This window comes from Manis pentadactyla, chromosome 11 (assembly GCF_030020395.1).
Source record: "Manis pentadactyla isolate mManPen7 chromosome 11, mManPen7.hap1, whole genome shotgun sequence".
In the NCBI taxonomy this organism is placed as follows: domain Eukaryota; kingdom Metazoa; phylum Chordata; class Mammalia; order Pholidota; family Manidae; genus Manis; species Manis pentadactyla.
In genome coordinates, this window is record NC_080029.1 from 8,915,088 (window position 1) to 8,987,176 (window position 72,089).

At 47.9% G+C, this 72,089-nt stretch overlaps 1 protein-coding gene across 1 annotated transcript; it reads right to left on the minus strand.

Moving 5' to 3' along the window:
• Positions 1-4,521: 4,521 nt before the first annotated feature.
• TUNAR (TCL1 upstream neural differentiation-associated RNA) lies at positions 4,522-51,927 on the minus strand. The gene is made up of 3 exons (XM_057488164.1): positions 51,624-51,927; positions 51,056-51,363; positions 4,522-4,902 (listed from the first exon to the last, which is right to left on the minus strand). Exons 2-3 carry the CDS (start codon positions 51,065-51,067, stop codon positions 4,717-4,719), a joined length of 198 nt encoding a protein of 65 aa, XP_057344147.1. The 5' UTR covers positions 51,068-51,363; positions 51,624-51,927; the 3' UTR covers positions 4,522-4,716.
• Positions 51,928-72,089: the final 20,162 nt, after the last annotated feature.

The following is a 72,089-nucleotide window of genomic DNA, read 5'->3' on the forward strand; positions in this document are numbered from 1 at the left end:
CAATCATGACTCTTATCTCACTCTACAAAAGTTTCCCCATTATTGCCTAACAAGCATGCCTCTTGACAAAAAGTCTTTAGGGTAAAATTAAAAATATTATGTGACATTATTTCACACAGTATGTGTACATGTGGCAATATGTAGCCCTTCTGCAAAATGTATAGTTTTGTGTAGCTTGTTCACAAACAATGGAAAATATTAATAGTCAGTTCATTCCATCTGCTTCCCTTGAGAGGGAAGGATCATTACTTGGTGATAGAAGATGGTCTCCCATCTCACAAAGGGATCTTTCTGGGGGCGGCCTGTAATAGAAGCCCTGCATTGGGGAAGAGGAGGCCACAGGTCTGTCTAGGAGAGCTCTCTCAGGAGAGGAATCAGGAATTTGGCTTCTGGAACTCTCTTCCCAATGTGTGGCGTTGTCATAGCCAGTCTGGGTTTCCGAAGCAGCTATTAGGAAAACAGAAAATGCCCCATTGGAAAAGTGCAGAAGTGCTTACATGGCCAATGGGATTGTTTCTGTGGAGACAGCTGGTGGGAACAGAGAGCACGGGTGATTCAGTGTTCAAGGAAAGTCTCAAGCAAAATGGTCTCACCGAGAGGATACCTGGGCCACCTGGTCTGTAACTTATACACTAAACATTAACAGTGGTGAATTCGGGGTACTGATACTCAGAGGTTATTTTAAGAAAAATGTATAGAACTTTTTAGAAATTGTAATTCTTTTCAACTGTGGCTATACATGTGTGGTTAAGAGAAACACAAATAAGAGTTGAACTGAGTTGCTGTGTTCACAGCTGGCAAAAAAGGCCCCCGCCTGTTCTGCCCTGTGTGTGGGGGCACCCCAAAGCTGTGCTCTTTGAGGTTAGGGTGCCACATTCCTGACGTTAAGGCAGGGACAGAGTTCAGGACCCTTTGAAAAGCCATTTACTTTGCACAGGAAGCCCAGAACCTTGCACTGGGAAAAGGCGTGCTGTCCAGCCCCCAGTAACCAGAGCCCTTAAACAAAAATCTCTATAAACTTTCTTCTCCGGGGCCTCCCTTGAGATCTTGGGATTGCTGAGCTGTGACTGTGGGACCTGGTCCTGCCTAGATCTCAGCTGGCATATTGGTTTAAAAAAAAAGGAAAAAAATCTTACGGAAAGGTTCCCTCAGTCATGCCCCTCCCCAATCCTTAGAATCAGTGGGACCCCAAACCCCTCCTCTGCCTTCACAGGGTCTGGATCCCTCACATTGAACTTGAAAGGCATCCTGCCCCCTCCCCTGAACCTCAGCCTCCCTGAGCTCTTTATCTTGGGGGTTTAAATGTCGTGCTTTGGCTGCAAAGGAGGGCAGCAGAGCCCCGAACTCAGCCCGGCTCTGCCAAGTCCACACACCAGCACTTTCTGCATCAGTTAAACAGGGTAAAAATACCTACATGATGGGATCTGGGGGCTATTATTTCCCCTTATGTACTGGTGAGGAAAACTTGAGGCACACTGAGTTGGTGTGAACTGCCCACTGTCACCCAGATCATAACACAGAAATGGAATTCAGGCCACAGGCAAGCAAGCAGCTTGCAGCCCCCGAGCACCAGCCCACACTGCCATGGCGTGCAGGGGGGCCTCCACTGCCAGATGGGCTTCCCGAGTATTCCTAGGGTGGAGGTGAAAGGCATCAACTCAGCCACACTCCCCCAGCCAGCTCTAAGATCAAGGAGCAGGGCTGGTGGGAAGCCGCGTGCCCTGGGGCTGAACACGTCAGATGGTCCAGATCGACAGCCTGGGCCATGCGGGGTGCCGATGGCACGTGGACACAGAGCCCCAAGGGCTGAGTCAGCTGTGCAACCTTGGGAAAGGCATAGTCTTTTCTAGAGCCTTTTCCTTCATCTTGTAAGATGGAGATAAGCACACACCTCACATGCAGTTGAGGGTCCCTGAGGATGGGTGGGAAGTGCTGGGTATACAGCCCTGGCGGTGTCATGATTATTGCTATTAAGGCTGGGCTCAGCGCACTGAGACCGCAGATCCAGGGCAGTGGGCAGCCTCTCCCTTGCACACCCACTCAAGATGCCTTCGCATCCCGGGGAGGCTGTGAGTTTGCCCTGTGTGTGTCCTTGGGCTCTGCTAGACCAGGACAGAGCTATGCCCAGGCATGCCAGGGCTGTAGGAGAGAGTGCCACGCTCAGGCTGGCAGGCAGTCACCGAATGGGCAGCGTTATTTCCAGCCTGTGGATCAGGAAAATCCAGAGGAACCGTTGGGGAGCTGTTCAGAGCACTGGAAAAGCAGTTGTTCCCCTCAGTAAATTTCAAATCACTGGGGCTTCAATGGTCCGAACACCACTGTTTCCATTTAACAGAGCTGCCTTCAATTTTTTTTTTTAATGAAACAAAAATATGTACAGGCAAAGGAATGACACTGAAGTTTTAATATACCACAATGTTGAGAAAAGACATCAAAGTTGTTTTTCCATTGCACCTTTATTGTTTACTCTGTTCACTGTTCAGAATTTTCATACAGTCTTTCTAGAATCACACAGAACCTGTTAGACAGCTCCCTCCCCAGGACATTCCATTTTATTTCTAACCAGCCTTCTGTCCCTCGTCCCGATGTGTATGATATTCTGCCAGTGTTCAAGGAGTTCCCAGGGATTGTTTATTTTTATGGGGGAAGGAGAGGGAGGTGTGCAGAGCCGTCCCTCAGCAAGGTCACTGGACTTGTGTCCTGATCCTGGAGGGCCTTTTGCTGTGACGTCCCCACCTCTCCATTCCCTCCCTCCAGCAGCCTACTGGCCCTCACTGGGCTAAGGAATCAGGCAGACCAGGGCTGGAGACCTGACTCACCACTAGCAGCCACATGATCTCAGGGAAGTTTCCTCATCTCTTTCTTCTTCTACAATGTGGGGAAAAGACTCCCTCTCTCACTTGGTTACAGTGAGCATTCAGCGAAGTCAGCAATACAAAGTGTCTGGCATAGTGCCATGCACACAGTAGGCCCTAAATGCACATCGGCTTCTTTCCTTCTGGTGGGGAAAAGAAGACACCTGACGAATTGATGTCAGAGCCAGGTGCTCAAGGGCATTGGCTTTATAAATGAGCCTGGTCCCTTAAAGAAGCCTAAGAAATGACTCTCTAATGGTGACATTTCAGATATGACAACACGAGGTGGGAGAGATCTGGCAGTAGAGACCTCCTGGGCATCATCTGAATCCTATCAGGCAGGCTGTTTCTTCTCTTGCCCATGGGCAAGGCTGGCACTGGCAGAAGGAATTCTGATCCTCTTTTTAAGGCCATGCCACTATAGCCAGGCAAAGGCCTCTCTCAGGGAGCTGGGAGAACAGGGCAAATTCGTATTTGTTCCACTATCCCTGCCCAGGATGAAGCAGCTTCATGTGGGTGTAAACCAGGAGCTTTAAGAGGCACAGCAATCCTTAGGGCGACTGTTCCATCCCCTTCTAGTGTTCTTGAAAAGTCACCCATCACAGGGATGTCCTTACAGCCTGCAACACCCAGGTGAGCTCTCACAGAGGGGAAGGCCAGGTGTCACTTACACCCCATCTACTTTGAAAAGGATCCCACGTGGTTCTCTGAGGAAGGAATTATGCACCTAATGCTAAGCTTTTCTCCTTGTTCTTGCCCTCTACCACGGTATGTGCCCATTAAACTAAAAATCTGATCTACGAATGGTCACAAGAATAAAATAATAATGCTGCCACTACGAAGCTGAATATTCTGTCCCGCAGTTGTTCTGCAAACACAGCCGCGCTCTCCTTCAGTGGTAGTCCTTTCGACATTGTTTTAAAGCTGATCTGTCGCTCAGCCTTTGTTCATGCAAAATTCTCAGTAATGATACAGTGCTTCTAAGTCCACATGCCCACGATCGTTTTATATCTCTGATATAACAACAAAAAGCCGCTCAATGGACAATCTTAAAGCATGCACCAAGACCATGGCTGGCATTATGGAAAAATGTCCTTCAGACCAAAAAAGAGAGAAAAAGAGAGAGCGAGAGAAAAGGTAAAATAAGCAAGATGAGAGAAGCAGGACTAGAATAACAATACAACAGAACATCGGTGGTCCACGGGGTGAAGCAGTTAGAACCAAGGAAAGCTCTATGTATCCAGGAGCGTCTCTCCAAATATTTGGTTCATGCTAAAAAATAGAGCACATTTATTAAAAAATATATATTTATAAACCTTGATATGAACAGATACACATGTCAAGCCAATGAAAAAGAAAAATAAGTTATCTCCCTGGTATCAAATAGTTGGACACTTTTGATGAATGGGATGTCTGTCAGAGACTGCCCTTGTGGTTTTTCGTACTAAACAGCTCATCGAGTTAAGATGAAATGCGTGTCGCCTGAGACACGCTGCTGAGAGCTGCATCCGCCCTGTTCCTCCTTTCGAATGCGTGATATCCGTCAGCGATCTGGGATAGCGAATTTTCGCACCCATCTGCTCCCCGATGGCGCCGGAGGCTGGTCTTCCGAGTGTTCTTTTGGGCCCCTTGCCAAAGACGCTGAGTTCCTTGTTGTGTGAATGAGTTTTGTTGGATTCATTGTGCTTTAGGGTCTGCTCCTTGCAGCAGGATTGGTTTATTTGTGTGACCTTTTATGAAGTTCGAAGGTGCATTTGAAGTTCAAGCCTGCTTGTTTGCAGAGTGTCAAATCACTGATCTGCCGACACACAGGGCTCCCGTCTTTGGACCATCCCGAGGCCTCTAAGGACCCTCCGGGCATTCACAGAGTGGTGTATATGTATACAAATATGATCACGATTAGGTTCAGAATGGTCCCAATAATCCCCAGCACGGCCAAGATACTTTCCTCTTTACTCTCTTTTTCTTGGCCTCCTCTGTCTTCATCATTTCCACTCGTGATTACCATCTTGGTTGCAAATGGCTTTATCTTCCTCCCCAGGCTAACCTGTAAGTGGAGAGAGGCAGCACAAAGGATTATCATTGATACGCATCCTCTCTGTAGCCTGGCAGATCTGGTCGGGGAGGGGATTTTATGCCTGGGCACCAGATCACAGGTGGGAGTGAGAAAATACCCAGGGGTCCAACTCGGGGACATGCTGCCCTTGCCGTGTAGAAACGGCAGAGCATGGCTTATCAATTTCAAGGATGAATGTGCCGACATCGGAATAAAGAGACTAGCTCAGGAATCCAGCCCGGGCCATCCACTCTACTGAGCTTGTTTTTCCTATTTCCGTGAAGCAAAGAGAAACAGAGGCCACTGAATAGTGGTCAAACTAAAACGTGCACTGTCCCACACCATCATGAATTTTACACATACTCATATGCTGGATCACACCCAAGAAGCGTGCTGTCCTGTCTTACATGTGCACAAAGCGTATAAATTAACCATCACAACCCTGGAGCATAAAGAGCAGAAGGAGCCAGGGAGCCCTGGCCTGGTCCTTGTCACATCCCACCGAGCAGACCGGCTGCCACCACACACATGGTGATCACCTGGCACACTGCACACTACACCCCACGCTGGCTGCAGTGTGGGCAGGGGTGGGTGGAACTTGGGGAAGGTGATGCACTGAGATGGAGAGGATGGCGAGGCGCTGAGAAGAGCACCATGAGAAACTTGCATAGCCTCTAGCAGAGGTGTAAACTGGTACAATCATTCTGAAAGTTCCTCGGCATGACCTGAGAAAGCAAAGAGACGCACATTCTACAACTGGGTTGGGCATGTACCCTGGAGAAATCTCTGGAGATGCAGGATTTGCATCATTTGTGACAGCAAAGGACTGGAAGCTGCCCAAATGTGCACCAAGAGTAAAACAGATGGACATGTGATCTGAGCAAAGGACACACCCCTTTGATGGAATATTATACTGTAGCAAAGTGAATGAACTGAGGGTACATGTGACGTGAATGAAGCCCCAACATGCAACACAAAGTGAAAAAGCAGGATGCAGAATATGTATAGTGAGTCGATTCATCAGGGCTCAAAATATAGGCAAAACCAAAAAATGCATTATTTAGAGACATATACTTTGACTTTTATAAACAGCATAGGATTGCTTCAACAAAACTCAGAAGAGCAAGGGGCCTCTTCTAGGCAAGGACAGAGCGGGAAGCCACTTGGGAGGAGCCCAGGGGCCTCTGATACACTTGCCACTTTCCATTGTTAAGCTCGTAGGCAGTTCCTGGGTGTTTGTTTGTATCTTTTAAACTGTAGCTGCATGTTCCAGAGATTCTTTTGTGTGTATGATGCATTTTGCAATAACTAAAATAACTTCTTTTTATTCTTTAAAATAATAAACATGGCCATCCAGAGGCTTGGTGGGCAACTGAAGCCTTCTTTTTCATTGATTACTAATCCAAACCACATGTAAAAATGATCAAGTTGTGGCGGCGGCAGCCTGTCTTCTTGGTGGGATGTGACGAGGACCGGCCAGGGCCTCCTCGTTCCTTCCATCAGAGAGCTGAGCCTTTAGAGCTCAGGGGACGTGATGGTTAATTTTAATTGTCAACTTGACTGGGTCATGGAGTGCCCAGACATTTGTAAAACATCACCCTGGGTGTGTCTGTGAGGATGTTTCTAGATGAGATTGCCATTTAAATTGGAAGACTCAGTAGAGCAAATGATCCTTCCTAATGTGGGTGGGTCTCATCTGATAGGCTTTAGGAAGCCTAAATGCATCAAAAAGGCAGAGTAAAAGGGAACTCCTGCCTGGCTGCCTTTGAGCTGGGACATCAGCTTTTTCCTGCCTTCTACTTCAAACTGAAACATCAGCTCTTCCTGGGTCTTGGGCCTGCTGGTCTTCCTACTGAAACTAAACCATCGGCTCTCCTGGGTCTCTTGGTTGCTGACTCACTCGGGAGATCTTCAGACCTCCTATCTATCATCTATTATCTTATTGGTTCTGTTTCTCGGAGAACCCTGACTATACAGGGGTCAGAGGTTATCTCAGGGTAATTGCCTGGGAAAGATCACAAGTATGCAGGAAGGTGGGGAATGTGGCTGCAAAATGAAATGTCTGCGTGCCTCATCCTCAGGGCACATGAACCCTGAAAGGGCTGGGTCATGCCCAAGAGAGTCAGGTCCGGATTCAGAACACAGTATATGTAAATAGATGTCTTTAGGAAGGAGAAACGAGCCGTCACAGAAAACAGGAAATTAATGAAGCACGCATGTACATACAAGTGAATGAATGGCTTGGTTTACTAGATAGGCCCACCATGGGTGTCTATCCTCATTTCTCAGGTAGGCAAAGCTTCTAGTGGGATCTGTTTCATTTTCTTTTTTTCCTAGTACAGATTTTAATAAGATATAATACACATACAGAAAAGTACACAAACTTTAAGTTTGATAAAGTGTCCCATCTATTTAGCTAGCTCCAAGATCAAGAAACAGAACCTTCCAGTACCCCAGGAGGCTCATGGCACCCCACTCAATATCCTTCTCTCCCTTCTCCCCAAAATCCATTATCTTGATTTCCAACACCCTAGGTTAGCTTTGCCTGTGAATTTTATACAAATAGAATAGTATGCTGTGTCCTCTTTTGAGTGTTGTTTCCCCCAGCATTCTGCTGGTGAGATTCACACGTGTTGCTGTGCATAGCTGTGACTCTCATTGTGAACAGTATCCCATTATAAAACAGACCCACAATGCATGAATCTATTTTACTGCTGATGGGCATTTTGGCTGCTTTCAGTATGAGGTCATTATGCTGCTAGGAACATTCTTGTACATGGTTGGTGGCAAACATATATATGCATTTTCCCCAACATTTTGTATGAACTTTTGCAACATATACCAAACCTGAAAATAATTTTACAGTGTTCATATACTCACTAGTTATATTCCATCACTGTTACTGTACTTGCTTTATCAGATATCCTGTTATGAGTCTATCCATCCGACTTCTTTTTGGGAGCATTTTAAAGTAGACTGCAAATATTGTTATACTTCCCCTTATATGCTACAGCATGCACAAACTGATTAGAGTTCAATATTTTTTTTGCAAATTTTCTTTGGATGTAAAGATTATATGTGTGCAAACTTCCTATTAGCTACATACACCCAGGAGAGGGATTGCTGGGGTGTAGGGTATGCATGTGTTCAGCTTTACTAGATACCGCTAAACAGTTTTTCAAAGTGGTTATATCTGCTTGCTTGTTTGTGAGTGCTAGATTGATCCTCTCTTTTATTTGAGTGACTCCTAGCCTTTGCAGTTATAAGAAGGTATCAGTAATTTAGAAATCGACTCCCTTCTCCACTCTGGACAGACATCTAGAACACCACGTACCAGTTATGTCTTTAATGGGTCTCTGGTTTCTTATAGTCTCCTTAGCTAGACTTCCAGCCCTGAGAGAACAAGCATTTCCACCTATAAACATGGTGCCTGGCATGGGCCAGGTACTTAGGAAAGAGATACTGAATGAATGAATGGGTCCTGAGGAGGCATCAGCATCTCCTGGTCTCTGGAGGGCAGGGAATAGATCACTGAGTTTGGTTGGTCTAAAGAGATACAATTAGTGCTGCCCTTGAAACCAAAGCCCCATGATTGCAGTCACTCAAGCTAAGCAAAGTGCCTGTCATGGAGGCTGCCTGCTTTCAAGGCTTAATTTAGCCTCTTCCCTGAGTTAACCCAAGATAACTCTGACTCAGGAGGAAGTGGAGGAGAATAATCAGGTCCACTTTCTGAGGACTGCAGCAAATCAAGGGCCAGAAGAGTCCTTTGAGTCACAATAGAGTTGCATCCCAAACTGTTGTTTCTAAGGCACCTGAGTCATCAACTTGAATTTCCTTGTAGAAGCACAGCTGGGTTCCCAAGGGAGCTACCAAGGGCTTCGTAGGAGAGAAGTGTTTAGAACACTGTATTCCTTGGGAAAAGTTATCTGGCCAGGGTGTGGAGGATTAAGAGTGGTGGAGGAGAATGGAAGAATTGGGAGATTAGCATGGAGACCAGGTCAGTAACAGATGGGAGGAAAAACCAAACAAAATAAAAGGCAAAGGCTGTGGCTGGACAATGTCTAACATACAGCTTGCTGCACAGGCATAAATCCATTAACTCACTCACTCATTCATTCAATCCACCCTGCCAGGGGCTGGGTGGAGGGGAATGGGGAGAGATTGCTAATGGGAAAAGCACTTCTTCTAGGTGATGCAAATACTCTAATCTCAGATTTGGTATTATTTGCACAATTCCGGTAATATACTAAAAGCACTGAACTGTGAATTTTAAATCAGTGAATTTTGTGGTTTGTAGATATCTCAATAAAGATGTTCGTTTTAAAAAGACAGCATCTGCAGTTGTATCTGAAATACAAAAGTATCTAGAAATAAATCTAACAAAAATGTATAAAATCTTTATAAAGAATATTAGAAAATCTTACTAACAGACATAGAACTAGACCTACATAAAAAGGAAGGGAGATATACCATCTTCATGGAATGTAAGATTTAATATATTAAAAACATCAGCTTTTCCTAAAGCCATTCTATAGATTCACTGCAGTTCCAGTCCAAGTTTCTACAGAGTTTTTGGAGCTACTTGACAGGGTGATTCTAAAATTTATATCAAGGTGCAGAGCAATAATAACAGCCAAGATATTCATTAAAGGAGAATCAGGTAGGAGACCTGCCTTGTAAGACATCAAGAATTATTATACTTCTTTAAGTAATTAAAACTTAGACAAATAGGCCAAAAGAATGGAAACAGAAACAGAGCTACACATGCACAGACCCTGTTGACAAATGGGGGAAATGAGCCCTTGGCTAAACAGCGCTGGGATAAATAAGTATCCGTATGAAGAAAAAAAAGAATTCAAACCAATATTTTACCAATTACAAATAGATTATAGACAACTGTGTAAACTTAAGAACTTTTAGAAGACACTGTTGAGTGTATTTACCTTGGGGTAGAGAATATCTTAAGACATAAAAGCTCAAACTATAAAGGAGAATGTTAATAAATTTAGTAACAATTTGATGTTTATAAAAAAATCATAGAAAAGTGAGGAGTTAAGCCATAAACTGAGAAATATATATATCATATATATATACTACATATACCATATGTATTATGTTAGTGTCAAGTCAGTAAGAAAATGATAAACTTCCAGTAGAAAACTGGGCAAAACCCATGTTCAGACACTTCAAAGAGGGCAAATAACCATAAAGAAGCTAAACCTCAACGACCAGAGGAATGCAAATTAAAACACAACGAGTGACCACCCAACAGCCATCAGATCGCTGAGAGCTAGAAAATCCAATGGAATTACCAGTGTTGACAAAGTCTGTAAACAACAGGGACTCTTAGACACCAGGTGCAGGGGTACAACTTGGCTACTGTCACTTAGGAACACAGGATGACATCGCCTTGCAAAGCTGACCATACTCACTCCCTGGTGGCCTACCATGCTACCATTTCACCTCGGAGCACACCCCCAAATACACCTGCATCTATGCACCAGGATTCACAGCCGAGAATGCCCACAACAGCAATGTCAGGGGTTAGTAGCATGCTGGTAACAACACAAATGTCCATCCACGGTGGCCTGGATCTGCCGGCATGTATTCCTACAGAGATGGAAAGGAATGAAATGCTGCAACACAGCATGAATAGTAGCATGAATAGATCGCTAATATGATATTGTGTGAAAAAGCATGCTTCAAACCACTGCATGAAGGATGTTTTCCTGTATATGAAGTTCAGAAGCATGGAGACCCTAACAATATACTATTTAAGATATGAACGTGAGGCTGCCTGCGCTGGGCCCGTCGCTGAGCAGTGGTGACGAACTGGCTCCTCTGTTGCGGTGGCTGCGATGGCGAAGTGAGGGGGCCCGAGGCTGGACGGTGCTGCCCTGGGTAGGGCCATCTTCTTCCAGCAGGACTACACGCTCCTCCGTCCGACCAGAGAGAGGGCTGAAGATCAACTGGATTTTGTGTTTTATTGTAGAATCTTGAAGCAGTCCACAAACAATAAATTCTTCCTCACCTCGTCAGGGGGGACAATATATTTTTAAGAAGAATCACTAGCTGGAAGTACAAGATTGGTTATTTAATGATGTTAAGATGAAGTTTTCATCAGCAGAGGTGCTGTTATCACATTTGTCTTCTGGTTATAAAACAAATATGACTGAAGTTCAAGCAATGGTAGAATTCTCAGTGGAGCTAAACAAGTTCTACAATGTGGATTTATTTCAGAGGTTTTTACCAGATTCGTGCATCTATGAAAATTCCACCAAGAGTTCCCCACAGAAGAGAAGCTACTTTGTTACACGCAGCAGGTATGACTTTAGCTTTTCCAGCTTCAGTTCATGATTCCCGGATTTGCAGTAAAACATTTCAAATTCTATATAAAAATGAGGAGGTTGTTATAATGATGTCAAGATCTTCAAAGTTAAAATGTTGGATGAAAAAAAAGATTGAAGAAGCCTTTGAGGAAATGAATTTTCTGTTATCCTTGGATCTACACTTCATAGATTGAGATTATTCAGCAGATGATCTGAACGCTTTGCAACTATTAAGTAGCCGAACATGGAAGCTGCACTTTAGCCTCCACAGGGACCTTCGTCGTCATGTTAATGTTATGTTTGATTATATCCACCTTCCTGTTGTGTCTGTCACAGCCCACACATCGTTGGTGGCACCACACCAGCCACTAATAAACTTTCCTCGCCCTGTGAAGACTACTTGGTTAAATAGAAATGTACCAGCACAAAACAAAGATTCTTTGGTTCCTTCTCTTGAAAGTGTGGTCTTTGGTATTAACTACACGGAACAGTCAGTGCCTGGCGGTTGCAGCTTCGTCATTGCAGACGCCTTCCTACATCATGCCTATCATTTTCAATACACACTTTGTGCCACTTTGCTGCTGGCCTTCAAGGCATTGCACAGGAATTGGAGGAAATGGAGTAGAAGCTCGACTTGCTGAGCGGTGTGAAGAAGTTAAGGAACTAGAACATCCTGATGTACTGGCTGAACTTATAAATATGAATCTTGCACAACTTTGTTCACTTCTAATGGCTTTACAGGGACAGTTTCTGGAGGTCATAACACTACACAAAGAACTAAGACTGTTATTAGCACAAGAGCACCATGCTTTGAGGGTAAGTTAAAGAAAAGTGATGGTAGACCATTTAAATGAGTATTATTATCTTTTACAGTATCTTCAGAATTTCTTATGAATAAAAAGCCTGATTTTTACCTAATATGTTAATAATCAGGAAAGGAACACATAATAATCCTTGTGTTTTTGTTTGACTTTTAAAATTAATAGGTCAAGTGTTTACCTGTATTTCTCTATTTCAGTTATAATTCCTGCTAGTAAGAAAAACCACCTAAACGTAAATATAAATAAAACAGAAAAATATATGATACAGGATATCCCCTGGAACTCAAGAACAAGAATTACAGCCAGGCCTCATGAGGGACAGAAATCAGAAACTAGAGAGTCGTCTCAGACCAATACAAAGTCTCTCTCTGCAACTTTTCCTCCCCTTCTCTCTCCTTCCTTCGCCTCACTTAGGGATGTTTCTTATGAACTTGGAAGGTTGGGGGAATAGTCTAGACATACATGTTTGCTGTAGGCTTAGTATGGACATTATTTAGAAATTTTTGCACACTCTTATTGTGTAGCACTTCAAAAGGCTTTGAGATACTAAACATCTGACTACCTGCCCAGTCTTAGCTCTATTGTACTCTAAACACTAATTTTCCTGACCTACTAGTACTTCCTCAAAAACATCATGTTTATTTTTTCACCTTTTCTTGTTTTTTTAATTATAAAATATGACATAGATTCAAAATCAGAAAAATCACATAAAAGATGCACACTTAAATAAATCATTAAAAACATATACTCTTTTAGCTATGACTCAGATCAAGAAATAGAAAATTGTCAACACTACATAAGTCCTCTGTGGTTTTTTTTTCCAATTTCTATTTCCTCCCTGACATTTAGAAGTAATCACCATCCTATCCTTTGGGGTGATGAGTTCCTTGTCTCTGAATCTTACCACCTATGTATGCACACTAAAAAAAGGAGTCTCATCCTGTTAATGTTATTCAGCCTGTTATTGAAATCTATGTAAGGGGAAATCATACAGTGTGTTTTCTTTTGTATCTTGCTTCTTTCACTTAAGGTTTTGTTTGTGAGAACAATCCATTTTTGCCTCCAGAGCAATCCGTTTTGCCAGCAGCTATGGATTGTTCATTTTCAATGCTGTGTATTTCATTTGAATATATCCACAACTTGCTTATCCGTTCTACTATTGGAGGACATTTGGATTACTTCTGACTTGTAGTTACTACGAACCAAGCTTCTGTGAACATTCTTGAACATATTTCCTGGCATACCAGTTTCTCCAAGTATTTAGGAGATGCATAACTTCAGTTTTACTGGTTAATGCCACACTGCTTTCCGAAGGGGCGCTGATTTTTACTCCTCGCAGCACTAGGTGAGAGTACTCCACATTCTCCCCAACTCTTGATGTTGGCAGACTTTAAAAATTCTGAGTATCTGATGGATGTACAATGGTATACCGTTTTGTACTTAATTTGCATTTCTCTGATGACTTGTGCAGTTGAGCACTCTTCTGTGTGATTATTAGCTATGTAGATTTCCTCTGTGTGAAGTGTCTGTTCAAATTGTTCACCCTTTTTTCTGTAGGATTGCCATTCTTTTTCTTCCTGATTTGTAATAGTTTTCTATGTATTCTAAATACTGGTCCTTTGCTATATGTTTTATAAATAAATCTCTCATTTCAAAAAAAAAAGAGATATGAACATAAGAAAATTATAAAGAAAAGCAAGAAAATAATAAACACAGGGCCAGGGTAGCCCTTACTACTAAGTGGAGAGGAGAAGTGGTTGGAGCAGGGGAAGAGCCTTTCTTAAGCTGGGTGACGGGTACATGGATGCTTTTCTTCAATCATTTTCTAAATATGCTTGTTATCTATTCAATAATTAATAGATTAATGGGTTACTAATTATTACAACTGAATAACTGATTTGTTAATAAAACAGTATTGATAATAAAAACAAATGAATTAAAAACAACAGATTCTAAACCCTGGAGGGGCTGAGTGCTACACCAAATGCCAAAGGAGGCTCTGGTGCTATAACCAGGAAGGGGGCCACACTTTTGGCAAAGACAGAGCCCCCCAAGAATGCCAAGGTGATGGACATGGTTTTCAGCAAGCTGGCCCTCCACTGGACTGCTTTTGATACACACACTCATGAGGCTTTAATAGTTTGCCTAAGGAAGTTGTATGTCTTGGAAACTAAGCCACGAGTGTGTGGCGCTGGGTGTGGAGGTTGCAGGGCAACCAGGAAAAGCCCTGAGCAGAAGTTGGGGCTCAGTGTGGCTCCTGGATTCCAGCTGGTCAGGGCCGGAAGGTACCCGGGGGCGTTCTCCACCAGCATTGCCCAGCACCTATGCCTTTCAGTGTCAACATCTTGATATTCATCTGGAAAGCAGCCCTTCTCAGTGGGTGCAGTGGGTCATGTGTCAGGGGATGGGCCTGCATCCAGGCTAAACCCAGCAGACCTCTCTGGAACTCAGTCTTAGGTGGCTGCTGGGGGAAGCAGGGGCCACTCTAAGTGCTGGCTCACCCAGCCATGGTGCTGAAATGAGATCCCATTGGCTGCTGCCCCCTGGATGCCTGGAGCCAGCCTGGTTTTTACCCTGTTTAAAGTTCAGCTCACCGTTTCCTTCTACCCCGTGAATTATCTCCTATCCCTGCAAAAGTAGCATATTTCTGCTTAAGGCAGGGAGAACCCATTTCTTATCAATATCTGCTGCTTGCAACCCCAAAAGTTTTACTGGTACAGAAGAGACAGGAAGTTTTTTTTGTTGGCTTCCTCATTTGACCTCTGGATTCATCCTGGGGGAACTCTTCTAAGTGCTTCTTGAATACCACCTGTCACTCTGGAACTTACCACCTGTCAGGACAGCTTATTCTACCTGCCAACAGCTCAGTCAGGGAAGTTCTTTGCTTTAAAAATCCTCACTGTAGCTTTCACCTGCTGGAATCACTTCTATAATGAACAAAAAGAAGGCCTCCCTGTCCTCTGCAAGGCAACACCTCAGTTTTTGAAAAATTGACATAGAGTGGGAAGAAATGACAACTCTGGTGTCAAATACAACCAGGATCCAATTTTGGCTCATGGTTTACCAGCTGTGTGACTTGGGCGAGATGCCTCCTCTTTCTGAGATGGGAGTTTCCCCATCTGTAAAATGGAGTAATAATCAGCTTGTAAAATTTAAGATAGTGGTTGTCGATTGCCTAGCTCAGTGACTGGCAGCACTATGATTACATGGTGGTGATGATGGTGATAAAGAGGAGGAGGAGGATGATAACGACTATGATGATGGTGGTGGTGAGGATGATGAGGATGAAGATGAGGATGAAGAGGGTCATGATGTCGATAATGAGGATCATGATGATGGTGACTGTGAAGGTGATGATGATGATAGAGGTTCATTCTCAAGCCCCCAGGAGCTTTCTTTTCTCCAGCTAAATGCTGCCTATTCCGTACTTGTCCATGTAGCCCCTCCTAACCATGATCCCTCTCCTGGAAGGGCCCCTCCTAACGTCACAGCATGCATAAGAAAAATGTCACTCCAGGAAAGGAAGGATCCCGGCCAGACAGGGCAGGACTGTCTGCCCCCTCATTCTAATGCAGCACACCCTTTAACACTGCTGGGGCCACACTGGCTCTGGGGCTGCCCCACCTCGCTGTGGATTCATGATGCTGCAACGCCACCCTGCTCCCTTCCTGTAGAAGGAAGTGAACGTTTTGAACCCAAGGACGGGGCTGTGTATTTGGCTGGCATTACATTTCTGCTGCCTGACTTCTGCTTGCTGGGCCACCTGTGAGGCCACCTTGGCTCCTGATGGTCCTGTCTGTCTACCCATCACTTCCTCCAAGCTTCAGATAATCTACCACCTGGATGTGCACGCCTCCATACTGTTGTCTAGGTGACTCCCTTAACAGTTCGTGACCAGGATTCCAGGTTAGTGTGAATTCTTCTGGTGCCATCATTCTGTTGTTCTAGAACATCATTCTGTCTCCTGCCTACATTTCTGCATCTCTTCTACAAGGTACTGTGAAGTCCAGCTGGGACTTCTAGGTCTACTAGGTCAGTGATCTTGCCAGAAAGAAGCTAGACAGGAGACGTCCAGTCCTAGGAATCCACACTGGGTCCTAGCACTGTCTGCCTCCACTGCTTCTTGTGGGGTCCCCTCTCTATACCAATTTCTCAGAGCCACTTACTAAGAGTCACAGACCTTTCCTTCCATAGCTACTTGATGATCAATAATAAACAGGGGATGGAAAAGCTATGGGCTTATGACCCGCTGAAACATTTGTACAGCTGTTAAAAATGATTTGACAGACCACATCACTAAAGGAAGAAGCCAGGCTATGATAAGGGCAAACACAGGATGTTAAGTTCAGGACCACTCAGGACTATGAGTCGTATTTTTAAAACCTTACCTGTATAGGAAAAAAATGCCTGGAGAAGAATTTTCAGAAATTTTCTGTAATGTAGTTATCTATTTATATTTATTTGCTATTACATATATAATAAATATATAATATAGTTACTATATATTATATATGTTTATGTATTTATATATTTATTTAATTTACCTTTAGGTATCATTAATGTAGCTAGTTATTTACCTTTAGCATGTTCAAACACACACATATATAAAGAAAATCAAGAAGACTCCAAGTGCTTCCATTTTCCTACAGTCCTTGGAAAACCTCACATGAGGGTGACAAGAACAGAGTGTTCAGTGCCTGTGTGCAAGCGGACGTGTCTGTGTCAGCGTGTCTCATCTGAGAGGTTGGAATTTGAGCCAGAAAGGAAGTGCTGTTGCAGATGAGATGGACCAATTGTAAAGATTCCGACAGCATTTCTATAATATGGCAGGCTGAAAAGAGTTGGCTTCAGTTTTCCTGAATGCTAGTTGACACTCATTCTTCAAAATATGCCAGTATTGGAATGAAATCTGCTCCCCCACATGCTAAAAGGTACCATGCATTCAAGACGAGGGCAGGGACCAGTTCATCCAAATTCTTTCTGAAGTGGCTCAGGCTCAATTGTAATTCCACGTATTTCTCTGCCTCGAGAACATTTCCATATTTTAGGATGAGGAAGGTTCATTCCGATCTTATTTGTAAGGATGAGCTCCTGCCTGGCAATTCAGAAATGCCAGAGGATAAACCCAGTGGGTGATGCCTGAGCATTAAGGAAGCATCAAACTCTCCCTAGAGAAGAGACCTCCGTGGTCACTTCAAACACAGCATCCCTTTGGGAACCTGAGGCCTGGGCTTCCAATGAATAGTCCCTGAGCACCCATGCCAAGTCAAGTCCTAAGCAAATAGAAGACAAGGCCTCTGGCCCTCAAGGACCTCATGATCCAGTGAGGGGAAAAGTGAGATGGCTACTTAGGGAGATAGCAGTCAGGATAAACCTGGTGACTAGAATTTACTCCCAGGAGGTCCAAAAAGCCACTGGAGACAGAGAAGATTTTTAAAGCATTTAATCTGCTCATTATTATTATTAACAACAAGTATAGTGCTACTATCGTTATTATTTATATATATCACTAATATTTAATTTTTAATGATATATATTAATTAATAGCTGTCATCATTATTATTATTAACAAGTAGAGTGCTGGCCTTCATTAACTGCCAAGATGATGCTGGACCAAGCTTGGCACATGGGGACATTTAGTAGTGGGCAGTAACTACTTCTTCAGCTATATATAATGACAATAATCATAGTTGTTAATTAGATAAGGTACAAGTCAAGCACTAGGTCATCATCCAGCCAGCCAGTCACTTGTCAAATATTTATTAAGCACCTACTATATTCCAGAGTATAGGCATACAGCAGCAGAAGCACAGACAAAATAAGTGTCATTCGTATTTCAGAGATAAAAAATTAAGACTCATTATTTACTGACCACCTGCCACATGTCAGGTGCTGCGGTAGGTACCAGGGATATAGCAGTGAATAAAAAAGAATGCGCCATCAACTAAGTCAGGACTGACCCCAGTAGCTGACTCTACTGCCCACCATTGCATCTCCTGCCTGTCCTCACATGCCCCCACACTTCAGTCCTGGCCTCCAGCACCTCACTCTGCCCTCCACCACAGTGCATTTGTTCACACTCTCTTCTTAGCTTGGACAACTGCTGCTCAGCCTTCCAGGATTGGCCTGGGTAACAGCATCTCCAGGGACCTCTTCTTGATGTCAGGAGGCCTACTGCAGACTGCACTTGAGCACTGCCCGATTCTGTAACTACCCCCTTTATCTGGATCCTTTCCCACTCAGCTGTGAGCTCCTCAGGAGCGATGGGCCTGAGTCTGATTCATCTCCATGTCCCCCTGCCCCTGTGCCTGGCCTGAAATTCCAGTGGTGCTCAGTGTACCAAGTCAGTGAGTAAATGAATAAAGAGACAGACCCCAGTGAGACTGGGCAGGCCTGGCTTCCAGGTTATGGAAGGGAACGGCAGGAAGGCAGCTGAATGGCTGACGGGGACAGTCTAGTCCAGCCCACCTGGCTGGACCTCACTATACAAAGACGAGTGTGCCATCTTTTCTGGTTCCCCAAGCAGGGGTCAGCCAGAGCAGGCAGGCTGGGCTAGTGAGTGTGGGGGGGAGCAGGGGAATGCAGCGTGGGGAGAGTGAAAGGTCATCAGCCTTGAGAGCAGAGATAGCGCCCCCTGCTCTAGCAGCTCCTGGCATCTCCCTCACCTTGCCCACCATCTAGAAAGGGCGACACCTGCAAGTGTGGTCCTCAGAGCACAGAACAGCCTAGTACCCACCTTCCTGCTCTGCCACCTTCTGGGGAAGAGCCTGGGCAGTTACCCCAGGCTCAGTTTGTCTGTGTGTCCAAGGAGAGCATGGACCCAGAGGAGGAGATACAGGGGACTTTCCCATCCTTTCCCATCTTGAAGTCTGATGAAAAGGAGGCGTAACTTGCTGCATGTTAAGTAAGAAAAATGCAAACACTGATACAAAGAGAAAAAAACAGCTCCCTGTACTAACACTTAAGGGTAAATTAATCAGTATTTCTCTTGCTCAGGTGATAACAGCTTTTAGTTGAGGGAAAAATGAATTTTACAAGCCTAGATTCCCCCGAGGAACACAAGGCATCAGGTGGGTCTGTGGCAAGGCTGCTTAACCCCAGCAGTGGGAACAAGGCGCACACCTGCAGTATGGCCCTCCAGCCCACCGGAAATGCTGCATCCACCTGCCTGCTACTTCTGCTGGGCCACACACCCCGACCGCCAGGAGACCCCACCCCAAATTCCAGGACTACAGGAACTAGGGAAGGAGCCTGGGGCTCTGGAAAGCTGGATTTGGGTTCCAGCTTGGCCCTTAACAAGCTGTATCACCTAACACATCATCCCCCCTTCCCCAGTCCTTATCTGTAATTGACTCAGGATAGACGCACAAATATTTACTAAAACTTGAGGGGAAAGCTTGGAGGGGAAGTCCAGCAACACCTAAAAAAACTACATAAGCATCTACCCACCAAAGTGGCAACCCACTCCTTAGACTCTACCTTGAAGATAACCCCAAGCCCTACAAAAACATACGTGCAAGTTATTCACTGCAGCATTATTTGCAAATGTAAAGATATGTGAGGCAACCTATATACCCAGACATAAGAGAGAGGCTGAATAAAATCTGAACACCCACATAATAGAGTACTACACAACTGTAAAGAAGGAGAGGGAAGAGCACCTTGAGCTGATTTGGAGAGAATTCCAGGACATACTATTAAATTAAAAAGCAGAGAGTGAAGAGTCCTTATGATGTGCTACAATTCATATAAGAAAGGAGCTCTAAAAATATATAATCTTATTTGTGCAAAAGAAATATAGGAAGAGCAAATTAGAAATGAAAGAGACTGGTAGGCTAGAGGAGAGGACTGAAAGTCGGGGAGTGAAGGAGGGACTGGATGGGGTGGCAGGAGGGACATGACTCTGAGCGTATCTGTTGGTACAGATCTGCCTTAGAAGCATTGTAATATTCTGCATGCCCTTCATAAACACATAAAAGTATAACTGAAAACAACCAAGATGTGAGGGAAATCCAAGATGCAATGTGAACACTAACCAATGGGCCAACTATTACAAATAAATAGCATACCCACACTGAAGGGAGTGGGAAAGAAAAGAGCTAGCCTAACTGACTTTGGAAAACAGTTCAGACTTGAAAGTGTAAGGCTGAAGACAAGAAGTGCATAAATGCTGACATCTATTTAGTAAATATGTTTCTTGCAGGGGTATGGGTTAGCAGTTCTGAAACCACTAAACTATATATTCGAGTTAAACAAACATATTTGAGCTAATGAGGGTTGGGTTTATCACTGTTGGAGAAAAACGTTATACATAAAGAAAGGGTAGAAGGCAAAAATGAGCCCTATGTGGTTGGACTGGAACTAGAGATAATCAGTATAGACTTAAGACTTTAATATACATCCAGGGGATATCAGTATAACTCATGGCTTTAATATACATCCAGATAGGCAGATCCATAAATACAGATGACTGTGCATGCGTGTGTGAGTGCATACCCATGCCCTTCCCAGCTCTGCCCACTAACAGGGCCTAAAAGCAATGATGCCCAGTGGTGATGAGCACACCTAACACCCAAATCTTGGTTTCTATATACCATTCTCCAGTGAAAGGAGCCAGGGCTCCTTGGAGAAGTGATTGATTGCAGGGTTGGGGAAGAGAACATACAAGATGAGCTTTGAACATCCCATGATTCCAGAAAGTAAGGAAGTGCCTAAAAAAGGAAGCATGGGGAATGGGGCTGGTCAAAAACACATGTGCAAAACTGAAGTCACTCCTAATATTAGATCAAAACTGAAACAACTGAGCAAGAAAATAAATAACCACAGTATTAGATTATAACTCACAGAGTAAAATAAATATCCAGGAGTCTATATTGATTTAAATAATCACATAAATAAATAAATGGGGCAGAAGGGCCCATTCTTTCTTATAGTAGAATTTCAAGTAATAAATGTAGAAGGAAATAGGGAGACAGATCACCATTGTACAAATATAACAATAGTAACTGTTGTAAACAAGATCCACCAATGGATGCAAAAAAAAGTATGGAAGCTTAAGGAGAAACAGGATTTACATGGTCTCAGAGTATCTCTCCCAAGAATTTATTAATTGCCGAGGAAAGACAGGAACTTTACAGCGCAGAAGCCCCGCAGGCACCACCCTGACCAAGTACCAAGGTCAACATCATCAGTGATATGACACAGACACCATGAACCCCCAAAAGGAGGTACTGAACAGGACACAACATCACCTCTGTGGGATTCTTGCCAAAATGCACAACCTCAGTCCACTCCTGATGAAACATCAGACAAGCCCAAACTGAGGGACACTCCACAAAATGACCAAACAGCACTCTTCAACAGGGCCAGGGGTAGGAGAGACAGGGAAAGACCAGGGGACTGTTACAACCTGGAGGGGACTAGAGACAGCAACCAAAGCACTGGGGATCCTGGGTGGGATCCTGGATTGGAAAAAGGACACTGGTGGAAATCCTGGTGGCCTCTGAATAAGGGCTATGCTCAGGAGGCAGCACTGTGTGGTAACGTTCACTGTCTGGGTGTGCTAACTGCACTCTGCTCACCAAGATGGGAACTTGAGAGGAAACTGGGTGAGGGGAACCTCTGAACTATTTCTGCAGCATTTCTATAGTCTAAATTAGTTGGTTTGGGTATTTTTTTAGAGAAAAGAGGTAATGCTAAACTTCATTACTCGATTATTTCACAAACGCTTATGTCCACCCACCAGGCCTTTGCGAGGCCTACTCAGGGTTCACTTAAGTGTGAATCCCTCTGTGGGGAGTGGGAGGGTGGCAGATGTTAAGGCGTCTTGGATTTGGACCAGAACCTCCAGAGGTCTTTGGTTACCGGTGCTGGGTCAGTCCTTGGTTACAGAGACCCCCCAAAACTCCAGGGATCTTATGGGACTTTCTGTCGAACATCCTCAGCCAGGGCTGGTATCCTGAGGGGAAAGGGGTCTATAGTCAGGCCCTGTGAGTACCCTCCACCTCCCTGACCCCTCTGCAGGCCCTGCCCACTCCGGCTCTCAGAAGCAATCAGGATCCCAGGCCACCATCTCTCAGGGGCTGTCCCATGGGTCCTGGGCTCCAGTTACCTCAGATTCTGTGTTTTGGGGGTGACACCTGGGCTTTGCCAGCACAGACCTGTGGCCCCTTCCTAGCACCAGGCCTCTGGCTGAGAACAGGTTCTGAGCTCCTGTTCAGAAGCCTGCTTGGCAACGCTGGGGCTAGGCTGTCCACGTCCATTGTCCCCCATCCTCCAGGGGGCAGTGTCCTGCTCCAGAACCCTGCCTGCTCTGTCCCCGGACTGGGGAACAGGCTGCCTGTCTCCCTCCATCCCGCCTGTGTCCGCCTTACCCTTCCCAGACCCTTAGCTCTGCACATCATCACACATGTCCCCTGCTGCCCAGTGGCCCATGGACCTGGATGTCAACTGCCTGCCTGGCCTCTGTATGCTAGACTGACTTCTTCCAGCTCCTCAAAGTCAGGTCATGGCCTAAGCCAATCACCCAGACCATGTCCCTAAGTGCATCAGGCAAGGCCCTAGATCCATTATAATAAGGGACCCAGCAGAACCCACATTATGTCAAACCCACATGGACCCCTGAGTCTGCCAAGCCCCTCTCCCCAAGAGATGGCCACAAACCTTCTGACCCGCTCCCCTATGAAGGTGCGCACCTGTGTCTTGGCCCCTTGGGCGACAGCACAGTGGCAGTGATCATGTGCGGTTTCTGCGTCCAGCCCTGTTAGGTCTGGCGGCTTCCACTTCCGGCAGGAACACTCCACTCTAGGGAAACCAGACACCGTGTAAGAAGTCTACCTACCCTGAGCCTGCCTGCTGTGAGGAAGCCCAGGCGAGCCGGGTGGACAGGAACTCAGAGAGAGATGCCCAACAGCCTCCGGCTGTGCCAGCCAGCACACACCAGACACCTGAGCAGAGGAGCTTCCGTGCTCCCGCCCTGGCCACCTTCTGACTCCTGCACAGGAGAACCGCCCGGCTGAGCCCAGTCCACCCACAGAACCACACGGGGCAGTAACTTTTGTTTCAAGCCACCAAGTTTTAGGTTGGCTTCACAGCGACAAGTAACGGGACACTGGCTGAAAGACACATTTGTTTGTGATCCTGATGGAGAAAGATTTTCTTCTTCATGCAGCAGCAAATGCGTCCAGCAGAATCTGACAGATAAAGAGGCAAGCAGAGCCCTCTGGGGAAGCAGTGAAGATCATGAACGTCCATTTTCTCATCGCTGCAGCAGGGGTCATAATTCCCCAGGGAACAGAAGAGACCATGAGCCAGATAAGGGACTGAGCCCGCTGCATCTGTGATGATGTCCAACATGGGTCACCGTGCATGTGTATATGGTGCAGGGCTGGGGTTCACTCTGGGATCCTCGTACCTCAAGTTGCAAGTTCTCACAGATCTCGAGAATCAGGTGGGGCCTCTGGGCATTGTGTGTGGCTATGCCTCACACGGACCATCCAGCTGTGCCACTTCCTGCTAAATAAGGAATCTCGGACACGTTGAGGGCTGCCGGCAGAGCCCCTAGGTTACTGAGCACTTTCTGGGGGCCAGGCAGCGTTCCAAGCACTTCATATCCACTGACAACTTTAATCCTTCCAGCAACTGAAGACAGGGAGGCACCACCATCACATTTGACAAATGGGAAAAGTGGGGCCGGCGAGGGGAGGGGCACCTCACCACAGGTCCCACAGCTGGCGGGTGTAAGAACGCTGGGATTCCGACCCACACATCCAGCCCCAAGCCCACACTCCCAGGTGCCCTGCTATATTGCTTCCCAGCAAGTGGCCACAAACTTCCCTCCCTTCACTCATCCCTGATCCTCAGTTTCCTTGTTTACAAAGTGGAAGGTGATGCCTTCCTGTATCTAAGCGATACACGTACCGGGTGCCCAGCCCACATTCCCCCCTCTCTCCAATGCCACTCTTTGTAGCTCAGAGTTGCAAATAAAGGACATTTACTGAGAAAATATAGGTTCTTTCTTTCCCTCCTGAGTCCCACAGGGAAAATCTTTCTTAAGGAACTCCAACTTGAGGACCTTGATCAGATCAGACCCAGAAGAGCCTGAGGTGAGTGGGAAGCAATGTGGGCCTTCCCTCTGGGCAAGAGGGGGCGGTTAGACTCTGCTCTTTGCGTTCTGACTCCACGCTGAGCCATCTACCTAGAACACGAGAGGGACGTGGCCAGAAAGTCCTTTTAAGAAGCGGGCCTCTCCACCCCGTCTCATGAGCCCCCAGCACCTGTGCGTCCCCATCTCCGAATGCCCCTGGGAAGACCCAAGGCTTCCAAAGGCACAGACAGCGCTGGGAGGCTCCCGCAACTGAGATTTTGCAGCACTCACATCTTGCTGAGCATCGGCTAGCTGTGGATCAACAGCCTGTATTTCATGAATATTTTTCTTTGGAGGAGGGTTGTACATCAGCATTTCACTTACTCAGGAGCATTTGCATTTTAATGTGATTTTTTTCTACATGGCCAGACAGCTGGGTGGGTTTTACCATCTAGTGAGATACAAAAATCTCATCTCTGCGTATGGATCCCTCTGAGGGTGTTTGTGTTCAGGCTGGAAATAGCATCCATCTGAATGATAGCTTTTTGGAAGAAACTGCTACTGACATGCAGAGAAAAGTCAGGGTTACCATTTTGATCCAATACTTGTCCAAAACTAATGGGGAAAATATTTTTAATGGATTTTGCTATAAGGTGTCGTCACCAAAAAAACGTACATGCCACAGCTCCTGCCCACCTGTCCAAAGTCCTCCTCCTCTCCCTCTCATCGTCATTCCTGTGTAACAGCACCCTCAATCTTTTTTGAAAATACCACGCCAGGGCCTTTGCACTTACTGTTTCTTCTATTGGGACATACTTCTTTGCGGACTTGCTCTTTCACAGAATTCAGGCTTTGCTCAGATACCCCATCTGAGAAGTCTTCCTGGCCACCCTGTCTATATAAAGCTCCCTCCTCTTGTCACTCCCTGCCCACATGTCCTACTTTATTTTCCTCAAAGCACTGATCACCGCTTGAAAGTCTGTTACTTTCTCATTCCTCCTCCTCACTCTAAAGATAAGCTGTGTGAGGGCAGTCTTGTCCTCCGCTGGGATCCCAGTTCCAAGAATCATGATAACCAAGCATACAGCAGACACAGTAAGTCGTTGTGAATAGATGCATAAGTACCCATTTTTCAGAAGAGGATGTCGTGGCTCCCTGGGGGTGATTTGCCCACAATGGCACTACGAGGAGCCAGGGGCAGGAGCGTCCACCTTGGGTTGTCATGAGTCCAGACCTCATTCCACATTTCCGTGATTTCCATTTCCTGACTCAGTGCAAGACGCCGGTTCCCTCAGCTTCTCCAGTGCCATCTGCTTGGGGCCTGGTGCCCAGAAGACGCTCAGAAAATGCTTTGCAGAGGAGGTCTGAACGCAGAGGCAGGATTCCCTGCCCCTGACTCTCAGGGCAGGGTGAAGACGTTAGACCCTGCCCATCTGACCACACACAGAATACTCTGTCCTTCCTCTAATAATTTCACCACATGGCTGCCCAGAAGTCTGTCGCAGCATCGCGGGGCTGCAGGAACCAGTGCCTCCCATAAGCGCTGCCCTTCTCAGCACCGGCAGAAAGCTAACGGTGACACTTGCTTACTCCTCTGCTAAGCACATGCCTTCTGGAGCTATTTCTTGGATCACCTCCTACCCATCTCAAATATTATGTTAGAAAATAAGAGAGAATAAATAAAATATCACTGAAAATAAAAAGCTGGGAAACATACGCTCTTAAAAAAAGGTAAAGAAGACCTAGAAAGAAAAAATCAAAAAGCACGTTTGACCCTCAGGGCCTTTGTATGGTCCTGCCACCCATGAATGAATCCTACTTTCCCCGCCTGAGCCTCTGCTTGCCTGTCCATTAAATGGGCATTTAGACCAGGTGGGCTCACACCTACGGGCATGCTGCTTCCTCTGTTTTGCTACTATTAACCATGACAGTCCTCGAAATCCAGCACGACTCACCTGCCAAAGTATTGACTGCCTGGGATCCGTAACCACTGCATCACGCACGGCGACAGCTGCCATGGGTTAAGTGCTGAGTGTGTACCCAGCTCTGAGCTGCCACGCGTCCAGGCCAGCTCTTGTACTCCACTGCAAGTCCTCTGCATGAGGTAGGGACTGTGCCCTTCATCAGACAAGAGACCCAAGCCTCCAAGAGGCAAATTCGCTGCACTGGGCCCTGCAGCCCTGAAACTTTAGCCCCTCCAGCGCCTGGCCCTGGCTCGGTCCTCAGCCATGCCCTGCCCTCCTCACAGGCTCAACTCAGTGCTGCACGCAGAGACCAAGATCCAGCTGAGGGCAGACACCAGGTCTAACTGTTTCTGCATGCTGCATACCTCCTGTCTTTAGCACAGTTTTATGCTTACAGAAAGGTTTCCTATACTTTAGCTGAATCAATGAAAAGATTAAGGAATAAGTAACAGGTCCCAGTGAATGACTCAGCCTCACATCCTGTGCAATTTGAGGGGACTCCCAAACCACAGGACGGCTGTGAACTCCTGTTAGGCGCCTCTCTGCAAGCCAGCACATTCAAAGGAGAAAGCTCTCAACAGCAGGAGGTGAAGGTAAAATGAGCTGAAGTGTCGGCTGGTTACTGTTTATTGCACATTTTCCTAACTTTGCACCCTGCGGAGTCTAAACCCCCTTGAATTCTTCTATATGCAGGCGGGAGCCCCAAGGTTGCAGGAGGCCCTCCTGGGGAAAGGGCTCCCCAGGCAGCTAGTGGGCCCCCCATGTGGTATCCCCTAATGGAGGATCTCGGAGGAGCCTGAGGCTTTCCTCGAGTTGTGGGGAGCCTGAGAGTGGATTCTGCAGGGCTTGCCCTTAAAGGACACTGGGCCGGGGAGAAGTGAACATCCCAGCAACCATTCTGACAAGCACAGAACCAGGAAGGAACTCTAGCACGCTGGCTCCTGTGCAGCAAAGACAAGTAGATGGGAAATCTGACACTAGTGAGAAAGGGAATTAGAGAAAAGAAGGGAGAACAAGGGTCTGGACAGGCAGGGGTACAGAAGAGTGCTGTCTCTGCACCAGGCCTGTGTGACTTCAGGAAGGACACACCCCTTTGCTGGTCTCGCTGTCCCCATCTCTAAACTGGGTTTAAATCTAATCCCATTAGATGAGAAATCAGAAGGACAGGCATCCACTGAAGCCACCTGGATCCACCGGCAGAAATAACTCCTTCCCTCTTGCAGAGATGTCAGACTCTGATTTCACCCAGCGCAGCACCAAGCCCGCTGCCTCTCAGGAATGCTCCCTGGCCAGCTTCGGCGTCTCCCCACTTCAGAGAAAGGGAAATGTGTTACTCCTTCTCCATTCCTAGCCCAGTGGTTGGCGTGCCATGGGCACACAATCAATGCTGGCTGGCTGGCTGGGACTCTGGCAGATCTCCCCAGGAAGGTTCATAACACCCTCTGGGGTAGAGACTGCTAACCGTCCCATGAAATCCATGCTCCACTTTTCCCTGGCACACAGTCAGCCTACATTTCCAATCTGCCCAGCAGTTAGGTGTGGCCATGGACTGAGGTCTTACCGAAGGAATGTGAGCAAAGTGGTGTGTGCCAGGGCTTTGGGAAGGCACGTGGCCAAGCTCCAGCCTGGTGCAGATGAGAAGGTCCTAGAGGATGGTGAAGTCACAAGATGGGGAAGCCTGGGTCCCTGTGTCACTGCATGGAAGACAGTGTCCACCAACAAGGGAAACCCACCGGAACAATCTACAAGTGAGAAATAAAATTCCATTGTGTCTGAGCCAGAACATTTTTGGGTCATTTGTTACAGTCATTTTGCTTGCCCTTTAAAAAATTAAAAAGAAAATTGTTGTACTGTGAAAGGGGCTGGTGGTAAAAAAAGCTGAATATATTTAGAACTTTTCCTTTGAAACTGGTGTTTCTAAGGTTTGAGGATCAAATCACTTCTCTTATTCCTGACACATCAGACGAACACATCTCCCATACCTTACCAGCAGCAGAAAATTCCAGACTTCATGCAGTCAGCAAAGTGGATGAATCGGAGCCTAAAATCAGTAAAGTCTTTTGGAAAACAGGTACTGAAGGCCTACTATGTATAAAGCAGTGGGATGGATGCACTAAATTTGCTGTCTAGTTTTCTAAACCCTAAATTGGATTACATGGTCGGAGAAGCATGAGTATAATTAGTATACTAATTAGCATATATTATTACACAGAACACATTATTCTGTATAGTAGAATAATATATTCTATTAGTAGAATAGACTAACTGACATCAAGAGAGTTCCAGAAACCTCGAGATGTATGGATACCAGAGGAAGGATACTTAGACATGAAAGATGAAGCACTCAGTTCACAGGGGGCAGGAGTTAGCCATGCTGGTAAAGAAAGTAGCACTGGGCTAGTGAAAACCAGAGATGTACAGGGAGAAGAGGAGCAGGTCAGAAATCAGGAGGTTGCGGCTTACCAGCCAGCCATGCAGTTTCTGCTTGTGTGACCTTGGCCAATGACTCAATCCTTCCGAGTCTGATCACTTATCAGCCAAGGAAGAAACTCACAATGGCCGCTAGACTTATGCCAACCCCGGGGAAGCAGGTACGTGAGGGCCTGAGCAACAGGAAGACAACGATCAAGATTCTACTCAAAAACTGACCTTAGAGGAAACAGAAATAATTCATGAACTAAAGTAAGCAAGCAAATAAACAAAAACCTCCAAGTCATATTCCACTACTCTGTATGTTAACAGCTATAAACAAACATAGATTCTAGGAAGAGGAGCAATTGGAGAACATAAAACAGCTCTTAGAAATTAAGAATATTAGTGCCAAAATGTTTTTAAAAAGCAAAAAAAAAAAAAAGTGGACTGGACAATGAAGTCAACAAAATCTAGAACAAACAGCAGAAAGGCAATGAAATGAGCAAACATACGAAAACTGTAGAAGTAAGCAGACCCGTTCTGGAGGCTGAGGAGCTAATGAATGAGAGGTTCAGAAATGCAGGATGGAACGAAACGGACCCTCAGTGTAAGCACAAAACACGATTATCTGACAGTTTATTTTCCATGTCTTTTCTTAGGAGGCTCCAACCCAGGAAAGCAACGAAGGGGTGTCCAGGATGACCTGGGAGCAGGTGTGCAGAGGAAGCAGCACAACCTGGTACAGGAATAGAGGGTCCAGAGAAGAAAACAAGCCAAAACCAAACAAAATTCCCCCAGGTGGCATGAAGAATAGACCAGGTGACCTGAAAAAAAAGAGAGTATGAAAAAAGGAAGGTATGATAAAGGCAGATAAAGCAAGAAGAAAAAAAAGAAAGACAATTAGAAATTCCAGGAAAAAAACCCACAAGAAACAAAATCCTGCACATTTAGGTCATCATCCAAACACGAAGCAAGCTTAGAGACAGCACGATTTTAAGCAAGTGATGGGGTGCAAGTGAGAGACGCCATCTGATTGTGTTACAGACATTCTGCCGGGAGCCACCCAGGGGCTGTGAAGCTGATCTCTGGGGAAGGAAATGTCACCCTGGCACACAGTTTAACCTGGCATTAGACACCTCTGGTACAGCAAGAAGTACACCAGTGCTGCCTACTGTTCTCACTTTTTAGAGTCAATTTTATAGCAAAGAATATGGCAGGTAATACAGCGCAGGAGGTAAATATAAATGTAACCTCAACCCTAACGTGTGCGTTGCATGATGCAGAGGCAGGTTGATAGCAGGACTCTCGTTTCACAGAATGAGGAGACACAGGCACCGTGAAAGAATGATGGAGAAAGACAATTATTTAAAGATGAAGTGGAACCGATAAAAGCACTTTAATAAAAACAGGTAAGAATGGTTGGAGGGGGAGTTAAATCTTCCTTTTAACTTGAGAAGCGCCACAGCTATGGCCTAAAGGCATAAAGCCTCAGCCTGCACAGAATCCTGACTCCTGCAGAAAATGGAAAGTGTTGTGGAGAGGATGAAGTGAGTTTATACGGGTAGCGTCCCCGGGAGAGTGCCTGGCATGAATTCAGCGCTCAAAATATACAGGTATTTTATTTTACTTCTGCCCACTCAATTTGATTCATTACAATGTGCACGTGTTGATTAAAAAAGAATTTTAATAAGTCAGACAAAGACAAATACCATTTGATTGCACTTATATGTGGAATATAAACAAAACAAAGAAAACAGAAATAGCCTCAAACACAGAGAACTGACTGGTGGTTGCCGTAGGAGAGGAGGGTGGGGGGGTGGGGGGCAGGTGAAATAGGTGAAAGGGACTTAAAAAAAAATAATTTTAAATGTTAGGTAAAAAGGATGCTAAGCATAGAATTATGAAGAAACAAATGCAAAGCCAATTCAAACTGCGACATAAAGTGAAAAGTACTTTTGAGAGTGTGCTGAGCAAGGCCAGGCAGCTCACACTGGGAGCTCCAGAGTGGCCTGGAAAATAAAGGGAGCAGGGCTTTGGTGAGGAAGGTTTCCCAGAGCGAAGCCTGGAGAGAGAGTCTGCTTTTTGCACACCTGCACTCTTTGCAAACTGTAGAGCTCACTATGGCTGCATTATATCCATATAACAAAGTGTTGCCTTTTTGTGAAGAGAAAATAAGTCCATATACCTTTTGGGGAGCCTTGGCACTTTTAAAAAACTATTTGCAAGTGGGATTTAAACTGCTCCTCTACTGCTCACGTTATTTGCAGAGTAAGGCAAATGCTGCAGAGACTTTCCATTTAAAAGAAAAGAGGAACAGCGGAGGCTCAGAGGCCTCCAGAGGGAGGGAGGGCACGGTGCCGCTCCCGGCGTCTCTAGCCCATCCCAGCACCCTCCCACAAATCCCAGCTTCACTCTGAGCCAAACAGGGCAGGAGGAACTTTGTGTTAGGAGGTGGGGCCGGAAGGAACCTTGTCGCCAAAGACTCAGTCTCTGGGGGCCCACAGTAAGGCCTGCACACTACCTCTGCTTAGCTGGATCAGCCCAGTCTCTTTCTGGGCTTCTGCCTCAGTTTCCACATGGAGCCAGAATACAGAGGCCCTGAAACTCTGCCTGGCTCATTCCAGTGCCCCGCCCCCCTATAAGACTGGCCTCTGACCCTTATTTCTCCCACCGCTGGCCACAGAACTACTCAGGTTGGCTGGCAAGCAGACGCTGGACAGGTGTGGAGCCAGAGAAAAGGCCGCCCCGTTGATGAGCCACCTCTGCCACTCACTGGCAGTGTGACCCTGGGGACATTGCTTAAGCTCACCAAGTGTTGGCTTTCTTGATGAATCATTTATTTACTTAACAAACACTTTACTAGGTGTCTACCTGGGGCCAGGTACCATGCGAGGTGCACAAGGCATGATGTATGTTTGCGCAGGTTAAGTGCAGGCGGCTTCATGACCACTGCTCTGACGGGCACGTGCTCTGCAATAGCAGAGCCCAGAGGTACTGCAGCAACAGGCAGCCTGTGGTGGGGGGGCCGAAGTCAGGGGGAAAGCACGCCTGGGGAGGTACCGCAGGTGAGATCTGGAGGAGAGGAGGCAGGAGAGTGTTCCTGGGGAGCAGGCAGCTGGTGCAACTGCTCAAGGAAGGACAAATGGACTCGGAAGTCATTCCCAAGGCATGGGGCACAGAGTGGCAGTGGTGAGGACAGAGTTCAGAGGACCCTGCCAGGAAGATCAGACATCTGGCAGCCCCTGACCAGATCTTGTAAGGATTCCAGCCCATTGGTAATATTCAGGTAATTCCCACTCTGTAGAAATGTTGTGAGGTTTAGTGAACCGTGACCCTGGGGTGGGGAGCTGACCCCAGGACCTAGTATTACTACTGGGAACCACCCCATGCTTGACTGTTGACTTGGCCATCCCATGGCCTGGATTTTGGCTTGTCTCATTCTAGAACAATTCTCCATCCCCTCACTCCTGCACACATACTCATCCAGTTTTGAGGACACACGTGCACACACATGCACCAAATATAGGCACACGTGTATGCTTTGCTGGAACCTAGGTCTTGGACACCGAGCTACACCAGGCAGGGTCCCAGTGCTTCTCCCACCAAATGAAACCCGCATGCAGATCTTGTCTCTCTCGCCCCCCAGCCTAGCGTCTGCCCCTTCCGCTGGCCTGCGCTAAGGCCCCGCACATCCTGCCTAGTGCTCTCTGCACGAGGTAAGCCACGGCTCTGTTCGTCCTGTCCGGACTGCCCTCCTTCACATGGCTGACTGCTCCTCCTCCTTCAAGGCACAACTCCAAGGTCCCCTCCCCCGGAAGCCCTCACAGACCCTCCCCTGGTTTCAATGCTGGCTCCGTGTGCCTCGTCCTTAACTGGGCTGGCAGGGGTTTGTCCACGTTCTCTGCCGTCTAGCTAACTCCTAGAGTTACAGCCAGCCTGGTGATGTGTGCCCTCAGCTCCAGCCGGTGCCAGCGGTGAGGAAGGGCTCTGGAGGTGTGTGCGGATGAGCACCCACGCACCCCACACCGCTCCGAGGGAGCCCTCCTCTGAATGAGGACACCTGGTGTGTGGATCCTCCCACCACCCTAAACCCTAACTATGTCTATACCTTGGCTGCAATTCCAATCCCTTCGGGAGCTTGCTGAGGGGACCGCAGGCCTGCCTTGTAAGATCTCTTGAAGCTCCACAGTGGTGCAAAGAGAAGCACCTGTTCCTCCAGGCATGGCCTTAGGGATCATTTTTAAATGTGAAAACTAACAATCTAGAGACCCACAGCTCAGCACCTGCAGAAGGTCATGGGCCTCATTCCAAATCTCCTTCCCAGTCGACTGGGAACATTTACACCAGGAAGAAAAATGGTTTTAATGAGCGCCCCTGCTGCCCGAGGCCCTGCACCCCATGCCCTCTCCTCCTCTCAGGAGGCGGGAAGGCACCTCCTCCCACCCCGAACCCCACCCCCACCCCCGGGGTTACATGGTGTGGAGCCCAAAGCACACAGGGCTCCGACAGGGCATGACCCGGTCTAGTCTCCAACCCCTCATTCAGAGGTGGCAGTGGTGTGTGTTCCATGAGAGCTCCTTAGCAGGAGCTGCTCCACCTCATCCCCAAGGAGGGGCTTTCTGACAAAGGAGCAGTCGTTTCACCAGGAGACCTGGTCCAAGAAGATGGGCCCTTTTCCCGCAAATGCTGTCAACGTCATATTGGTCCTTTAACCAGTGCCCAGGGCCACTAACGCAGCTCGGGGCCCTCTGGCACCCGCTGTCCCTCTTTCCCAAATCCACCGTTTCCCTGAGCAGAGTCATCGGAACATGAGAAGGTTGTCCACCAAACCACAGTAAAACCAGGTTTCTACTTTGAACCAAGAGTAGCGAGGGTGTCTGTGTGCCCGGCACTGCACTAGGCCCACCACACCCATCAGGCCTGCAAGCCTGGCCATGGGGTCACTGACCAGTGATGAACCAGGCCGAGCGGTGGACCCAAGGGCCCAGCCCCGGTAGTGCACCTTAGCCTTGGGGCAGTTTTAGGGGGAGCTTTGGTGCCCAGGCCCCATCTCTGATCGGCTGAACAATAATGCAAAGCCAGGGGGCATCAGCATCTTTCAAAGGTTCCCTGCGCTGAGTGGTGGGGCAGGGATGTTCTCATCCACAGCGGGGCTGGGGGGCTGGAGACCTCCAGCACCTGAGCATGATGCCTCAGGCAATCGGTCAGGTCCTACCCTCCTAATGGTTGGTGCTCTGCTGGCAGCTTGGGGAAGCCTGTGGTCTTTCAGAAGCAGCCCCTGCCCTTGGAGAGCATTCGTGCAACTTGGGAAAACAGGGCCACAAACCAGGGGTGAGGACAGATTTGCACCCTGGGAGCTGCAGGAGTTAGTGCAGGCTGGCCCCTTGTTAGCAGACCCTGGGCCACTTCTTGGATCCACCTTTGCAGCAAAATTTTCCTTGAAGGGCCAGGTAGTCAATATTTTTTGGTTGGCTGGCCCCATGCCCACCCAGGTTGCTCCAGGCTCCCATCTCCTAAGACCCTACACTCCCAGCTCCCCTTCCCAGGCTGCCTTCTGTGCTACCGGTGGGACCAGCTAGCTTGCCCAAGCCCCATGCTGCCTCCTGCCCCTTCCACCATCCCTCTCGCACCTGCGTCTCCTCCAGCCCCTGGCAGGAGATCCCTAATAAAACTCTCTAGAGGGTCCCTGTTTTCCCATGTCTGGTCTCCTCAACTGAGAAAATTTTCCCATCTCACAGGCCACAGTCGCTGGTGACTTTCCAGGTCTAGAAGATAACTCACCTTCATGTGCTCACCTGCAGGGGCAACAAGTTTTTGCATGGGGCCACCTCCCTGGTCCCAACCCTCCACCCCTTGGAGCTGCTCCTGCTGGAGTCACGTTACCGCCCATCCCTGAGGCCAGACGGCAAGGTGCCATCTCCACTATGCCCTGGTCCTCAGTCAAGTCCTGCCATTTCCTCCTTAAACATCTCCCAGATTCTACCCAGAGCTGGCATTTCTCAAGTGCACGGTTTTAATCAATGTACATGATCTCATCGAATCCCACAGCAGCCCTGCAATGCGTGTAGACTTGCCCAGGGGAATCAGTCGCCAAGCCCCAGCCACATGGTGACTGAATCTGAAAACACGTGGCAGTGTCCGAAACTGTGCCAGAGGGAAAACAAAGTTGGCCAGATGTTCCTGCCCTAGAGATGTCTGCAGTCTGATGGGAGGAGACCAGATGATCTTGCACGTCTAAGCTCTGTGCCACCTCCCTGGGCTGATCTGAGATGGGATTGGTATCGTGTCCGAGCAGCATGCCAGGTGCTGTCAGGAGCCCTGATGAAGAATGCCACATCCCCCTGGGGGTGGCCTGCTTCTCGGAACACGCAGTGTGCCCCAGCCACCACCCACTCACTACATCCAGGCATTGGCAGCATCCCAAACGGATGCCAAAGCAGCACAGCCTGTCCCCACAAGCTCCAAGCTGACAGCAGCTGATTTCATGCCCACCCTGGCAGAGGCCAGAGGACACAGGGGCCCACTGCGGGTAGGTGCCAAGTCAGTCCCAGCAAGGGACATGTAGGACCCCCATGGGCTGGACAGGACCGATTGCTCGAGAACCTTCCCGATGGGGGCATGGCCTCCTGCCCTGCTGGCAGTATCTCAGTGTAAGGGGCTGAACTGTGTTCCCCCCAAAATATGTTCAAGGCCTAACCACTAGTACCTGTGACCTTATACGGAACTAGGGTCTTTACAGACGCACTAGTTAAGATGAGGTCACACTGGATTATGGTGGGCCCTAAGTCCAATGACTGGTGTCTTCACAAGGAAAAGGAGAGGGAAATTTGGGCACAGAGATGTACAGACACACAGGGCGAAGGCTGTGTGCTGGCGAGGTAGAGACTGGAGTGGCACAGCCACAGCCCAGGAGCACCGAGGATGCTGGCAGCCACCAGGACCTAGGAAGAGGCACCGAAGAGGTCCTCCCTAGAACTTTCCAAAGGAGCAGGGCCCTGCCAACACCCTGATCGTGGACTTCTGGCCTCTGGAATTGTGCAAGATACATTTCTGTTGTTTGAAGCCACCCAGCTTGTGGTACTGACAGCAAGCAGCTCAGCGAGGAGAGGTGACAGTGGAGAGCTGAGATCAGAACCCACCCTGCACATAACAGTAACAGGGCTCTGAACCCGGTATGAAGCCATCAGGGGTAAGACTTGGCGGCAGACCCACGGGTCTCCCTTCTTGCCCCAGCTGAGTGGCCCTGGCCATGCTCCCAGGAGCCTGAGCCTTTTTCTTCATCTGCATTTGGAGGCCTTCAAACCCAGCCTCAGCTCCCAGAGCTGCTAAATTCAACTGCAGCCATGAGGGGGCTTTATAAACAAAACATATCATATGAATTTCAGGACTCTTGTGGAAGAGGGTGGAAATTACTCGAAAATCAGTGGTTTTCTCAGAGAAAATAATCAGCATTCAGAGTGAAGGGCGCTCTCCTGGCCCATGTCTTTGGAGTCTGGCAGCGGCTAACAAGACAGACTCCACTCAAGCTCCAGAGGAGGTGGGGCCTTCGTGCAGCTTCCAAGTGGGAATGTATTTCCAGAAATCCGTCAATTCGAGTGTATCTGCATACGCCAAACATTTGCTCTATTTAAAAGTGTTTGCCAGCACAGATTTCTAATTTGCAAATGTTGGTTCAACCTCCACATTGCCAACAGGGGCTGTCTTTTAAATAAATCACCAACTGGATCACGTTGCTTCCCCACCCCAAACCTTGGCCGGCTCCCACAGTAAAGTCCGTCCTGGACCCTCCGTAGGCTCCCAGACCTCCATGCCTCTGTGTCCATCCCCTGGCCTGGGCTGCCCCCTCTCCTCCTCTGGCCAATGCCTCCTCCCTGTTCCTCAAGGCCTAAGACAACACATCTTTAGCAAAACTTCCTGAGTCTCACCATTACAGACCCTGACAAGCTTGTTCTCTCTGCTGTTAGCACATGCGTATCACAGGCTGGCCTCTGCTGCAGATGACTGGGACCCCACCCAGCCCTCACCAGAAAGGACCCCTTTTAAGGAATCAACAACCTGAAATCAAACCCCACGCTTCCTCTTGTCATCTGTGCCACCTTGGACGAGGCCCGGGACCTCCCTGAGCTTCACCATCTTCAACGTATAAGATGGAAGCAGTAACAGTGGCCTGCAGGAGCCCTGGGACTAAACAGTGCGTGTCCGGCTGTGAGCCCAGTGTGGGCGCACATCGGCTCTTCCTGCCGCTGTCAGTGTTCTGTTACTATGGTTAACTGACCTCTGTGGACTCCTTAATGCCCATGGGTCTCCGTGTGGGTCCACAGACCAGATCACTCACGTCTATGACCAAAGCCTTAGTGGCCTTTGCCAAAATGAACAGGCCCAGAACAATGCACATTGACAGGTTACTGAAATTAAATCAAATGAATTAAAAATAATTAATTCTTAAAAATTCTAGTATTTAGGGTCTTCCTTTTTTCCTTATTACTTATCATATGGTGGTGGTAACAGAGGGCGGCTTAAAACTTGGCAATCTCATGCCAATTCCTCCATTCAACAAATTTCCTCTCCTACGTACATCAAAAGGCTGGCGACAGCAACCAAGTCTGTGGTTCAGTGAAAGCACCCCTTCCTCCTCTGCACTCCCACGCGCCCTTCCTGGGGAACCATCCCAGTTACAGCTGAGAGGTGGTGCTCCCTAGCACGTGACCCCGCCCACCTGGCCCGGCTGTTGAGCCCAGAGGGCCCCCCACCCAGCCAGGACATCAGGTTGTCTCCTGGTGGCCCCGTGCAAAAACCTGCTGCCACTGCAGGTGAACACATGAGGAAGTTATCTCCTAGACCTGAGTTGTGAGGTCATGCAGACACAGGGCTGAGGCTGTCACTTTGGGGTGACCGTTATTTGGCCGTGTGCTCAGAGGAGCAGGAAGAGAAAGCCAGTGTCAAGAGTGGGGGGAGCAGGGAGGTGCCAGATGGTGAGACGTGCAGGCAGGAAGATGTCCCAGTGGCTGTGGCTGATTTCTCCTTTGTGAAGCCAGATCGCATGTTAGGTTTCCATGAAATGCTAATTCATCAAAAAGCCTTTTTTTTAATGATAATTAATGCGCCAATTTTTCTGTCTTTCTGCCCCTCTAAGTTCCGTGAGGACAGAGACAGGGCGGAGGAAGGGAGGTGCCGGGGAGGGGGCCTTGTTGGCACGGGGAAGCTGCTCAATGGAGTGTTCCTGGATGGATGAGAGGATGACTGTGAGCTGGCCGGGGGGGTTCTGATTCATGCCACCCCGCACCCCGCGATGCAGGACCTCGGGCAGCAGCCCTCAAGAAGCCTTCGCGCTGTGCTGCCGCTTCTACAGCTTTCAGGGAAGCAGTGGGTGAGCAGCTTGGGGCTCTGCTTTCACAAGCAGGACAGGAATGAGACAGGGGTGGCTGTTCGTGGGCTCGCAGGGAGGAAGCCTCGGCTTAAGTCCTTCTCCTAAGGAGGTCCATCCCCAGGGAAGGGCCGGGGAGAGAGGAAGCCCAGGGTCAGCGGGCCATTCTGTTCCCAGGGTGGGTATCAGCCCAGGGCATGTAGACAGGAACCTGGGGGCTCACAGCCCAGGAGAGAAGAATGCCAGAATAGAGTGCCGGGCAGGCCGGGAGGGGAGGGCAGGGAACAGAGAGGAGGCGGGGAGGCCGTGCAGGAAGGCCTGACCTCTGCCTTAGAGGAAGTGGGCACAGCATTTCGGGCCCACCAAAACCCTCCTGTTTCTTTCATTATCAAAAGGGGAAACAAAGGAACTTTATAGTTAGAAGACAATGTTTTAATACATAATATTAAATACTCCCCTTTTTATCAACTGAGTGATAAGCTATACTTTTTAATGGAGAAAGAGGCTCACGGAGGCAAAAGATGGGCCCCAAAATGTGGGAACATGGCCCTGGTGTAGGGCAGGGCAGAGGGGGAAGGCGGCTGCACGGGGGCCTGTCGCAGCGCCTCCTGGACCAAACGAGTGAACACCCAGGCTCTTACACAGCTGGGCGGACTTCGGGAAAGGCCGGAAAGGTGACGCAGGGAGGTGCGGGCATTATGGAGCACCCGGGTCCCACAGCGCAAGGTGGTCAGCACTTAAAAATGTCACAGGTTGGATGGGATATGGCCTAGGTCACACTCTACCACCTATCAATGCCTGTGCAGTCTCCCTGTGGTGGCCTAACAGGTGCTGCAAATACTTAAAGGTTCCTCCCATCAAAAGATGGAGTCTAAGTGCCCTCCCCTCGCATGAGCACAGCCTCAGTGACTTGCTTCTAAGGAACAGAATACAGCAGAAGAGGTGCTGTGGGCTCTCCCAGGCCAGGCCATAAAAGAAGATATAGACAGACCCCCCACACCAGCCCATGCTTTTTTGGGACGTGCACGTGGGTACCCTGAGCCACAGTGTGGGAAGTCTGGCTAGGACATCCTGCCATGCTGGAGAGGCCACATGGGAGGCCACACAAAGATCAGAGGGGCCCAGCTGTGCCAGCCCGTGCCCGTCTTCCCAGCCCAGGTACCAGATGTGAGTGAGGAAGCCTTCGGATGATTCCAGCCCCAGCCATGGTCTGCCTGCAATCTCATGGGAGAACCACCTACCTGGGCCCAGGCAGCCCCTGGTCTCGTGAGCAAAACAAAGGATAACTAGTGTTTAAAGCCAATATTCTGGGGTGTTTTATATGCAACAATAATTACTAAGCCTTAGCTTCCTCATCTGTAAAATGGGAATGATAAAAGTGACTAATTTATGGAGTTGTTGCTCAGATTAAAGGAAGCAGTCCCTGCTAGAAAGTACTTAATGAGCACCGGGTCTCCACCCAGTATACAAAAGTTATGATTATGACCATTGTTCAGAGGAGAAAACAGCATTCAGAAAGACTAAAACCAATCGTCCAAGGATCACACAGTGACTTAGATGCTCCACGATTTGACCCTGCAAACAGCTTCAAACACAACCTACATGCCCCCTGGAAGTGGCTGTGATGGTCATCAAAATCTCCTGGGAGGATTGCCCTTCCTACCTGGGAGGGGCTTGGTCCCTGACCTGAAAAACAGGAGGGACTGGCTCCATGCATGGCGCTAGACATTTTCCAAACGTTTAGCATCCTGCCCCATGAGGACGGTTATTACGGCTCTGCTCTCCTCTTTCATTAAAATAAAAGTAAGTTAAGGTGGTAAAACCTATGAAATTTGCCAGCAGGTAGATTACTTCTGTTCCCAACTGCCATAACGTATGGGTCTCCCAAGATTATTTATCTAATACATACATTTACTGAGCTTGGGGGTAATAACCTGGGAACATTTGCCAACAATTCCTTCACATTCCACAGGGCTCTTGACAGAAGCATTTTATGAATGGGAACTGTACTTACATATCTGCCTAATAAAGCCTCGAGGGTTTTACTGTTTTGAAGTCAGTCAGCAGGACGGCCATCAGCTCCTTACGCATTTAGGATAAGCTATTTGGTAAGGTGAGAACCAGCCAGGAGAGCCAGTTGCTCCAGAAGCTCGGCTGGCTTTCTTGAACAAGTCCCCTTGCACCCCTCACTCAGCCATAAAGAGATCTGGAGTAACTCCGAGGCTAAGCCAGCTCTGTCCCCTGGTGCTGGGGACCCAGGGAACTGTGGAGAGAAGGAGACAGAGACATGGAAGGTAATGCCTTGGAGCGGTTTTGGCTAAACTGGGGCACCTAACGAGGAGCTTTGACAGCCAGGGTGACAGGCTTTCCTGGGACAACTGGCAGGCTGCTCTTAATATCTAGCACTCCAAACAGAGACCTCAGCCTCATTTCTTTCCACGCCCAGATTCTGAGAACCATTCCACTTTGCTCTGATATTGCTCTCCCCTTGCATTGGACATCCACACGCTTCAGCAACTGAAGGAGCATCACAAGGGCCGGCGATGTAGGGGTCCTGCCCGGCTCCCTCAGCTCAGGACCGGGACCTTGGCGCTGGGCCTGCCTCCAAGAGGAAGGGCACAGGAACAAGGAGGAAGCCACCTGGTTGGCAGCAAGGCAGGGTGAGTACAAACCATCCATTTCCACATGGACTTGTGCCAACACTGGGCACTGGGCAGCCTCAAAGATTGACTGACTCCAGAATGATTTGATGCCCGGCTCGGCTACAAGCCCACTGTGAAACCTTGGGCCAGTTGCTTCACCTCTCTGGGCCTCGGTTTGTTGGCCTATGAATGGGCCCCATGAGAGGGTACAGCTGCATTCCTTTTCGGGGTCCACATGCTGGTGTGGTGAACAGAAGGTCCAGCAGGCAGCGCCTCTTCAAACTGCCTGGCATGCTTTGCCCTTGGCATGACTGGGCAGCCAGCCTGTCCTGAAAGGGCCCCTTGCCAGGACGCAACTCCCCAGAAACAGCTAAGATTTGTCCACTGGCCTGTGGAACGTGGTTTCTTCCCCTTCTCTTCCCTTCAGCAATGAGAAGACGGAGGTGGAGAACAGAGATGGCATAACCACCAGTGCCCCCTGGGACAGTCTTCCTTGTGTCCCATCTGCCCCATCAGCTCTGCAGAACTCACCTGCCCCTGAGCATGTTGATTTCAAAGCAAACAGTCACAGAGTGGCTACAGTTCCCGACACTGACCCCCTTTCCCACCCATTAAGCTCATCTCTGGGGGAAGCTTAGGGAAGCTGGCCGGCGAATGCACGCCCTGGATTCTCTCGGCTGTGGATGTAGGTCTGGGAGCATTGTTTTTAGGGCAGGAGCAGCCTGAATGCATTTGCAGAGGCACAGGGAGACCCATGGCTCGATGAATCAGGCTGGGACACTGCCCACTCCATTTCCTACTGGCCAGAGTCCATGATGGCTGGGCAGCAAGTGCCCGAGCCAGTGGCTACCTTGCTTCCCCCTGAGCTCTAGGAGGGTTAGTGGAGCTGGGGTCTGGGCAGCAGGGCCTGGAGGTCATACCCCAGACTATCATGCTCGTTCCTGCACAACACGTCTTCCTGAACATTTTACATATCTTCACTACAATACAGAAGTTACAGAGGAGCATAAACAGAACCACCAGTTATCTTTCTAAAACTCACACCCTCACTCAAGCACCTCCCATGGCTCCCCATCATCTAGAAGCCATAGAACACTCCTTAGCCTAGAACTCAAGACCCACTCCCATGGGGCAGGACTGAGGAACCTGTGCTTCCTAAGCCAGACGCTCCAGCCCCACACCACCTGCTCACCTTCCCTGACACTCCAGCCCTGCACACCACCTGCTCACCATCCCTGATGCTCTAGCCCTACACACCACCTGCTCACCTTCCCTGATGCTCCAGCCCTGCACACCACCTGCTCACCATCCAACACTCTAGCCCTGCACACCACCTGCTCACCTTCCCTGATGCTCCAGCCCTGCACCACCTGCTCACCTTCCCTGACGCTCTAGCCCTGCACACCACCTGCTCACCTTCCCTCACGCTCCAGCCCTGTACACCACCTGCTCACCTTCCCTGATGCTCCAGCCCTGCACACCACCTGCTCACCATCCAACACTCTAGCCCTGCACACCACCTGCTCACCTTCCCTGACGCTCCAGCCCTGCACCACCTGCTCACCTTCCCTGACGCTCCAGCCCTGCACCACCTGCTCACCTTTCCTGACGCTCTAGCCCTGCACACCACCTGCTCACCTTCCCTGATGCTCCAGCCCTGCGCACCACCTGCTCACCTTCCCTGATGCTCTAGTCCTGCACACCACCTGCTCACCTTCCCTGATGCTCCAGCCCTGCGCACCACCTGCTCACCTTCCCTGATGCTCTAGTCCTGCACACCACCTGCTCACCTTCCCTGACGCTCTAGCCCTGCACACCACCTGCTCACCTTCCCTGATGCTCCAGCCCTGCGCACCACCTGCTCACCTTCCCTGACGCTCCAGCCCTGCACCACCTGCTCACCTTCCCTGATGCTTCAGCCCTGCACACCACCTGCTCACCATCCAACACTCTAGCCCTGCACACCACCTGCTCACCTTCCCTGACGCTCTAGCCCTGCTCACCTTCCCTGACACTCTAGCCCTGCACACCACCTGCTCACCTTCCCTGATGCTCCAGCCCTGCACCACCTGCTCACCATCCCTGACGCTCTAGACCCATGCACCACCTGCTCAGCTTCCCTGACGCTCTAGCCCTGCACACCACCTGCTAACCTACCCCCAGTGCTCCACTCTCTGCTTCTTTACTCATACCTCCCCCCATCTCGGCTTGACAGATTCCTATTCCTCCCTCAAGGCTCATGTCAAATGTCCTCAACCTTCCCCATCCAAACCCATCTTTCCCACCTCTGCCTTCTCAGGGCACATCAGACGCTTAATTCCAACAGGTTGTCACATAACACGTTTCCCCAACTATCTCTGCATCTGCTGAAGGAACATCTTATTTATGTTCATCCCCTACACCACCCTGCCTGATGACCTCTTAGCAAAGGCCTGGTCAATGTGTCCACAGGAGGAATCTGCAAGACTGATGCTAAGAATGAAACTGAGTCCTTCTGTACAAGTCAAGAAGAAGCACCTGCAATGGGCACGACCCAGAAGGGTCTGAAGTATTCATAGCCTTCCTCATGCTGATCAACTGCCGGGCAGGCTGGCTTCAAGGGAACCCAAACTAGCACCATGTGTGACCACACATCCCATCTAAGACTCAGTTGTGCACTCAGCTCACCCTGGAGGTAAACCTTATGAGATGGTCCATTTCCCTCCCACTCACCATGAGATCAGTATTTCTGAGTGTAGTTTGCTTTGCTTTGCCCAGACCCTAGGAGAGCCACTCCGGATACAAAGGCCAGAGGATTATTGCCCAGGAGTCACTGTTTCATTGCATGAAAGCAAGAGCAAGAGTCGGAGATGAAACCAAGGAGACTCTGCTCCTCCCCAGCTGTCCTGTCTCCTGCAGTCTGCAGGGCCTAGAACGGGGCCTGGGCATGCTGGAGCTCTGCGGACGCCTGTGCAGACAGACAGGGCCCCTCGGATTAATGGTGGCTGAAGCAAAGGTACAGCCTAGCTCAAGGATGCAGCTAACAGTGGGGGGAGTGGGAGAGGAGGTGTTCAATCTATTTCTAGAAACTTCTTCTGAAGATTTCTAGACCCACTTTGACAGTCCAGTCCACTGACGAGCCACCCTATAACGTGGTACTCAGAATTAAAGGGCTGCTCCTGAAACAGCTTGCACTGCAGCAGGGGGCCTGGAAGCTGTGATTCACCCCGTGAGCTGAAGGGCAGCTGTCTGGGGTTTTCAAAGCAGTGGTGGACAGAGATGGCTGCTCCGTGCAACTGTTCCCCACCTTCCGAGCACCCTGCCCGGTCAGCCCCCAGGGCCACAGGTGCTCAGAGAGTGAACACCTGGTAGCTGTGTGGGCTGCGGGAATGGCACAGAAGCCAGTGTGGCCAGAAGGGGGGAAGAAAGGGGCAGGTGGTATTAGAGGAGGTCAGACCCAGGGCCAGGGTGTGAGGGCCTCTGAAGGCCACTGGCCTTGGCCTTGCTCTCAGGATACAGGGAGCACAGAAGAGCTCTGAGCAGAGAAGTTGCGATCCTTCAGAAGGCTCCCTCTACATGCCTACTGGGGGCTTGAGGGCAGAGGGGAAGCAGAAGAGCAGTTAAGAGGAAGACGAAGGTGGCTTGGGTGGAGGTGGAGAGAGTGACCAGCTTGAGCAGGGGGTGGGGCACGTCCTGAATATCTTGAAGAGGGAAGGGGCGTTAGTGATCAGCTACTGTGAGAATGAGCGTTTCTCAAATTTCACTGTGTCTGAGTTGAGAGTTACTTGCAGGGTGTTAAAAGTACATGTTCTGGGCCCCTAACCTTAGAGGTTCGGATTCAGTAGGTCTGCCTGAGGCCCAGGAATCTGTATTTTAGCCAGCTCCCCAGGGGCTTTCATGGAAGTGGCCCTCGGATCACACTCGGAAGAAGCCCTGCGGTGGCCCAGTCCTTGCACCTGACGGCTCGGGAAGCCAGTGGAAGGCCAGGGTGAGATAAGAGACTTGTCTCAACGCACCAGAGAAGAGAAAGAAGGCAGGGAGGGCAGGCGGAGCCCCTGACTCTCAGCCTGGGCTCTCTCCGCCAGCCCCCTCACTCCGCTGCAGCAGCCAAGTCCTCCAGATTTTGAAAGGACCTCTAAAGGGCAGAGGCTATGTTCAGGCCCACAGGGACAGAAGCTACGTGTGGACACACGGCAGCTCTTCTGTCTACCGCCCTAGTCGCAGTGCCTAGCAGAGCCTAGAACAGAGCTGGTGTTCAACACGGTTTTGTTTGACTATTGACAGTCCACGTCTGCCTGATGGAAGAATGAGGGCCTGGATGTCAACGACAGGGTAGGACCCAAGGGAGGCATCCACCTGATGAAGATGGCACTATGCCTGGACAGACGGACAGAGCAGCCCTCAAAGTCCACAGGGTGGTACTGGGGCAGGCCTGAGAACAACCAGGCCTCGTGTTAAGTAGCATCAGCATCTCCAGGGAATTTTCTGGACTGAAGCAATGTTTATCTTGTCAGTAAAAACTGAAGTCTTTTGGAACCCAGGTGTATTTTTCCATCCCTGCTTTCCAGGTGGACAACACAGGATGCAGGCTCTCGTTTCTGCCTTTAGATTCTGACACGGCCAAGCCAGGCTTACCTTTTTAGAAGTATTCGATAAAGCTCTCTCAGCAAGTTAACGGGAACTGTATGCATTCATAAATCATTTTATGAATATTAAGCTTGTGCATTATGCTCTCCAGGCACATTCATTTTGCTTAAAAATATAAGGCTTGTCAATATTGATCATTAAAAGATGACTGTCATCACCATCCATTTTCTGAATTAAAAGGAATCAAGAATCCTTTGGGTGGGGGGGCAGTCACGGCAAGGCCAGTATGAACTGGAATGGTTTGTCTGTGGCAGAACGAAGTGGTGTGTTGGTCAGAATCTCAGACTACATTAGCAGATACAGGCTGAAAACTTCAGAGGACAGAAAAACCCAAGGCCCTGGGCACCCCCTATTTGCTCGTCAGGATCTAACTGAGGCACATACAGCGGCTCATCACAGATTATTAAGAACTGAACCTACTGGGAAATACCCTCACAAACCCACCACCTCACCCTGTGACTCAGGTTCTAATAATGCAGGATCACTGAGGCATTTAGCCTAGCAAATGCTAGAACACCACTCTAGGTCCACCAGGAAGGCTTGCAAAGATGTAAGCTTTTAACCATGGGTAAAAGGTCCTTCCATTTGTCAAAAACCACAGATGCAGACAGCATGAAAACATCTAAAATTCCTTAGTTAATTTATTCTGTGATTCTTGATGCTAGAAATGGATGTTATATCATTTCTGCTTACTGTGTCCCAAATAGCCTCAAAATAATTGCAGATCAGAAGCCAAGGACTTCACTGCCTTCTCGCCCTCCCAGCCCCCAGAGGCCTGAGCGGCTACTTCGGCATTTTCTGCCATTAAACAGCCGTATGTCCTAGAAATCCGGCCCAGAGCTGAAGCTACTGGGCATCTGTTGTTCTCAGGGTTTGAGGGCAAAGGTACAGACTCTATGGGCCTCACTGGAGACATGCAATGTTATTTCTAATTCACCAAATCAAAAAATTGTACTGGCTGCTAAGACATTTTGGTATTTTACAGATGACAGATGAATCACAATTGAATTTTCCAACACATCCTGTCTGCTTTTTTCTTGTTAACCACCCATCACGAAACTTAAAGGTCTTGGCATATAAGCAGTTTAGTAATACAGGACAGGTAGAGGGAGGGTCCTGTTTGCTAAGACATCACTCCCTTGACATGGGCAAGGCCAGCATTTGGGCTGGATGGATCTTAAACTGCCAGCAGAGAGAACCAGTTTGAGTCTCATCACCAGAATGGAAGGACAGGTGATTTCAGTGACTTCCCTTGACTCTCTATAAATTGTGCGTTGCAGATGGCATTCTGGAATCTCCTGTCCTGGGTATTTGCAGGACCTCCAGATCTGCAGGCCTATCAGTGAAGAGCAGCAGCAGTTATGCTAACGTGGGTGGACTTTGCTGGCCACGAAATAAGCTGGGGAGAGCAGCATCTCTATTCAGTGGCTGCAAGAGTTCTTTAAAACTACATTTCCTTCTAAGTTCTGGAAATTCTTGAGAGGTGCAGGTGAACCTTTACGGTCTTGTATTCGTTCCTCCTACTTCCTCCTCTAGTGTGCTGTTTGGGGCAGGATTAAACCCGTGTGGCATCCTGGAAGAGGAGTCACACTCCTTTTGAAAGCCTCTGTTATGTAACTTTGATCCTTAGGCCCTGACAAGAAGTGCAAACTTGCAGTACCCCCCAAAATGTCCCACGTGTCAGCTTGTGATCTCTCCCCACAGAGCCCCAGGGTGACCCACGATCTGGAGGGGTTATTTCAGCTTCTCCCAAAGAATTACCAACACTAACCTTTTTTGGGGTAACACTTGGCTTATTTCTGAATATCTTTGGAATCTAATATATGTGACATAGAATGAAAAGAAACCCAACATCCTAACAAAAATCCCAGTGAATTCAGAAGTCCCTTGAGAGCCAGGTCACCCCACGTTTACCCATGTCAAATCTTCTGCACACTCTCTCGCTGCTGCGGTGTTATTCAGGAATTCGGGATGAAGGACACAATTTGGTAACCAGACACACTGCAGTAGCACCAGTAGAAATGAGGTGTGGCGTGGGATGATTTAAACCCTGGCAGAGTGCATCTGAAATAAAGCTTGGTTCTGCCGTTCAGTCATTGGGGGCATCTGAGCAGCCCACTTCAGCTTGCCAAGCCTGGGCCTCTTGTTTCGAACAGGAGGCTAACAGTACCTACTTTGCACAACAGTGAGGATAAAGGCTTAAGGACTGGTGGATCCTTGCGCCCGCCACCTCCTCTCCACCCTCTTTAGCTGACAGTGACTGCAAGCTTTGCTCCGGAACCTGACCTCAGACAACAGATTATTTAAAAGTATCATAAGGGAGCCTGCACGATGAATCCGGCAAAAATACCACTGCCAAATCTGTGAACTGCTCACCATTTTTCAGCTTCAGCTGAGTTCAAGGCTCTAATTAAAGTACTTTCCATTTGCAAAACAACTGCAAACAGTAATTACATACTTCCCTTTCTTACCTTCCAGGAACAGCCTGAGACCGAGGCAAACCTCTGAGTCCCTGGGAACTCGAGCTCTACAAACAGAACATCATATCCCCTACCCCACTGTCCCAAACCATGTAATGGCTCCTGTGGCTCCTGCCACACAGTCCCTAGCCAGGGTCACGGCGCATTCTAGCCCTCTCAGATGTGTGCTGAGACTCCACTGTGGAAGGGATGCTGATGTGAAAGCTGGCACAATTGCCTTTAAGATGAAAGTTCTATTGTCACACATTCAGTCCACACTTAGGGTGAAGAGCAGATTTTATGACTGGTTCCTTACTGTTTATACTGATGCCTAACTGAAAATATTATATAACCTTAAAGTACGGAGCATTCTGGAGCTATTAATAACCAGCTGCATCTAAATTCTGAGGACTCTTTAAAGTGAGAGTTGGAGAGGATCACCTGATACTAATATGTACTCATGCACAGGGACACACACATACTCATTGCTTATACATAACTGAGCCCCGCAGAATGGGTATAACTTGTCCAAGGTCACCAAGCAAATTAACAGCAGAGTCAAGAGTAAAGTCCAAGTTCCTGACCTCCAGAGGATGGCCTTTTCCTCTACATCTCCCATGGGTACCTACACACATCCTTAATATTGCACAAATGCCACAGCATGTAAACTGGGTCCTCACAATGCTGGGCGTGTCAGCTCCAGCCAAAAGGGTTCAGGGTCTAGACTCCTGAGTTAGACCTGGGGTGCCAACCAGGGAAATGTCTCAGCAAGGGACTAAATTGTTATCCATTTGTGAAACACACCCTCCTTGTTCTCCGGAAAGAAATCTAAGGCACCTAAAATATCTTTTACCAAGAGGCCATTATATGAATGGTATGAAAGAGGTCAGCTTTAGAGAGTTCGAGAAAAAAAGTGGGCTTAAGACAAAGCAAAATTGAAAAGGGAGAACTTATTCCTGATTGCACACTTCCACGCCAGGGGAAGAAAAGAGCAAAAAATGGGAGGGGACCGATGAATATAAAATCTACCAGAAATGGGAGTAATATCTTACTGTCATCTAGCTTTGGGCATCAGGCATATAGGTGACATAAAGGTTGTTCTTTCATAATTGTATTACCTTTTCAAAAGTAACTTAGTGAAGATTGTTTCTCTGCAATCATTTTTATTCCAGACCTCACCAGGTAAGTCATGAGGGACTCAGACACAATCCCGGGGAGCAGATATGCCTACACAGGATGCCTTATTCGCCCTCAGCAAACCCTATGAGGTTGTCAAAAATGAAAGCTTTGCTGTGGTTTTGCAAATTTCAAAGTCACAAAACCCACTGGGAGCTCAGTCTCTGGGAAAAAGGTGAGACATACCCATTTCATTTGGGATTCAGTAATTCTTTACAAGGTTCACTAATCTACATCTTTAAAAGAGCTATGACAACCCATTAAAGGCCCATAGGTCAAGTTGATTAATTCAGCTGTAATTAGCAGGCAAGGACTAAGTCAGGGTCTAAAATCTTTGTTGCCAACCTTTCTTGTCCCAGGCCCTCTGGGGCCGTGCTTAGGCAGGCTCCATCTGTCTATCACTGATATAACCAACAAACAGTGGAATGGAGAAAATCTAAAAATCACTTTAATTATGTGCATTGTTTAGGCTGAGCAGGTTTTTACCTATTCGACTATAATGCATTCTTTCTTGAAGGGTCAGGAAGGCTCACTGGCTTGCTGCTTTTTAGGGGACTATACATCTAATTGATGCATTGTATTTCATCAGTTCTTAGGGCCAATGTCATCTCTCCAAATGAAATGCCTAACCTATCCCATAACTTCAATCTGGCACCTTGGGACATTTTATAGCCACCATGCTTTAGCCCAGTAAATAATCCACCCAAGTACTGCCCAGACTTCATCTCCTTTAGGGGAAACCTGAATCTCACAGTATCCTCCCAACTATGTCCTCTTCTTGGAAATAACCTATTCAGTGTGGAGCTAGTAGTCCAAATGCATGTGTCTGATCAGCTCACACAGCCCAGCTAAGGCCTGCCACCCACTCATAGAATCATTTCGTTGGAAGGGACCTGAGAGGTCATCCAGTCCAACTCTGCTCCTTATTATTAACAGAGAAACTGAAGCGCATTATTGCTAAGGGACTTTCCCAGCACTGACACCTGCAATACATGTCCTGTAGACAACCAAACCCAACACTGACGACTCAACTCATCAACAAGCAGCTCAGATCGGGACCAAACGACTGCTTCGCGCGTGGCTTCCCCGTTCAGGATCGACCAAAACACACTTAAGCAAACAGTTAAAAGCTGCAAACCAGAGGACTAGGGGCAACAGAAGACCTCATGCTTACATTAATGCCCCATCCCCTTTTTTCCAGGCTGAAAAGTATGAAGTTCTGCCAACATGGTGGGTTGGCAAATGTGAGCCAAGATAAAATTCCTGACAGGCTTGGCTCCTGCACGGTGGCCATCTGGGATCAGCCCCACTGCCTGTTAAGTAACCATGTCTGAGACTTACACAACCAGGGGCAGGCAGCCTTGATTGCCCTCACCCCACAGAAAGGTTAAGGACACGGTTCTGAGGCTGGGCATGCACTGGACACACAGAATAGAAGGGGCATACAAGAGGAACCAAGTACTTCCCTTTCTAGTCTCTAAGAGGCCTGGGAGAAACGAGCTCAGGAAAGAAAGCATGCAGGGGGTCATACACTCCACCCCCTTAACTAAGAGAAGTGGCTTTATACTTACAATTCACTGGGGTTCGCAGCAACGTGATGGAGAGATGGGCAGAAAATACATGCTACCAACAATTGTTTCACCTGAGCAGATATTCATCGGCACAAGTATTTTCACACACGCAACAACTCCAGATAGAAGCAGTTAGAAGAAGAAATGGGACAGGTGTGTTTTTGTTACAGAGGGATCAGCTCTGTGGAGCAGAAAGAAACCACTGTTTCCAGTCCTGGTCCCCCACTTCCTGGCCTTGTGACCTTGATTAAGTCATTCAACCTCTCTGGGCCTCAGTTTCCAAATCTGAGCCATGGAGGAAGGGAGCCCTACTTCCTCGGGTGGTTTTGAGGCACACTACTCAGCACAGGCTGGGCACCCACTACGCGTGTGGTCGACACCTATGCGTGGTTTTCTCTGCAAATGATGAGTCTGAACCCAGGATGGAAACATCCGTATCTAAACCAAACAGGTCTCCTGCCTGCGTGCGTGTCAAGCCTGCGGCTGCCACCCCGATGGCGAAAAAAAGCATGGGGTCTCGAAGGCGCCCGCGCTGTTCCTCCTCCAGGCAAGGTTCAGGGGTGAGGTAATGGAGGGGTTCAATCGGGAGCCCCGCAGACTTCCAGGCTCTGGGTGGGGGCCGGGCAGGGGGGCTCCCGGGCGGCCTCCCGGCCGAGCGAAGGGGCTTTGTTCCCGAGGCGGAGGGCCTGGCTTACCGAGCAGCGCATCCGGAGGCGGGCGGGGGGCGCGCGGGACACGCAGCAGAGCCGCAGCCCGGCCCGGGCCCGGGGCGCCGGGGCCGGAGGAAGGCGAGGAAGAGGAGGCTGCCGCCGGCTCCCGCCTCATTCTCCCGGGCAGCGCGGGCCCCCTGGCCGCCGCCAGCTGGGGCTGGCTGCCGGGCGCCGGACCCCGTGCGCGCCGCTCATGTCCTCGTCCGCCGCTAGCGAGGTGTGCGCGCAGCCGGGTGGTCTCCGGGCGGCGCCCCGGGGCTCCTCAGGCCCCGCGCGGGGCTCGGCGGGGGGACCTCGGGGAGGCAGCGCGGAGGAAAGAGGGAGAGAGAGAGCGTGAGACCGCGCGGGGCCGCGGGATCCCGAGGGGCGGGGGGCGCGGGCGCCCCGGCAGGACCGCGCCGCCCCACCCACCGCGCGGCTGTGTCTCGCGCCGCGCGCCCTCCGGGGCGCGGAGCCCCAGAAACTTCAGCACATGGCCGGCCGGGAGCTGCCCTGCTCGCCGCGCCTCCCCACTGCCTCCCCGCCCCAGCAGCGGCCCCGGAGCGCAGCTTACCGGCGGTGGGGCGCCCACCCGGCCGCACCGGCTGGGCGGGAGGAAGGGGCTGGCGGCGTCGGGGTCCCTGCCAGGCGGGCACCTCGGCGGCGGCGATCGACGCGCCTTAAGGCATCTTGGGCGGGGGCTGTCCCCCAGCCGATCTGCAGGCCGGGCTGGGGGAAGGCCCGTGGGCCCCCGGCCCCGGCCGCGGCGCAGCTGGGAACGGCGCGCGCGGGTTCCCCCTGCCCGGGGTCTGCGGAGCCGACCCCGTTACCTAGCGACTCGCCTCGGGGAGCCCACGCTGATGCGCGCGACGAACCGGGATGCGGCAGCCGAGGGGAGGGGTGGGAGGGCGGGAGGCTGCGGCCCGAGCTCCTCCCTCCGCCTCCCCCCCGGCGCTGGGGAGGGGGCACCGGGGAAGACGTGGCTCGGCCCGGCCGGGCAGGCGAGGGGGCCCGCTGGGGAGCAGCGGATGTGGGAGGCGCGGAGACGCTCCTTCTCCCTCACTGGGGCTGCAGCAGCAGGTGGCGGCGACGTGGCGGGTTGAGGTCCAGCGCCCCGGCGCGAGCGCGGCGAGGGTGGCAGTGGGCGCGTGGGTGTGTGTGGCACGTTCCCACCCACGTGGCGTACATGGGGACCTGAGGATGCGGGCGAAGGAGGAGCGGCCTCCTTCCTCTGCTCTCCCTCCTGCCTGGACATTTTGCTCCTGAGCTGCTGCCTGTCTCCTCTTCATGGAAGTACAGGTCGCGCAGCTCTTGGCTCTGGGCTCTTCCCAGGCCTGGGAGGTTGGGGACAGCTGGGTCGTGATCAACCACCCCCGCCTCCCATGGGGACCCCTCTCCACCCTACCCCTATGTCCATTAGCCCACCTTACAGGCCTTATACTTCAGGGTGCCTTCCTGTTTCTGGTTTTGGGGCCTTTTGGATTGGTGTTCAAATTCGGGTGCCTCCAAATGTCTGGGGTATGTAGGATATTCCCTAAGTTACTCAACATCTTCAGGAAAATGGAGTGTTTGTCCCCAAAGCTCACAGCTAACTACTGGCACCTAACATGCTCCATGAATGTGAACTTGGGTTTGCTGGGAGGCGTGCAGCCTGTCTCCTGATCCAATGGGATCTCACCAAATACACTCCCGTGGATAGAGAAGTGGGACAGCGTCCTCACAGCAGGCAGCAACCACTGTGTTGAAACTTGCCCACGTCCATTGGGTGCCTCAAAGCCCAGAAGCCAGGCCTCCTGGTTCCAAGGTCTGGTACTCCACATTGTCCCCCTTCAATAGCTGTTTGTGGGGAGTGTCACTTCTTCACTGTTCAGAGGTCCTCCCGTTTGTTTTACAGAATAGAAACCACCTGCCACCTCACCCATACAACCAAGCTCACACCCCTTCCCCACCGGGCTGTTCTCTCTTCCTCTTTGGTATGGATGTGGGGAAATAGAGGCAGAAGACAGACCCTACAGAGAAGGAGGGGATCTCACCTGCCCCAGAACACCCCACACCATGGTGGTGGGTCTCCACAGTGCAGATCCCCACGAAGGCGCTTTGGTTTTTGTTGACCCAGTGACAGGATACTTCCTCCTGTTATTATTCTTGGTATTACTATTATTATTAAGATGCTAGTAACTCTTATGGAAAAACCTTGAAACCTCATCCAAACAAAAACCTGCATCTTAAGAAACTGATGCCCAAAGGCAGCACTTTTCTGGGAGAAACACTTTGCATCCCAGCCCACAAGCAACAGTCAAGATTCAACATTTCCCAGTGACATGCAGAGCAAAACCTCTGAATCTCCCAACTAATTTTTATAGTGGTGGCAGCCAGGCAGCGGGTCCACAGAAACTCCAGGACGATTGTTTCCTGGTGCCATATTGGCAGCTGGCTCTTTTTTTCAGCACAGACTGTACAAAATGCACATAGAATTTGACACCTTATTTGGTCAGGGAAACCCAGTGTTTACAATAAACAAAACCTCAGAGCTTGTATTCCATGCACAAGCAGTATCTGGGCCCCACTACTCTGGGAAATCAGGCAGCCTGTGGGGAAACATGATTTCATAGCACAAGCATCGCATTCACGGTTCATGAAAATTTGGACAATGTTGGCTCGCACCCTTAGCCCAAGGCTGCTTGTTCCTTCTTCACAGTGTGTGCTTGGAAAATGCGCCAAGAAGGCGGCAGGCAAGGCTTCCTCCCGTCGCATCATCATTCGTCGGGCTTTTCTCGGTGGAGCTGCTGCATGCATGAGCGAGTTGGAATTAAGGAAGCCCACAAATCCCCAGGACCACTCTTTCCAGGATGTCTATCCGCAGTGCAGTGGAGGAACAGCTCCCCAAGTTTGAAGGAACAGCCATTGAAGCCAAGCACATTGCCAGGCACTAGGATGCAACGATGAACTATATAAGCCCTCTGTCCTCTGGGTCTTCCTAGGGACATTTAAAGAGGACTTAAGCCATACTAGGCATTCCAGGTACTAAGGGCTTTATAAGAGATCATTTTAACCTCATCAAAGCATGTAAGGTAGGTCCATTATCCCTTCTTAGAGAGAAGTTTTAAAAAGTTACATAGATTCCCTAAAGTTATACAGCTGGCAAATGATTTGGGATTTGGGAGCTGCAACTGGGTCTCCCTGCCCGCAAAGTGCCTGTTCCTAACCATTACCCTATTTTGTCTGCCAGGCTAAAAGAAAATGGAGACAATCATAATATAGAAAATGCCTACCTGACATTTAGACTTACAAATGAGATGTATTTGTAAAGTCCCCAGGATAGTTCCTGGAACAGAGCAAGCACTCAGTGAAAGAGAGCTTTTATTGTCACCATTAGACCTATGGGATGGTTGTGGGCAGAGACAGTGGGCAGACAGCTAGAGGGGAGGGCTTAGCCTCCAGGCAGCCACCCAGACAAAGATTTGTCGACTGCTCTTGCTGGGGCACCTCCCATCATTCATAGGGACTGTGGGGTCATGATGGCTGCCGACTGCAGCACTGCAAGACCACTGGAGGGACATAGCCCACATGCAGGTCACTGAGTGAGAGAGGGCTTGGCAACCTGTAACGGGTGCATTGTTTGCATGGGAGGCATGACTAACTCACCCATTCTCAGTTTTTTCCCACAATGCATTCATCTGTGCATTCATTCACTCAATAAATGTTAAGTGAGTATTTACTATGTGCTCAGTATGCTGTTGGATCTAGGCATTCAGCAGTGAACACACTGCAGCCCCTACCATCTGGTGACTTCCTAGTCCAGTAGGGAGAGAGGCCAGTCAGCAGGGTGGTATGGCAGGACATGAAGTCAGTGTCAGGGTGCCTACACTCTGTGCGGTTGCACAAAAGAGGGGCCCCTCCCTGGATTTAAGGAACTGAGGATGCTTCTTGGTGGCAAAGTTTTCCGAATGGGTGGGAGTCAGCCATGTGGAAGCAAATGGGCCAAGAGAGAGGGGAAGTGGGTTAGGGAAGGGGAAAATGTTCCACAGACAAGGATAGCATTTGCAAGAACCTGGAGGTGAACTGTGGGGAACTTCAAATACTAAAATATAGAGCGCACTGAGAAAAGTTGCCTTTTGGACAATCCTGTGTAGTTCAGCTGCATAAGTGTATGATATGGGGGTCTGGAAAGTAGGGTCCAGGAAGGAAGGAACTCTTTAGAAATGGTTCAGGAAAAGTTGGGAGCATACTTCCTTTTTCTAAATCAGGCTATCTACTTGTTAATGACTTTGGGGATTTTTACAGTACTTTGCAGTTTTCAAAGCCTTCCCATCCCATGTTGTCACTGGCCATCATCACATGTGTGAGAGTTTGGGCAAGATGACGTAAAGGACAGGTCTTGGACTGAAGACAACTCAGACAGGTTTCTTGTGTAGGAAAGAAGGCTTTGGGTCTGAAATCTTTCTTTGTGACATTCATGCTAAAGTGGTTATCAAAATTAATTAATCCAACTAACCATACTCAGGAATGGTAGGAGACTTGGAATCAGAGCAACTGAGGACAAAAGAGAGATGAAGAGAAGACCGATAACTTGGGAAGAGAGTATGTATCATCACCTTCAAATAGCTCAAAGGCATTCTCACAGGACAGGGTGTGATTGGCTCTTATGTGTGGCCCCAAAAGGTTGAATTGAACTAGGCCACCAGGGATACAGTTGCTATTTTCAGGGCAAGGAAGAATAATAACACCTAGAGCAACAATGGGTGAACTACGGCTCACAGGCTGAATCTGGCCCACTGAGTACTTCCATAAGCAAAGCATTCTGGGAACAGAGCCTGTCCATTCATTGGTGCATTATCTATGATGCTTTCATGCTACAAAAGTAGAGTTGAGTATTTGCTACAGAGACCATAAGGCCTTAGTTCTAAGCCTGAAGTATTTGGTATGTGGCCCTTTGCAGAATAGAGCAACCAAATACCAAAAGGATTCCTCGTGAGGCAGTAAGGTCCCCATCACTTGTAATATTCAAGCAAAAACTGAAGTCCTGTTAAGTAGCGATGTTACAAAGTGCCCATGTGATCTTTAAGTTCCCTTTGAGATCATAAGAGTCCAGCAGTTAATGACAATTTTCAAATTTCTTCACTGCCTGCCAGTCACAATAGTTACAACTATTGATAAATAACTCATCTATGGGGTAGACTCATAGGTTCTCATCACCAGACCTGAAGCCCATCAAAGAGAGCAATGGCTTCCTCTGCCTGTTTCATATAAGATATATAATGCACCAATTCAGGCAATCTCAAGAACGAACATCTGCTGGTATCTCTGTACACCCAATCCTCTCCCAGTGGGAGAGACACACTTACATGTAAACTCATTAATGGATGACTGTGTGATCATGTTTAGGCCACCAATATGTGAGGCTCACACATTACGGTGTGTTTGAAAGTGATGAGTTATGGTAGAAACTAATTTAGCTGTGTTAGACTTCTGTTGGGGTCTCTGGGGACATCGTTCAGCAAACTATGCCAGACCTTGAACTGTGCAGAGCACCTGCCCTTGGAAAGCTGGTTGCCTAGGCCCCAGCTAGCTTAGCCAGAATGTGACAAGTATCTGGTACATCCCAAAGGCAGGGAGAGGCTTACTCAGCCAGGTGCACTTAATCCAGCCAAGCAACATTGCTGTCCAGCGCTGTTAACAGAAATTTGCTGTGTTTCCAAGTGGGATTGCAAAGACAAGCGAAATGGTCTCTTTTGAGGAAAACTAAAAATCTGTGGTCACTTCACTGTATTTTGTCAGCGAGATTGGATTCAGACAGGTTCAATTTCCCCACCTCAAACTGTGTTGCAAACATTGTGATAGAAACAAAAGAAAATTTTCTCATGCAGTAATCCAAAGCCGGCATAGAAGCAAAGATTTTCAAGCAGAGGAGAGTGGCCCCTTATGAATACATTGGCAAAGGCTAAATTGATTAATACTGTTCCTAGCATCTGCACGAAGGACAGTTTCCCTGGTCCTAAGTGGCCTGGCCCAGTTCACCCCACGATGGACTTGAGGCACAGATTTTCCTAAAGCCATCGTTGCCTTGAGTTTTTATTCCTTTTCCCATCAAAGTAAAAAATCAGCCGCAACAAACTCATTTTACATGTTCACATTTCCTTTTTTTCTTGTTGCTGCTTTTTGTCTCAGGTGGCAGTTAGATTATCAAGGTTGCAGGTTTCCCCAGCTGAAAGACACACATTCCCAAGAGCTTTCTCCTGAGAAGCATTCAGATATTATTCAGGCTCTGATGCATCCCATTCTCAGACACTTAATCATGCCCAGAACCTATCTGAACTAGTGTTATGCTAGCTTTCCAGCTAGGGGAAATCTCAGTGTTGCTCTGTGTTTACGTAGAATTTTAAAAGACTGCAGAGAATACCAGGGACTTCCACTTGCAATAAACAAAAGAGGCACCATGAAAAAGGCTCCAAACGGTCCCTGCCTTCACGGGGACGCCCTACGCCAGTTACTCCTTTGTCTTCTCTTGCCAGGTGTCATCTGTGACCAGATTGTCTCGTCTCACTGCTCAGGCCTTGTGGGTGGCCAGCCTCACCTCTTCCAGGCCCCAGAGCACATGAACCTTCACCTTGTTCTCACCATTCTCCCTCAGCCACAGCTGGGATGGTTTTGAGTCCTTAAATGACAGTTGATTTTCTCATGTGTGCATGTTTTGGTGGGGTTTTTTTTTTTTGGTGCAACAACTTAACAATGCAGGGTGCCAGGGAATAATAGCTTGGTCCTCAGTTAATTACAAATAAAACGATTCCTGGATATTTTATTGTTAACTACCTAGTGTTAGCCTGCTTGGTGTCAGTTCCCAAGGTAAAATTGGGAAATAGTGTGAAATTAATTGTTCCATGTACATTCAAGCACATATTACCTTATTCCAAGGATTAACATTAATGTAGTAATTCAGTTCTGCTGGGGAGCTCTTCCCATAAAATAGACATTTCCATAAAATTACCAAAAATGTGAAGGTTGTTGAAGTCACTCATTCTTTCTTAGTCTCAACTATCCATAATGTTAATTGCTCTAAAAGCTGACAAATATTCTCCCATAACAGGGAGGCTCTGATAATTAAGAGATAACATGCCACAGAGCCGATCTATGATCAGAGACATTTCTCGAACCTGCCTCTGTCCACCACACATGCCCAGTTAACTATGTCATCTGCTATTGTTAAACAAATTATCACACTGTAACCTCAGTCATGTGTGAAGTGTGAGTCCCTTGGATACAAAGAAGGCAAAGGATTCCCCACCTTGTCTTTCTAATCAAGGTCCTTGTGAAGACTTTTATTTGTTTATTGGAACAAATAAGTAAACAAATAAAAGTTTCTATATGAGACTCGGCAAAAAGCCAAGTCTAGTTAGAAGAAGCTGGTTTCCTTGCACTTAATTTCCCTAAATGAATAAATGAAAAAAGAGGGAGTGGCTTTGGATTGCTTATGGAAAGGAATATCTCTTAAAACACATTGTGTTGAATTGCTAGGATGATAACATTAATAACAAACACATCTAGGAAAAGTTCCAAAGATGTCTCATTGACTTAAGAAAACTTTAAGTAGGAATGATCAAAATGTACACATCTCTGCTATAGTTTCTTCTTCTTCATCATCATCATCATCATTGCCAGCATTTATTGGACCTCTATACTGTGCCAGGCACTTACACATACATTATTTCAAACTAAAATTCACAAAAACAAGTACATATCCCCATTTTATCCCCATTTTACAAATAAAGAACCAATGGTTCTAAAAACCCAAAGCTGTTTTAATCTTCAAAAATCTAAATTTAGCTAATGAATATTTCAAATTGTTAGAAGTCATTTAAGTGATGGCAACAGCAAAACACATTTATGTCTGACCAGTCAAAAGCTATAGCTAATAAAACGCAAAGCATCTGGTCACATCAGTGAACATAAATGCAGAACCTTCAAGAGGAGATTTTCCCTTTTCAGAGTTAACAAAACAAACAGTGGCTGAAAGACTTACCTTTTCACCTTCTCAACAGCTAGTATTTTAATTTTCCCTGCTCAAAATACTTAGTCACTGTACCTACTTTTGAACAAAAGAAAAAGTGTTCTGCATCTTTTATCTGCTTTTTTCTAAATCATTAAGGCTTAAGTATCAGCAACCTTGTTAAAACATCATTTAATCCATTACATCTTTAGAGATCATTGAATACACAAGTCCAGAGGGTACCTCTCTGTTAGCTTCCCACCCCCTTCAGTCCTCTCCAGCCCTTTCAGGGATCGCTCACGAGCTGCATATCATAGCTGCTCTTACCTTAAAAGAGTAAGCTGTGTTGCTGGCCTGTGTAGGATGAAAAGGGTAGATAAAAGCACAACCAGTAAAATGAATATGTGGTTATGATTTCCCCATTCCCCCATCAAATTGTTGCCATTTTAGAGGTAGATGGCATCCTCTATTTGTGTGTGGGGGGTGTGTGTGTATGTGCTTAATCAAACGGATGGAAAAATTATACAAGAGGAGAGATGCAAGTGATGGTCCAGAAAGCAGCAGGCAGCGATGGGTCTCTCGTGATGACGTTGAGTTAATACTCCTCCAGGGAAGATGGAACAAAAAAAGAAAAGTACTCATACAGCAAAATCTGTCCTACAGAGTTAAAATCTGTTGGATCAGCCAAGCTTTTCTGGCAAAGCAGTATAGAATAGATGTTTACCCTATTAATTTTAAGTATTACAACTGGAGAGTGACTAATAGCCAAAGGTTATAATCTGCATTGGAGGTTAAGTATGATGGAGGGGTGGTAAAGGAAAAGCTAACTTACTGTTTTTTACAGTAGCTTGGGGAAACACTGCCTGAAAAACTAGTGCAACATTACCCTTATTTCCCCATGACACGAGATGGGCTAATTAATATGGGTCACAAATCCAACTCCAGAGCTGGACCCAGACATTCTCTGGTGCAGTGTTATTGAGAAGCATGTGCCATCAGGGTCAACTCAAGGGACTGAGAAGTTTAAGGCATCTAGAGATTTTGGAGGGGTCTACTTTTTTGCCTTTAGTTTGGAGATAAATTTCTGGGAGCAGTTCATGGGGCCATATTGATTCTTCAACTAGGTGGGAAACATGCACAGCATATGTGAATTCATTTTTCTCTGTTATGCATGGTTGGCGGTGAAGGTTGGAGCAGCAGAAGTGGCTGCCGTTTATTGAACACCTTCCACCAGCTTTGCCAAATGCTGGCAGCCTATATTTTGTTTTTATTTAATCCTCCTACCAAACCTGAAAAGCAGTTCAGTTCATGTATTGTAGAGAAGAATGCCAAGGGTCAGAGATGCTAAGAACATGCCTAAAGCCAATGCATTAGTTATCCATTACTGTGTAACAAATTACCTCAACACTCAATGACTTAAAACCACATGTATTATTTAAGAGTTACTGTGGGTCAGAAATATGGGAGTGGCTTCCCTGGACCTTCTACTTCATGATCTCTCACAGAGCTGCAATCAGTGTGTCAGCCAGGGCTGGGGTCTCATCTGAAGGCTCAACTGGGAAGTATTTGCTCCGGGCTTTTTCTCACATTGTGGTTGGCTTGAGGGAAGCTAGACTGAAGGCCTCACTTCCTAGCTGTGTACTGGGCAGCTTCCTTGCCTCATGAACTTCTCCAACACTGCAACTTCTTTCATCAGTGTGTGTGGTGGAGAAGGCAACAGAAAGAGTCTTCTAGAATCATGGAAACCACCATCTTATGTACCTGACTAGAGAAGTGACATCCCATTGTCCTTGCCATATTCTGTTGGTTAAAATCAAGTCACAAGTCCTGCCCATGCTGAAGAGAGGATTATTCAAGTGTGCGAATACCAGGAGGTGGGGGTGTTGGGGACATCTTTGAATCTGCCCGCCACATCCACCCAACTAGTTCTCGTTGCCTTGCTGGCATACAGTCTCCAGACTGTTCACCCATTGCTTCCCTCTCCTCAGAAGATCTTTCTTTCCTTGGAGGCTCTGCACCAGCCACACCTTCCTACAGGAAACCATCTCTAGCAACCCCAGCCTTCTATTTCTTCTCTCTCTGGTGAACTTTCTTTAGCACTGATAGCAGCAGGCATAGTAACTGTGAACTAGTTCTTTGCAAACCTTTTTGTGTGTGTCATGTGTATAAGCTGTTTGGTAGACACTCAAGGCACATTTAAAGGGGTGCCTACATTTTAAGGTGAGCACCATAAGCTCATGGTCCTACACAGCTTCCTCCAGGCTGATGTTTTGGGAGACAGGGAGGGCAGAATTCTGTACCCAAGCCCTCCCCCATTCCACCATCAGCTGAACATCCACCTTCTTCCTCTTTAATACTGAATTTCATTTAAAGAAAGAGTCCAAGCTAAATAGATATTTGGAAGCCATTTGTCAGAGAAACAATGCTACAAATGATAGTTAAATCCCTCAGAGAGCCCACTACTCATAATACTTCTTTGAGGAAATACATTTAAAAACACAAATTTGACTTCATGTACAGAGGAGGATCCTCAAGAGTTGTTAAGATGGGGACAGAAAGGGCAGAGTAATTTACTGAGTATTTTCATCTACATAAAAGAACAATTTTTTCTGTGCCTTCTAGAACCCACCCAGAGATGCCCATTTGTCCATTACCATTGTACCAACTTTACTGTAGGCACTCAGACTTCCTCACCTGAGTGACTTCAACCATATTCCTGCCTGGCTTCCTTGCTTCCAATCCATCCTCCACCCAGTAAGCCAAGTGAACCTCCTAAATTCTAAAAGTAACCATGACATTCTCCTACCTAAACGTCTTCAGTGACATCCCCCAAGACTACAGCAAGATTCCTTGGTTGGCTCAAGAGGCCTGACATGAACAACTGTCATTCATGGATGTCAGTTTTATCTTTTGAAAAACCTGCCTACGTTTTGACAGTCCCCACACAGGATCCCCACATTCCTGTGGCTGAATGAAAATCAACATCAACAACCCCATCTCCCAGTCTCTTTGCAGCTAAGGTGTGGCATGCGACCTGGGTTCTTCCAATCGGATCCCTCCTGTGAGAACTGGATGTGGAAGTGTTACAGGAGGCAGCAGGTCCTCATAATCTAGGAGATGGTCTTTGTCAAACACAGCAGTGGAGGAATCTGATTGTTCTGGGGAGGCTTCTGGTATCCAGTCCAGGATGATTTGTGCTAAGGGGTGGGTAAGGCCACCACGGCATTCTGATGTTAGTTATGGCTGCATAGTTTCTGACTGCATGTTATCTTAACCCTGTGAGCTAACTAATGGAGTGGAGTCTATGACTTGTCAAAAAGCATCCTGACCAACCCAAGACCATTATGTCCCAGCCTCCCTCTTGGCCCTTCCTCTACATCCTCCATGCTATGATTTGACTGCATTCAAAATATTTGGAGTCCATCAAATATTTCATCCCTTCTCTAGTTCTTAGGCTTTTCCACATGATATTCCCTGTGTCTGGGACATTTTTAGCTGCCCCCTTTTTACCTGGATTGCTTCTATTCAGTTTTCAGGTTCTATCTTACGTGTCACTTTTCATGGAAATTGTTTCCTGACTCTCAAGGTCCCTCTTTGCCCTGTACTTCCTGTACTGCAGCACAGAAATGATTGGATTTTCATAGGCTATTTACTCATCTACACTACCTCTAGATCATGGACAAAGAACCTGCTTACATTGTTCACCCTTTGCAATGGGCAGCTCCTGCTCTGCCCACCCATCTTTGCACGGTCTCTGATTCTGGAAAATATTCTATCTAATTCAGTTAGTTAGAATGAGGCTGCCATCTTCTTGCTATTCCACCTTCCTGGTGGAATCACGTGATTCCGCCACACTATGGAAACCTGATGTAAGCTGGGCCAAGGAGAAAGGGGGTCTTTAGATTCAACCATGTTCCAAAGTTTGAGATGTGGGTCTGGGGATTTTAGGCACTATGCTCTTCATACTATTCACCTATTGCCTAACAAAACACCACAAACCTAGTGGCTTAAAAGGATACTATAGTTCCTGTGGGTTATGAATCTAGGCACATTTGTGGATTTCACCTGAAAGCTATAATCAAGGTATCAGCTGGTATTCCAGTCTCATCTCAAGGTTCATATGGGGGAGTTCTCCCTTCCAAGTTTATAGGGTAGTTGGCAGAACTCAGGTCCTTGCAGTCTGTAGGACTTAGGACTTAGAGCCTTCATTTGTTGGCTGCTATGGGCCAGAGGCCACCTTCAGTTCCTACCTGGTTGCTGGCTAGAGGCTGTCCTCAGTCCCTTGCTATATAAGCCTCCACAGTATGTCCACTGGCTTCATTCAAGCCAGCAAGGGAAAATGTGCAAGCAAGTAAGGTGTTGTGGTCTTACATAATATAATTACAAAAGTGAAATCCCATCACCTTTGCCTTATCTGCTGGTTAGGAGCAAGTTACAGGTCCTGCCCATATTCAAGGGGAGGAGATTACACATGATTATTAGTGTTAGGAGGTTGGGTAATTGAGGGTCATCTTAGACTCTGTCTGCCACAGACATTCTGAGTAGAATAATCATTTGGAATAAAGCAGAAAGAAAATCTCAGTGTGTTGTAGATCTTCATTCCAATTATAACTTAGTCCCAGCTGTAATCCTACAAACTGCCCCAACATCATTACCCATTCCTCACATAAGGCAGTGTGTTTTGTGTCCATTCCAACCAAAAAAGTTCTAACTACTATATCATTAGATATAATGATTGTAAGTGCATTGAATAACCCTTAATAATATTTTGTTCACTTAAATTGAGAACCCTGACACTTGTCCAAATATTTTGGTAACTTTGAGTTGCTAATTCATAGGATGCTGGAGCTTAGAGCCCTCTTGTGCAGTTTATTCATTTTATATTCTGAAGAAATCGAGGTTGAGGGAGAACAAGTGGTATTCTATCCCTTATATTCCTTTTCATACAATTAGTCATATAGTGATAGTGCCAGAACCATGCTCTAAATCCCAACTCTGCGTCTGGCCTTCTCAGGGTGAAGAAACAACCAGAGCCTGAGATGAGAGGATGGGTAATTCAGTACCACGGACAGTGGCTCACTTGTGCTGGCCCCTTTGTACATCTGAGTCTTGACTGGCAAATGGTTTCCTTTAATACATGATTTAAGGATTGAAATACAAACATCTGATGTACCAAGCAAGAACTTAGCCAGGTAAAATGATTAGTTTCGATGTGATTTACAGTTTCAATATATGTGAAAATCATATAGTACATCCCTCTTGTGGCTCTAAGTATATAATTTTCCTTAATGCTTATCAGATGAGGACTTTAGTTGCTTTTTTTTTGAGAGTTTCAGTAATTCTCGATAATCAGTTTATTTCAGAAAGAAATCAGCATTCTTGTAGTTCGATCATCTAAAAATAGGCTCTAGGAAAAATTATTTTATAGCCTTATGCAGAATGCATGTCTTTTTGCTGAATAATGTTCTTTGTTTCTGCAGAGTCATATGCATTCCCCACTGATTTGGTTCACATAGTTAAAATAGTTGAAATGTTTTGCTTGCTCTTTTTAATACTTGAAGGGTGTCAGCATGCAATTTGGCATAGCTGGAAATGGCCCGCAAGGGGTTCTCTTCACAATATTTGAAAAAGGTAATCTCTCAAATTTGCTAGTTGCAGAAAATTGAACATAAATACTTTAAACTGAAAAATATTGCCTGACTAAGCATCTCTGATTCTGTGGGTTTTTTAAAGGCACATTAAGTGGGAAAGTGTTTTGTAAACATTAAAGCTCTATTCAAATGCTTGCTCCCCTTGTTAGAAGTAATAGTGTTACTTTGGTAGAGTTTATCGTTAAGACGTATAGGCGAGAGTTACCTTTTCTATTTGACACATACAATAAAGGTAGCTGCAAACAGGATAAATAATTCAGACTTCAGTACAAGAAGCTGGAAGAAGACTGTTATACAGAACTTGCTCAGTGGGGCTAACACTCAAGTTAGCAGTGGTTGGGTCCATCGCCCCAGCAGATGTCGAACTCCTTGAAGTCAAGAACTGTGCTATTCATCTTTTTGTCAGTCCCTTCCCCATGCCAAGTACCAGACTCTCAACATGTTCCTTGCTTTGAAATGAATGCCGTTCTAAGCCAAGTCTCCCAAACAAGCAAGCTATGTGTGATGTGTAAGGACTGAATTTGCATTTCTCCCCCAAACTGCATCTTTTGTCTTTCCTTCCCCCCAACTTTTTTTTTTTTGGCTTTCTGTGAAATATCAGAAGTTGCAAAACTCCAAAAGGATGCTAATTAGAAGTGAGTGTAACCCACCGAGAAAATTCTTTGAAGTGGCAGCAGTGAAGATGAAACATCTAAAGGAATTTGAAAAATAGGTAGTTATTTTACTATGTCATGTAGCATTAAGTTAAATGCTTTTAGTGGAACCACATCTTTCAAAAGCATAGATTCCCTGCTAGCTGTTTTCCTTGTACCTCAGTCAACTGAAGTCATTGACCAATCCTGCTGTTACCTGATCAGACTGGTTCACCTTACTGGTTTTAAAGGGAAGATATGGTCGGCATGTGGCTATCCTGGGTTTTTATTTTTTCTTTTTCCCATCATGTTGTCAGTTCTGTAGATGGAGTCTCAAGAAGCCCATGAGATCTGTTGGCTGTGTCTTTTACTAACAGTGTGACGTTGGGCAAGTCTCAGTTATTTCATCTATAAAACGGGGATCCCAGACTTGCCTCAGAGGCTTCACATGAGAATTAAATAAACTTATGTGAAAGGACTTTGCAGGCTGGTAAAGGGTGTTCTTCCTCCCTCCCTCCCTCTCTCCCCTCTTTGTTCCCACCCTTTCTCCCATAAAATTATTTTCGATCAATATATGACCTCCTCGAAGGTAGAAGAAGGAATAAAAGATAGAAAAAAAGAGGTGCAAGACAGAAATGAACCCATGAATTTGCAGGCCTTCCTCGATTGCTTTTGTTGACAGCAAAAGAATAGGTCAGGGAGGAGTAAGACAAGGTGGACTTCCACATGCCGTGCTGAGGGGAGATCACCTGGGTTGCAGCCCTGGCTCAGCCCCTGATGGGCTGTGAGACCTTGCCAGAGAGGGCAAGTCACTTCTCCTCACCTGCAAAATAGGGATGATAACTGTAGCCTCACAGCACAGAAGATAGTGGAGTGAAAGTCTTAAATAAACTGTTAAACTCTACAAGAGTACCAGCAATTATTTTATCGTTAGATAATAGTAAATCTGAAAGTGCTTGGAAGTTTCCAATCCTATGCTCAAAAGGGAATAGTATCTAGTTAATCCCTCCACTTTAAAGGTGTGGAACCATGGAATGCCAGTGCACTGACTGAAGAAGTTTTATTTTATGTTCGGGTAATTGGGAAGGGTTGTAATCGAATTTCATCATTAATGACACTGATGACTAGGAATGTGAGTTCCACTTTTATTTCTTCGACCTATAATTGTTGTACATCTATTGCCTGGATTTTGGGCTGGACCTTAGAGATAGAATGAGTCCTTTGTCTTCTCTCCCTGCATTCCCCTAAAATTGAGGGGACAGCATTATTTTTTCAGCAGAAGAAGGGACAGGAATCAGTAGAAGCACACAGCTTCTAGGGGTCAGTAGGTAACCAGGCAGACTACGGCTTGATATTATTTTTAAGTATTCTGTGTTGAATCTAGTAGGTTTGTTTCTAGGAAACCTTCTGAATTTTACTTTTCTTACTATTTCCACTCTATTTGCTGCTGATTGCTGAACACTTGGAAAATAAACCTACTACTTACCACTTGACTGGAAAAGATTTTTCTTCCTTATTTATCCTTGAGCCTTTCATGTCTTTCCAAACGAGCTCTTCAAATAGAGACCCATAGAACTTGAGAACCAGCCAGGGCTTAGAGAAGGTATATTCTGGATCCCTCATTTTATAGAGATCTGAGTCAAGACCCAGAGAGGTCAGGCAACTTGTTCAAGGTCACACAGTAATTTAGTAACGGGCTCCTCTCTAGGGCCCTTCCCACTACTCCAAACTGCTCCCAGCTCTGAGACATGTTCTCATCTCCCATACGACCCACAGCCTTCCTCCCAAGTCACTTTTGCCTGTTTTGTGGACTACATATTCAGGATACCAGGTCACGCCAGTGATGTCCTGGATACCTTTCTTCCAGAGACAAAGGCTGAGTTTGGCGTTACAGGTGAACCCCCCCTGGTTTGGCTCCTTTGGGATGACTCCCAGCTGCTCGGTATGGTTGGTGGCATGCCAGAGCCCTGGAAAACCTGGAAAACTAGTGAAAGCCCCAGATTCTGATCTGCATTACGAAGTGTTAGAAAGGTCAGAGAACTGGAAACCTGAGGCGCAGATTTGAGCCAGGTCTTCCCTCTAGTTCTCAGTAGGACCGCGGGCAAATGTCCCAGGCTTTCTCATTTATTCATTTGGTCAGACAGTTATTCCGCTCATTAAAGTTTAGGGTTTTCATGCTAGGCCCTAGGGAGATAGTCACATATACAATGTGATCTCTGTCCTTGAGGGGGACAGCCTGGTGGGGGAGCAGACACACAGAACACATCCCGTGCTTCAGGACCCAGGCTCACAGAAGGCCTGATGAACTTCACCTGACCTACACTGGGGGCGAGGTCCAGGGAAGACGTTACAGAAGAGGTGAGGTTGAAAGTAATATTTCGATTCCAGAAGTCAAAAATAATATTCATCCACTCATTTCATTGACAGGTGTTTGGCATCTCCTATAGATCAAGGAGGAAGGAGAAGATAAGACATAGTCTCTGTCCCCACGGAGCTCCCACAAACTCGAGCAAAGACTCTAGGGCCACAGAAGAGCCTCTGGCTTCAGGGAACAGCAAGTGACTTGCTCCGGCAGGAGCAGGAGGAGAGAGTGAAAGGCCTAAGGGAAAGTCACAGGAGGTCTGTGATTTACCTGGAGGACCAGGAGGAAGGCTCACTGGCAGGGCGTGGGCCAAGAGGAGCATCACCCACCCTGAATTTTTCGAAGACCTGTCTGATTGAAGAGTGAAGGATGAATGGGAGAGGGGAAGGTGGGGCTGAGCAGAGGGAACAAGTCAGGAGTCTTGCTGATACCAGAGGAGCTGTGGCGGTGGCCTGGACAGGCTCAGGCGGGAGAGGCAGAGGATATTCCCGAGCAGGTGTCATGAAATCCTGTGTTATATACCCGTGTTGCTGAAGAGGAGGTTAGACTTACCTGACCCTGCTTAGACTTATCCCGCGCGGCCTATGTTGCTCAGGCTCGGGAGCTGGACAGTGCCCTGGCCCTGCTACTGCCCAGAGAGGCACTGCCCTCTGGGCGAGGCCTGTTTCTTCATCAGCCACACCTGGGACTTGAGCTGAGGTTCCTCTGGGCTCAGCTCTGTGACTGCCTGTGCCTATGCTCTGTCTGCTGACAACTGACTCATGTGGCATCTGTTTCCATATAGGGTATTTAGGGTCTTATGACTGGGGAAATTTTAATAGCCTGGCCCCCTAGGGAGACTTGGGGCCCAATGACAGTAATCAGGGAAACCATCTGAGGAGGAGGTGAGGTGGGCGGGATGCAGAAATGGGGAGGGATCCAGCTAGGAGGAAAAGAAGCCGCCTCGTGGGACCAGTACAAGACCACATGGTGGCTCCAGCAGGATGGCCCTGGCTGTCTATGGCCAACGCCGTCCCGATGAGGCAGAGCATTCTAGGCTGGCTGGCAAACATGGTGAGGAGCACCTGTGAATGTAAGCCCCTGGGGTGGTAACCTCCCTTGCTGGGATATCCTCTGGGTGTGAGAGGAGAGGAAGGAGAATTTAGAAATGGAGGGAGGAGGCTGTGTTGCAGGAGTCCGGCGGAGCGTGGTTATGGAGGTCCTACAGGCAAGCAGACGACACGAGAGCAGGGTGCTCCATCGCCTCCTCTCCCTGCTGACTGAAACCTGAGGCTGACAGCCTGGCTTAGTGCTTGAGAGCACCAGATCCCTCTCCAATCTCAGGTCTAGCCCAAATCTTGAGCAAGTTACTCAATCTCGGTGTGCCTCATTTTACCCACCTGTAATGTGGGGTTAGTAGTGATGTAACCAATGCATCATGCTCTGTTGAGATGAGAAGGGAAATGATGCATTTAAGTTCGTGGTATGCAGAGAGTGCTCAGGGCTGGTGGGCTATTTCTGCCTTTCAGAGAGGCCCTCTGAGTCCTTCTTTTCTGGCTTGTCTGGAGTGTTTCATGTTCAGTGTCTGCGTGGATCCTTCATGCTTACCCACAGTTGGTCCCCTCAGAATCCTGAGATGCTCTACAACCAGTAATGTATTCTTTTCTTCTAAAAGACTCCTGTCAGTTTCGTACATTTTGCATGATTCCCTCCCTTAGAAAGAGGGTTTCAAAAATAAACACAATTTAGAATGACATACTTTCCCCGTGCCTGCTACACTTTCATGAGCCTCGCATGGCAAGTCAGCCAGGGGTTTTCAGTGAGTATGTCTGACTGTGGAAATCCTTGGGCTATAAATTGTGTGTGTGTGTGTGTGTGTGTGTGTGTATGTGTGTTTTTTAATATGATGGACTCATTTTCTCTGATCATAAAATCCATGGCTTCTATTTATAGCCACAGTGTTGCTTGCTAGTATTGAGGGAATTTAAAAATAGGCTTCAGGAAATAAGATGTGCTGGCCAACTCTCAGTATGGAGGCAGTAGAAGAGGCTGGGAGATTTGGGACTGGGGTTTAGGGTCTTGGCATAAACCCTGTGCTGTCTCTGAGTTTCCTCGGCTCCAGGTTCCCTCAGGCCTTGGGCCTTCACCTTGCATTATATTTGCTTCAGTGAAGAGATGTATTCATTCATTCGCAGAGCCCTGGCTGCTTTGGGCCAGCCATAATGCTATGCTTACGGGAAATCAACAGAGCGCTCCTAGCATCAGGCACTCACGGGGGGGAGACCGCCCTCTAAATACATATGGGACTTGGTGATGAGACTGGCTAGAGCACAGGTGTGAGCAATGGCCTGAAAGCCCAGAAAAAGGGGTATAATTCTTCCCTAGGCACCAGGACAGCCTCTTCTGGCAGGTTATATAATGTCCCCCAGAGATATCCAGGTCCTCATCCCAGGAACTGTGGATATTAACTTATAAGGCAAAAGATACTTTGCAGATGTGTTTAAGTGAAGGCTCTTTAGGTGGGGAGGCTGTCCTGGTTTCCAGGTGGACGCAAGGAGTCACAGATGTTCTTACAAGAGGGAGGCAGGAGGGTCAGAGGAGATGGAAAGGAGAAGGTGGCGTGACCACACAAGCAGAGAGAGATGCGAAGATGCCTTGGTGCTGGTCTTGGAGATGCAGGAAGGGGCCGCGGGCCATGGAATACAGCTCCAGAAGCTGGAAAAGGCAAGAAAACAGCTTCTCCCTGAGAGCTTCTGCAGGGAGCTCAGCCCTGCGAGACTGACTGTGGACCTGCAGCCTCCAGAGCTGTGAGAGAGTAAGTGTGTGCTGTTTTCAGCCATCAGGCTGTGGCGGTTTGTTTCAGCAGCCCCTGGAAATCAGTATGGCACCTAAGGCACACTTTAGCTGGACCACCGGAATGAACGCTTGGTGTTTAGGACCACCTAATATCTATTCCCTCAGCTTGGTACCTGCAGCCAGTTTGCATTTAAATGTTCCCTTCCTCTGCACAGCCCGTGCTGCCGTGAGGCAGGCTCAGCCCTGGCTCTGGGGTGGAGGGTACGGGCTCATGACTTAGGCCCAAATGCGTCATCATGGTCCATCCCCCACACCATATAACTGGCAAGGGGCTGAGCATATGGCATAACCCAATCCAACTGAATGTTAAAAGAGTTGCTCTGGGATGAACAAGAAAGGATGTGGCCCCAGGGAGAGCTTGGGGCCATCTTGGAGCCGTGAGGAAAGAATCGTTTTGAGAAGGAGTCAAACTCCAAGCAAGTGGAACCTGGAGATATTGAGAGACACAGGTCCTGGCTGTGTCCCCTGAGCAGCTCGACTTTCCGGATGCACAGGCCAGTGACATTTCTGTGATGGTTAATCTTATGTGTCCACTTGACTGGGCCATGGGGTGCCCAGACACTTGGTCAGAAATGACATCTGGGTGTGTCTGTGAGGGTATTTCTCGGTGAGGCTGACATTTGAATCAGCAGCCTGAGTAGAGCAGGTGGCTCTCCCAAGGCGGGTGGACATCAGCCAATCACTGAAGGCCTGAACAGAACAAAAAGGCAGAGAAAGGGGTAGTTTGTTCTTGCTGCCTGACTGTATTCAAGCTGGGACATCAGTCTTCAGTCTTTGGCCTTTGGCCTTGGACTTTTCCTGGAACTTACGGCACTGGCTTTCCTAGATCTCTAGCTTGAGAGCTGCAAGACTGGACTTCTCAGTCTCCATAACCATGTGAACCAATTCCTTATAGTAAATCTAATCTAATCAAATCCTATATACATATAGATGTATATACACACACACGTATATACATGACTGTAGCATTTGAATCAGCAGCCTGAGTAGAGCAGATGGCCGTCACAAGGCGGGTGGACATCACCCAATCCGTTGAAGGCCTGAACAGATCCTTCACATGATCCTTCTACCTTTCAAGGGGAGCAAATGGGCAGAGCTATTTACAATACCTTCTGGACTGTAAAGTGCTGTGCATTCACCAAGGTGGACATCACTCCCAATTTTTCCTTCTGCCCTGAAGGATGCTCCACAGAGACTGGGGCCTTCCCACATGACGCACCAGGGAATGGGGTTGGTCCCAGGACCAGGCTGAAGTTCAATTGCCTTGATCCAGAAATAAGCCATCTAGGAATATGCCTTAAGCTGAGCATGGAGAGGTATGCCAGGGACGTGGGAATACTCAACAGAGTCCCGTTGTGCTTCTCAGTGCAGAAAGTGAGCTGCTGGTGCGGGGAGGGGTGGCATGGGGAGTGATGTCATGAAAAAGAAATTTCCCTTCCACAGGTTCAGTATAAGAATGTGGATCTTTCATGCAACAAAAGTGGAAGGTCAGCAAGTGGCATAAAAATATGCACCATAAAATGTAGACTGTCATATAGATGGAAAGGACTTTAGAAATCATTTAATCCCCCATATT